Raw genomic sequence first — 72,089 nt, forward strand, 5'->3', positions numbered from 1 at the left:
GTAAAACTCATGGGAAATGCTGACCTAGATAAATTAGAGTGCAGTAGAAAAAAACTTCCTTAGAGTTGTCAAAAAATTGTTCCTACTTGGTCAATGAGTCGATGCTAAGTTTAAGACATGTTCAATGGACAATGTAATTTTATTGGAGAAATCATATTATTTCAACAAATTGATTCAGGAGGCTAACTTCTATATAGAGCATATAATTTCCAAGAACTATCATTTCTTAAGCTTTATATTTTGAAATAACTTCAGATTTATAAAAAAAATTGTAAAAAAAGTACAATGGATTTCTATATATCCTTCTGCCAGACTCCCAAAATGTTAACAATGCACATTTTTTTCTCCTTTTCTCTGTGTGTGAATATACAAACACACACATATACATATATACATTTTTTTCTCAAAGTTGCTAACATGATGCTTCCATACCTCCAAATATTTGTGCGTATTGCTAAAAGTATATTTTCTTACAAAACCACAGTACAAATATAAAAAAAATAACATTAATACTACATCCAATCTACAGACCTTATTCAAATTTTACTGTTGTCTTAATAAGGTCCTTGACAACAAATAAAAATTTTTCCTGTCCCAGGATCCAATCTGGAATCACTCATTGCATCTAACTATGTCTTGTTAGTCTCCTTTAATTTGGAACAGTTTCTCAGTCTTTGTTTTTCATGACCTCGTCACTTTGAAGAACATAAGCCGTTTTGTTCCACGTCCCTCCATTGGATTCATCTGTTTCCTCGTGATTAGACTCAGGTTATGCACTCTCAGCAGTGACCACATTCGTGTGTACCTTCTTCAGGAGCCACATGACCCCTGTTTGTTCCACTACTAGTGATGCTAACTTTTGATCACTTAAAGTGGTGTTTGCCAGGTTTCTCTACTGTAAAGTTACAATTTTTTCTCAAGGTGGAGTGTCTTACACACTTTGAGACTATGTAAATATTCAGTTTTTCATTAAACTGTCACCTACTAGTTTTAGCATCCATTGATGATTCTTGCCAAAACAGTTTCTGCTATGATAGTTGTCAGATGGTAATTTCTAAATGCAGTATTCCCTTTACTTTAGCTATTGTAAGGAAGACCTTTCTCTTCTCCCATTGATTATTTATTTCTATCTGTATGGACTCACAGGTTCTTGTTTTATTCTATGGGTTATAATTCATTACTATAATTATTTTGATGCTCAATTGTCCCAGGTTGGCGGGTGGGATACCCCTCAATCTGCCTGTGTCCTTTAGCCATTTCCCCATCATTCTTTGAGCACTTCCTTACTTTCTGGCAGAGTAAGACATTTCAAGCTCATCTTGTGCTTTCCCCGCCCCAGCCCAAGAATCAATAATTTTTCTAAGAAGCCTGTTTTTTAAGTAGAAAATTTAGAAACCAAGATCTGAGTGCTAGGTATTCTCCTTGTTACTGGGCTGTCACTGCTTCTAGGCACTTTCAGGGGACAAAACTAGTAAATATATGTATATATGTGTACATGTTATCTCTGTATCTATAAATTTATTTCTATTAACTTACATGTATGAAAAAACCATGAGTTCACACTGATGCTTCCAATTCCAATCCAATACCACAGGGAAAAACCCTCATCATTTATTATTACTATCTTGAAACTGTGTCAAAACTCACAGGCTTCAAGTCATTAAATTTGCTATGCTGCAGAATACGACCTACGAGATATTCTGGAACTGCCTAACGCCACTCGTCCACCCATTTACTTACTCACACTCTTTTGTGCTAGATACTTGGCTAGGAATATGGAAATGAACGACTCTCCCTATCCTTTAGCAGCTCAATCTATTAGCGAGGGTAGAAGAAAAATAATTACACAGTAGTACAGTAAGTTCTGTATTAGAGGTATTTGGTATTCTACGGGAACAGAGAGGAGGAGCACCCAGCCCAACCTGAGTAAACTGGATTATCTCAGAGAAGGAAGTAAAAATGGGCTGCTCTCACTACTCCTTGGAAGAGTTCTTAGATTATTGTGTGTTTGCACAAAATGAAGAGTGCACTTTGCTTTTGAGCAAAAGTACGTTTTTTGGAGAGCTCTGATTTATCTAGAAGGGTTCTCTGCATTGATTGAATTCATCACAAAACTGCTCAGCCACGACAGTATCTATGCAAATAAATTCCAGGGGAATCAATGTTAGCTTGTGGGACCACAGGTCAGGTTACACTCTACTAGACCCCTCCCAATGACCATAAAGGAAGGGAAAAGTTTTGGACTTTTCCCAACTGTGTATTATCCCATGGTGGAGTTTTCCCTGCTCTTCTTCTTTACAAACTAAATAAACTGGTTTATTTGCCATCGTATTGTCACCCTCTTGAGTAACAGAGTAGTTTACACACAGGTTTTCTTTTATCTAATTAATCTTAAACTAGAAAGAGTTTGAAGAAAAAGATTTGTGTGTATGTGTGTATTAGAGTATATATCTAGAAATTAAAGGCTAAGAAAAAAATTGGGGAGAGAAAATATTAGGATAAAAAATGAGAAAGGGATTTTATTATTTTTGTTGTCCTATACACACAGTATTCTCATCAAAATTTACCACCAGAGCTTTTTTTTTCTTTGTAAAAAACAAATGTGCGCTATCTTCTGGTCTGTGCTCCCCTCATCAGCTTCCCCAGTTCTCAGTCTGGTCTCTCTAATATTGCTTATCGCATCAATTTAGAAATCCCAGTCTAGAGAGTTGCTACGATGTGTTAGTAAAGACCCGCAGTACCAGAGGCTGATCTTCGCATGACTTGCGGTCTCTCCTTCCACTACCAAATGATCCCTTGGTAGAGCCAATACTGCAGGAAAAAGTAGAACTGAGACATGTATAGACCCTTTAGCCACTATAGAAGCAGGGTCAAACATGACTGAAAGATTTATTAGGTGGCCTAGATCATAGAAAATATAAAATCATTTTAGTTATGAAACACTCATGATAAATAATAAACTTTAGATGTTAATAAAGACACTGAAGTTTTTTCTTATGCTTTTTTAAAAATGTAATTTTAGGTGACCATAAAGCTGAGGCGAGGGTAGTTTGGGTTCTGGGAAAGAATCCCCAGCCGTCATTAGTTGCCTCCGCGCACACACCACTCGTGATCACTGCAGAGGTGGCCCCACCTGAGCGCCGGACTGTGTCAAAGGTCCATGTGGTGAGTGCAGCAGCCACAGAAAGCATGGGTCACATACATTGACTTACGCAAGGAACAATAGAAAAGCCATCCATGGGGGGGCTTGTTTAATATATGTAATGAGTAGTGAAAGCTTCTGTGAAAGCGAGAATTTTTAATTACTTTATTAAATATTATATTCAATTTAAAGGCTTTAACCATCCGTAATCACCATGATACAATGTGTGTGTGTACATATGCAAAAAGTACTCACTGAACATGCTTTAAAAGGTATAACTGTGTTGAAATCTATGCAACATGAAATACAATTTGATATAAAAAACCCACTAACCAGAAGCATGAAAACCAGTATGTTTTAATAGGAGCCTATTGTGGATTCTGGAATGACTGTGGCATGCATGTCCCTGGTCATGTTGGACTTCTCCTTCAGTTTTGACTGGAGTAATGTGTGTTCCACGACACCGATTCGAATGTCCATCTGAACGGTTTCTTGCTTCAGCTTTGTTAAGCTCTGTTTAATCTTCACCAAAGGAGCTGCAGAATGAAAACAACATGGAATAAAAATGTCCATTTGGAGTCTCAGTGTATTACAGAATTGTATGACATTTTCCTCACTTTGTCTTAAGCCAAAAATAGGGTTAAAAACATAGCCAACAACTTCCTGACATTCACACAGTTTTGCTGTGGCATTTTAAACACCTGAGATTTTTAGGATGGGAAATGATACAGCATTTGATGTACTGAGGCTGAATTTCCTTCCTTTTCTAGGGGAAGAGTTGCTAAAGGAATGTTTGAAGATGTTTTCAATATTTTTTTATGGGCTAGAGTATCTGTCTGAAGGAAAAAGGGATACAGTGGGAGAAAAAGGGCAGGAAGAATTACCTTTGAGATATAGATAATGGGTTCATTCAAACATTCTGCAAAACCCCTATCCATCCCTTTTTGAAAGATCACTCAGTATATACCATTAAAACCCTAAAAAATCTTTCTAGAGCATAGAAGGACCTTAGGCAATCACCACTCATGAAAATAACTAGCTCGTGATGGAGGATGATTACAGGAGGATTATTAATTCTTCTCTATTTGACCCCTGCCCAGTCAGCTCTACTGGGGAAGAGGGAAAAAAACAAAGGTCGTCACATCACTGCCTTTGTGCCATTTGGGTGTACAATTAGTGCTCTTTTGTACGTAAAATGGAATAATGAAGCTCTTTTGATGAAGAGAGAACAAAATATTATTTTTTTGAAACTGGCACAACAAAGTGCATATTTAAATATTTCCAATCTATCTCTGAATTGATATAGTTTGAATTAAAAAAATCCTAAATGATAGTAAAAAAACTATGGCTCTTCTCTGCTGATTTCTAAGGAAAACAGGATACTGATCATCAGACATCATTTTTGCACCGTGTACCTCTCCTCAAACAAATACATTCAAAAAAGCAGACTCCCTATTTATTAATACATTTTGTTAAATAGATTCCATGAAGAGAGATTCTTCTCTTGTTTATTTTCTTCTTAAAATGAGTGTGTACTCACCACCATCAGTCATACTGCTGCCTTTTTCTTCCATCTCTTGTTTTACCTTTTCTAGTTCTTCTGTAACCTTTCATTGAAAAAAAGTTTTCATGAGCACTGAATTTTAATAAACTTCCAAAAATTTTGAATGATGTATTCGGAAAATTAATTTAGATATAATACATACATAAAGGGGTATAAATACATCAGAGGTATTCTGGACATATCTGAATAATAAGATAAAGTACACAGATATGCAAAGCTTTTTTATCTTCTGAGAGTGCTCCTTATGTTGAACTCCACCAAATCACTTTCTCATGAACTTCTTCAGGTGGAAGGTGACAGAACAAAAAGGATCCGACTTGTTTTTGGCATTAGGCACTCACACCTTGTAGTTATCTCATAGCATCTACCATGCAAGTCTCTAAGAATCAGTTATTAATTAAAATAGTATAAACATCCTAAAAAGATTTTGGATTTCTACAGGTTCACTAGGTATCTTTCTTAATATTATAGTTTTATAAGAGAATATGCCACCTTTTCCTCTATAGACACTAAAAATAGTGTTTATACCATATGGCTATATATAAAAATACTCTAACTGCTCTATCCAAACCATGAGCTCCCAGAGGCATACTGTGCTGTCACGCTCGCTCTTATCCGTACTCTACATCACACTCAAAACGACACTACTATAGCCTCTATTATTAGCAAAATTCCAAACTAGGATTAATATAGGTAGAAAATACTATCTTCAAAAAATGGAAAAATTCTGATATGATCTAGAACTAAGCCATAATTACCATAACTCAGTAGGCTTTATTTTTATCACACGAGTGAGTAAAAACTTCCTTGGGAATAAAGTGCTCATCCAAGTAAAGCAAATTAATTTTTTTCAGGCCCCTGAAACGTTCCAAGTGGGGATAACTACCTACTCCGTAAGAATGAGATGGCTCCCCGGACTCCCTTCAAGTGTTAATCTACCCCACGTACGTGAGCACTTCACTTCCACATAATGCTTTATTTGCCGAGAAACACTACACGATTAGAGTCTAAATATTTCTAAATGTATATTTTTAGTATTTTAAAATAACTGTTTATTCTTCAAATAATCTCTATAAAAGAAGCTTAATCCTACTATATAATAGCAAAGTTTGTGATAATTACACTGGATTGTAACTAAAGATAATCTTGGATTTTAGTCCCACATTGGCTATCGACCTTGTTTAAGGGTTTTTTTTCCTCTCAGCTCTTCAGTGAAAAATGGGAATATACATTAGATCTTACCTCTCTTACAAGATGATGGAAATAAATACAACAATACATGTAAACATTCCAGAAGTTTTCAGAAGGAAAGGGTTACAAGCCACTCCCAGTTTGTGGACAGAGAAACACTCGGGATCACATACCAGTTATCAACGGCAGTCATTAAAAACAAATCTTCTGTCTTCCAGGCTAACATTAAAATTTCTCATAGATATTTAAGCTAGTGCTTTAACCTACTCTTCTATATATTAATTGTAATCATTATATTCTAAAAAACATTAAGGAAGGTTAAGAATTTGCTAATACTATCAGCAGGTTTTATGTTGGATTTAATAGAACAACTTCAAGCATTTTGTGGGAGCAAATAGGATACACATACATAATTGATTCATTGATAAGAAAATTATGGATTTTCTCCTAAAGAAAAGGATTTAAAGCCACAGGCAGCAATTATTGAGATAAACAACGCAGGCCGCAGCAGCATTAAACCATCTGAGACTCTGAACAGCCGGGGCCCAGCTGACAGGTGAGAAGACGGACGAGCACACAGCTCGTACCTCAGACAGGAGTCTGGTCCTTTCAGTCACGCCGCCATTTCCCTGCTGGTATCGCTCCCTTGCCTGAGGGAGAAAACATTTTGTTTAACGACAAATTCAAAACAGAAGCAGATTACTTAAATAGGACCTCTTTGTGTTTGCAATTTCTGCATATCATTTTATGACAACCCCCCTCCTCGCCAGCGAATACATTTGTGAAAGTGACATTTAACCGCAGCTATTTCAGGTCCCTAATAGGCACCGTGTATTTAACTAAAGCACCATAAATGATGAACTACCGCAACCTTCATATACCGACTGCGCATGGGCATGGCTCATGATAGAAACTGTCCTCAGCCGTTCCCAGACAGTTTACGGGAGCGGCTCTTGGTCGATCTAATTTGCGTACTGTGCAGAGAAAACCAGTTCTAAAAAATCAATCATAATAGAGCATCACGATCAGTAATTAATAAAGATTAATAAACAGCATGACTATGGAATATGTTTCTGGCAACTAATCTAACAATCAATTATTTAATATCAATGTTTGAGAGATAAACGGTGGCTTTAATCAGAGACTTTTACAGCATTTTAAAAGTAAAAATATCCACAAATAGATGTGTATAAAAGGGAATAATTAATTAAACAAATAACATAAAAAAGTGAATATTACTTTCTGTTTGGTCTTTGAGAACTTCTGAAATACAGAAGTATCTCAAGTTTACTTCAGTTTCTTTCTTCTTTTTCTAACCTTGTCTGCTGAAAGAAAAAAAAAGATGCCTTCAACTGACATTTGCAAGTGTTCTTACTAGTCTTCTCCATCATCAGGAAAGATGGGCACAAACCCTAAGGAAAGCCTTTAGTTCCTACTGCTGGGACAAAGAACTGTGCTTTCCAAGGCTGAAGATTATATTTTTTGGTTGAAATTCTAAAACTTTGAAAGGATTAAAAAATTTGCTCACTTAATTAATTAAACTGCTTGTCTCTGAACATGTCTTGCTTTCATATTCCTTATTGTGTGGCTGTAAGCCTTTATGGCAAGGATGTCTTCTCCCTCTGACACATGTACATGCATACTATTCTTCTTCCTCCTACTCATACGGTAAATTAATCGCAGACTGAGAAACAAAACCAGGTGTCCTGACACTCTGTTCCTGCTCTAAGCCATGTTCCCCCACAATATATGCCCTCGCTTATTTAAATCAAATGAAGAAACGCATTTAAAGACTTCCAGGAGATAATTTCTATCACATGTAAAATAGAGATGACAAGTTCTATTGCCTCCCTGGGCTTCCTAAAGTGGGGACTCAATGTATTGCTGTTTGTGACAAGCATTTCACGATTCCCAAATGAAAAGTGCCATGTCAAGTTTAGGGACTAGGGTCATTAACTGGAATAGAGCCCTGGATATCATTCTTAAATTACCTCACTCAGCTGGGCTTGGGCTGCGCGATATTCTTGAACCAAGTGCTCAAGCTGATTGTTGATGTACTTTTCTCGGCTGCCAATCTTTTCCAAGGTCCTACTAATTTCATTATGGAGTTTGTCCAAAAATCCCTAGAAATTCCATGAGATTTTAGTAGATAAAAAAATTCATAAATACATTTTTCAAAGATAGTTTAAAATGGGTTAAATCTCCCCCAATCCATTCCCCAAATTGTCAACCACTTATGAAAAAGAAGATAGTTTGCAATTTTCAATAGCAAAAGAAGTCTGTAATGAGAAATATTTTCAGTAAAGAAGCACCTGACAGGGTTGGTTAACTCATTTGCCCTTACGCACATCTAAAATGCACGGGAGGGGAATTTGCTTTACATCAAGTTCACAGAGTAGGTAAGGGAATAACATGACTTTCTCGTAGCACAATTTAAAGATGACTGGAACATTTCAGTTGGAAGTAGATCATTAAACTTATAGCTCTAGCCTGGGACCCATAATCTCTCATTCCAACTTTGCTTCTTTGTGGCGTCCTCCACAAGTCCTTATTTCTGGTAGGGCAGCACTCCTGGGAAAGCTGTAGGTTCTAGGCATTGCTGGCCTGGTGCTCTCTTATCCTTTGGGATTCAGAGAGGAAAGAATGATGAAATGTTTCTCTCTAATATATATATACAGTCATGTGTCACTTAACGATGGGGACATATTCTGAGAAATGCCTCGTTAGGTGATTTTGTCATTGTGTGAACATCATAGAGTATACTTACACAAACCTAGATGGTATAGCCTACTGCACACCTGGGCTCTGTGGGATAGCCTATTGCTCCTAGGCTACAAACCTATATAGCACGTTACTGCACTGAATACTGTAGGCAATGTTAAGTATGTTAAGTAACATTGTAGCACAATGTTAAGTATTTGTGTATCTAAACATATTTAAACACAGAAAAGGTACAGTCAAAATGACAGTATAAAAGATAAAAAATGATATACAAGTATAAGGCACTTACCATGAATGGAGCTTGCAGGAGTGGAAGTTGCTCTGGGTGAGTCAGCAAGTGAGTGGTGAGTGAATGTGAAGGCCTAGGACATCACTGTGCACTACTGTAGACTTTATAAACACTGCACACTTAGGCTACACTCAATTCATAAAAAAATATTTTTCTTTCTTCAATAATAAATTAACCTTAGCTTATTGTAACTTTATAAACTTTTTAATTTTTTAACTTTTGACTCTTTTGTAATAACACTCAGCTTAAAACACAAACATATTGTACAGCTGTACAAAAATATTTTCTTTCTTTATATCCTTATTCTATAATCCTTTTTCTATTTTTAAAATTTTTAATTTTTTTTACTTTTTAAAATTTTTTTGTTACAAACCAAGACACAAATACACACGTTGGCCTAGGCCTACACAGGGTCAGGATCATCAATATCACCATCTTCCACCTCCACAGCTTGTCCCAGTGGAAGGTCTTCAGGGGCAATAACATGCATGGAGCTGTCATCTCCTACGACAACAACGCCTTCTTCCAAATGCCTCCTGAAGGACCCGCCTGAGGCTCTTCTCGAGGAGGTGTCATTCTTTTCAGAAACATGTCTACAGTGGTTTGCTTGGTTTGTTTCTTTTTTTCATCATAGATTTCCTGTAAGCATATAATGCACTATGAACATTCCTGTCTATTAATGAAAATTCTTCAGTGTTGGGGTCCATGTTTTCAACTTTTTAAGGAGCTTGTTGAAGTCTGCAAAAGCTTCTGCTAAACATTTCATTGTGAATTTTCTTGGGGGTTCTTCTTTTTCTTTTCCTGCAGTTTCCTTTTCTCTTTTTTTTTTTTTTTTTTTTTTTTTTGTGAGGAGATCAGCCCTGAGCTAACATCCGCCAATCCTCCTCTTTTTTTTGCTGAGGAAGACGGCCCTGGGCTAACATCTGTGCCCATCTTCCTCCACTTTATATGGGATGCCGCCACAGCATGGCTTACCAAGCGGTGCGTCGGTGCGCGCCCGGGATCCGAACCAGCGAACCCCGGGCCGCCGCAGCGGAGTGCGCGCACTTAACCGCTTGCGCCACCGGGCCGGCCCCTCCTTTTCTCTTTCTTCTTCTTCAGCTATGTGTTTCTGTTCCAGTTCCAACAACTCATTAGCCAATTTCTCAGGAACAACCTCTGGGAGCTCCTCACTATCATCCTCATCCACACCCAGGTTCAAGTTGTTTGCCATCTCAATCACAGCCTCATTGATTTTTGCAACCTCCTCATCTTTGACAAATCCTTTGAAGTCACAGACGAACCTCTTCAGTATCTTCTCCCAGATGCCATTCAACACTCCTTGGTGACATCACCCTACACCCGAGCAAGGTTCTTGATGTGGTCATAGACGTTGTAATCCTTTCAGAATTGCATCAGTGTCTTCTCAGTGTCTCCCTCAGTTGCAGCAATAGCCTGGGCAAAGGTCTCCTCAGGTAGTAGGCCTTCAAAGCTGCTATAACTCCTTGATCCATTGGTTGCAACAAAGTGTTAATATCTGGAGGGAGAAACACTGCTTTGATATTGGGATGAAGACCATCAATAAAAGGAGGATGTCGGGAGCATTATCAACAATAAGCAAAATCTTAAAAAGTATGTTATTCTCCAAACAGTACTTCTCTATTTTGCTGACACAGCAATTCAGGAGGGCATCTTGGAAGAGGAGCTGCGTCATCCATGACTTCTTATTGCTCCTGTAGTACACTGGCAGCATGTGCTTACTGATATGCTTGCAGGGCCTGGGGTTCTCACTGTGCCAGATCACAAAGGGTTTCAATTTGTAGCCTGCAACATTGCCCCTAAGCAAGACTGCTATCCTGTCCTTAAAAGCCTTGAAACCTGGCATTGACTTGGCCTCCTGATGAATAAAAGTCCTTTTAGGCACTGATTTCCAGAATAGGGAGGTTTCATCCATATTGAATATTTTCTCTGGCAAGTAATTTTCCTCCATAATCAGCTTATCTAGAGTTTCCAAAAATTCTTCAGCTGCCTTCACATCAGCACTCACAGACTCATCACTCACTTTCACATTATGTAATGAATAACAACTCTTGAATTGTTTAAACCACCCAGAGCGAGCAGTAAATTCAACACAGTAGTTGGGTCCAGCCTTTTCTTTCAACATCACAAACAAACTTTTGCTTTGGCCATGATCATCATGGTGCTGAAAAGGATACGCTTCTGTGTCTGGTCTTTAATCTAGGTCATTAGAAGTCTCTCCATGTCTGATATAGGCCCTTCTTGAATTTTTGTTAGTCTTGTTGCCTTCTATGAAGCAAATTCTCTAACATTTTCCATCATTTTGTTCTCCTTCAAGATTATAGCTATGGTGGAATGGGACAGGCCTGACTGGCGAGCAATAACCATCAGTGATTTTCCACCTTCGTAGGCCTTAATCACTTTTAATTTCATTTCCAGGTCAGTAATTCAATGTGGCTTCTTACTGGCAACATTAGCAGTGAATTTTGTACACTTAGAGGCCATGATGAACAAAACAACACGAGATTAAATCAAGCACCAGAGAAAATGATGCAATCAAGAGATGTGGTAAACACGAGATGTATGAGGCTGCTGCTGGTGTAACACAGCATACTGCTTTACAGTAAACGTTTTTTTTATAAGGAGAAAGAGCACACTCTAAAATAACAATAAAAAGCATAGTATTGTAAATACATAAACTAGTAACAGTCATTTATTATCAAGTATTATGTACTTTACATAATTGTATCTGCTATAATTTTATACAACTGGCAGCACAGTAGGTTTGTTTACACCAGCATCACTACAAACACGTGAGTAATACATTGTGCTACAACGTTACAACAGCTATGATGTCACTAGGTGATAGGAATTTTTCAGCTCCATTATAATCTTATGGGATCACCATTCTAGACTGAAACATCATTATGTGGCATATGACTGTATATATCAATATATTAGACATATATCTAATATATGTAATTTAATAGATATATATTATATTGCTTTTATATAAAGTTACCTTTCTTTAGTTGGTTTAAGTGTTAGGGCTGTTGAAATGCAATACGGTACACATTCAGTCAGTAAGCTCCTCAAAGGCAAGGATTGTGTCTTTTTTTACTTTCACGTTCTCCCTTAATAGGTGTTCCACAGATGAGTAAATGTGCATTGATTTATCTGAAGTAATTCACACACCTTGGTCTCCTTTAGAGCAGACTCAATTCCACTTTTGTGCTGGTGCATTTGGTCAACATGGATTCTCCAATCCTATAGGCATAAGAGCAAAGAACAAGTAAAAAATATTACATTTCCTTCTTTCTTCTACTTTTTTGAAGTTGAATCCTTTATTTTAATTACTTTGGTTGCTGCCTTATTTCAGGCGAGAGAGCCCTATATATAGCTTGCAATCAGATTATAAAGAATTATGTGTAGAGCACTTTAGGATAAAAGGTTCTAAATAAATGTAAATTATTTTATGTGTTCACAGAGTGATGTCTGACAATTTGAATATAAATTATTCCTGCACTGCTGGTGGTTAATATTTATGACCAGCCATCAAAATGAAAAAATATTCTAATTACTAGAAAAGAAATATTTGTTTAAGCAGTAACAATTATGTTTGCCAGAAGCAACTCCAGAATTAAGTATCATATATCAAATATTAGTTTGTCCCTTGGAAATTAAAATGGGGCAGGGCCCTCTTCTTCAGTAAGATTTTGGAGTCTCTTTCTTAAGAAAGGAAGTCTATAATGATTATTAGAGTTCATATATTTTGAGGTATATTGTACCACTACCAGACTGATCTGACTTAGTGTGCATATTTGAAGTTTACTCCAACATGTTAATTTCCTACAAGATACCCTAAAAATTTTTTGGTTTATATTACTAAAGGTAACAATTTTAAGACTTGAGAAATACCCATCATAAGAGAAAAAATATTATGGTAGGTTGAAGCAAGTGACGGAACCAGGATATTCTTTAACCGCACACGTCTGCCTGCATACCCCGGTGCTCCACTTTGCTATCCACACTACTTTGTGAAGAGAACAATATTCTGAGAAGAGTCCCATTCTACTGATTTCTTAACTTTGAAACAAGGGTTAGTGACTATAGGGTAAAAAAATCCTTGGGTACTTCACACCTACCAATTATAAAACTATAATATATTAAAGCTGCAAAGAACCTGAAAGAGCATCTAGTCTCACCTTTTCATTTCACAGATAAGCAAACAGAGGCCCAGTGACAGAAAGGGGCACACCAAGGCCACACAGGTAGTGGCGCACCTGGATCAGAAGCCAGTGACTAATTCCCACACAATACATTTCGGCACTTCAGAGTCAATAAAAGGAGCAATGGGCTACTTGACACCAGTGAAGACGCCGGAGCAGAGAACAAATCAGCACTTTCCTTTGTCCTTAAGCATTTTTGTGCCTCATGAACAAAAAGTATCTCAGAATATGAGAGCTGGAAAGATCTTAAAGATCATCTACTCATCTACTGAATAGTCATCCAGCACAATGTTTTCATTTTACAGTTGAGGGAACTGTTCACCACCCAGAGCAATGACTAGACAGATCTGGCAAGGAAACAGGCCCTCCACCTCAGCCAGTCAACACTGGAGCGGGGAGGAGAAGCAGCTGGCTGGCCTCCAGCAACTGGACCAATTAGGTCCTGTTTAAGCCCAAGCAAGCATCTTTGTGAAAGAAAACGAACCTAACAAGTATCATTATATTATTAATTTTTTAAAAAAGTACTCAGCCTGTCTGATTCCAAAAAGAATTGCAGAAGCAATAAACACCAGCTCAAGTATCCCTATCAGTCTTTGTCGTTGTCACTCTCTCTATATATATACATACACACACATTTTATATATATATACAGCTTTTTTATTTATTATAATTGATATGTTTAAAGTAGTTTGTTTTCTGCTTTTTCTATCCAGCATTATTTTCTACCCCAGCAAATGTAAAAAATATATTTTTTCATGGATTAACAAGTATTTTGAGGGAAGCAAACATGCCTGACTCATCCATGTATAACTATGACAACTTACATTGATGTTAAACTCCATGGAGGAGCTGGCATTTCAGTGGAGCCTTGCAGCAAGAGTAGCATTTCATCAGGCTGGAAAGGAGTGGGAGAGGAAGGGTATTTCAGGCTGAGGGAGTAACAAGAACAAGGAAAAAGTGGAAAATATATAGGGAACAAGTAGCCCAGGCTGGCTAGAAAATAAGACACAAAGTTCTTGCGATGAAGTGGGATGGGGAGGATGAATGATAAGGAAATAAAGCTGGAGAGATAGGTTAAATTATATCAAGGGCTTAGTTAACTAAGGAGGGGAGATTTTACCTTGTGGATAACGCGGAGCTATCAAAGATTTTTGGTTTCGGTTTTAAAGACACATCTGTGTTTTGAGAAAGTAACAGAGTGAAGGACTGATCAGAAAGGCAAGCCTGAAGACAGGCAGGAGACCAGTTAAGAGGCTGTGTTGTGAATGGTCCACGTGGTAGATTAGCAGGGCTTGAATGAGAGCAGTGCTTGTAAGAACGGAAGGGAAGGGATGGATTTAAGGGACACTGCAGAGACAGAACTAGCAGGACGTAAGGACTGACTAGGGGGAAGTGTGGGTGGCTGACGCGGAGCTGGGTAAGCAGAGAAAGTGTCTTTAAGGTTTCCAGCCTTAGGAACTAAGTGGATAGTAATATAATATCACAGTGTGACAAGAACAGAATAGATTTCAGGGAGTCAGAAATACTGAGGAACTTGGTTTTGAACTTTTTAATTTGATAAGTCACTGGGACATCTGTGTATTCTTATTGCCTTTTAAAGTTGAAAGCTAGTAATCATTTATAATTATCTGCCAGGCAAATCTGAACGTTTGTTTTATTCAAATCTTCTAGATAACTACATCAGGAAATGTGTGTATTTAAAAAAAGCCTTAAAAGTGTTCTTACCCTTTAACCCAGCAATTTCACCTCTCGAAATTATTCCCAAGGAAATAATTGGGGATATACACAAAGATCAATGTGCAAGTTCCTTGTAAAAGTAAAACAGCAGAAAACTCTCTAAATATCTAACAGTAGAGAACAGTTTAAACTAATTTTGTAATATTCATTTCACCACTAAAAATAACACAGTATGATACCATTTTTATAAAGCTCAAACCAGCAAAACTCAACAATACACTGTTTGGAGATAGACATATATGTGAAAACACTTAAAAAAAAAAAAAAGAAGCTACTGACAATACACAACTTGAGGAGAGTGGGTACCCATGGGTGGGGAGGGGTGGCAGCAGAGGAGCACACAGGTACTTTCAAAGGTGTTGTCATGGTCCAGTTCTCAAGTTGGGGAGTGGGTTCAGGAATGTTTATTACTGGGCCTCATAAATATATATGTACTACATATTACATATATTAATATTGCATATCAAAATGTTAAATTCATGTTTTCAAAAAAATATTTAATTATCAGCAAAAATGCATGCTAACATACAGCAAAGCAGAAAAATATTCCCAAAAAAGTATAAGCATTAGGTGTTGAATTTAGTAAAAATTAATATTTGTGTATATTTGTATGTATATGTGTGTGTGTGTTAAGACAGGGATTTGATATTAGTGGTTTAAATTTCCAAAAATTTCCAAATTTCCTACAAGAGAATTTTATCACTTTAAATCATCAGGGGAAAAAAAAAGTAAAACACTTTCTAAATGCCCAAGAAGTTCTTGAAAGGAGTTTAATATAGTTATAGCGGAAAATACAAATGATTAGACCTGTAAAATTTTAAAAACATGAATATAAAAAGGCAAAATACATAGCTTTGAAAAAACTACAACTGAGATGATTAAAAACTTTACAAAGTTTTGCGGTAAGAATGGAGAAGTGATGGATTTTAATGATATGTAAAGACTTGATCTCCAAAATAAGTAAGAGTAAAAGCAACCGTTTAACAATGAGAGCAATTCTCATCTTAGTAGAGAATCCATCAGGTCACGATGCACTTTTATATACCTTGCCTTACGTGAGACACACAGGTTTGGAGCACTAAGTGGGTATCCGCATCTCTTCTTTTTCATCCCCACCCTTCCCTGTAAGAGGGTTATGTGAGTCGCAGGCTGCTTGTGGGAGGAGTCTGCTTCCCTGCCCAACTGATGCTGGCCTTGGCCATGTGATTCTCTTCGGCCAGGGGAACGATGGTGGACACAGCCTATGCCAGGACTGTGCAGAAGCTGTAAGAGGCATCCACCGGCTCTCTTGCCCTTTCTTTCAGCCATGATAATAGGCATGCCCCACACAGGTATCTTTTCAGTGTGGGTCTGGGAATAAGAAACATGGAACACAGTTGGAGTAGAGCCACAGCTGAGCCACACATCAGCAGACATGTATCTTCAGTGAGAATAAATGTGTGGTGTTATTATTGTAAACGACTGCAATTTGGGGGTTGTCTGTGATATAGAAAAACTGACTATATATACATATTTCATAGGAGGAAAACCAAGAATTAGATAGGTTACATGACCTTTCCAAAGTTTCATGTCTGGAAAATGGAAAGCACTCCCAACTCAGTGCATTTTCCACATATTATATGCTATTTTTCTGTGATAAAATGTACTACCAAAGAGTATCGAAGGAAAACCAAGAATTCTTTTTGTTATATATCAAGTGAGACCAGAGGGCCCCTGGAGTTTACTGGTCACCTATTCCAAAGTGCTCTAAGAGTGTTCATTAAGCATCATTTCTCCTCTCTACTGAAGTTGAGTTTTTCACCTAAATCTAGCACATTTCCTCTCTTGATGGAAATGAGAAAACTAATAACGATACAGGATATCATTTCTTTAGACTTTCTATTTTTCAAAATCCTTTCATACAAAGTTTCATGTATAACTCTCTCTGTCACTGTGAGGTAGATGGCAAAGAAACTGTTGGAGCCATAACCCCATCCCCACTTCAAATTCTGTGGCACCAAATTACATATCTCCCTTTTTCAGAAACTGGAGAACGGTGATGACATATCTGCAGATGGTGACTCACCGTATACCATAAAATAAACTGTATGAGATCTAGCTGCAGTTGTTATGGTGTCTGGAAAGACTATATAGATCTCTGGGTTTTACTTCAATAGAACAACACCTGAACGATGATTTCCTTCGCATATGCAGAGACATTTTGTTTCTTTGTCTGCATCTCCAGCTCAATGCTTAGAGCTCCTCTCTGAAACCGCAGGAGAAAGAGACTGAAACACGAGCTTGGGATGGCAAATGGAACTTAAATCTGTACATAAGTTTCACTAATTTACAACTTGTAAAATGTCAAACTCTCAGTTTTTTTTCACCCAAGTTTGAGCTTCTTTATGTGTGGAGAGGCAGAGAGCCAAAGGACTCTTGATAGAAAAAAGCCGAGGGAGACACTTGTGTACTGGGATGTTTTTTCCTGGGCTCAAGAAAGGTCCGTGCCAGCGCACTGCTGACTCCAGGAGTTCACGGGTCTATTGGTACCTTTCGCTCCAGCCCCCGAGGGCAGGAGCAGGGCCCCAAGGCTCTGATGTGACCAGCATTGCTTTCTACCACAAGAACGTTACTTCTGCCACCCACTCCTCCCTTCTCCTCTATCCTTACTGCTCCTCTCTCCATTCTGTTATGAGTAATCACGAATGAAACCTTACTTCAATGTCCTGTTTTTGCAGTTTTATTTTAGTGAGTATTAAAATATTCACAAGGGCTTTTATCCCTCCATTTAAGGAGCCTAACCCCACTTTTCTCATTAGGACTTTGTTTCAACTCTGAATTCACTTTCTCTAGGGATTTTCAAGATCACTCTGGGGAAGAAATCCTGTACCTCCGTTTCACAGACTGGGTAACCAAGTGAGGTTGTGGGATTTTTACACTGTCAATCACAAAATGAATAGAATCCAAATGTCCTTTCTCTCACTTACAGATTTTCCAGTACACCAGGCTGCCTCTTTCATTTCCTTACTTTGTCACCTAATTTCAATACGAAGCACAAGAAACTCTGACAACTCTCAATTCAAGTTTGCACATTACATATATGTCTCTCAGCTTGGTTGTTTTGCTAAAGCATAGATGCTACAGGAGGTTTGCTGCTTCTAATTCGCTGCGGACGAACAATCTGGATAACCAACCTTGTTAGAATAATCTCTAAAATAAGTATACATAAGTTCCAAAGAAGGAGTTATCAAACTTTCCTATAAATAAAATGCATGAGTTTTAGTACATAGTTTTTCGTGGTATCTATTTTGGCTACTCAGAAAGCTTTCCTATCTCCTTCCTTGGGTATAGAGCAGTCACCAACAGTCACATCCAACATGAGATCTTTTTAAGTCTAATAATAACAACTTCAATGTTAACATTCAAGGACCACTTAGCATGTGCCAGGCACTATGCTAAGCACTGTCCATACATCATCACATAAAATTCTCTTAAAAACTCTACTAAGATGAGGAAATTGAGACATAGCTACTTTTACGCAGACTGCCCAAGCTCACATAGGCCAATCAGTGGCAGAGCCCAAGCTTGCACAGACCACTCTATCACAGCATATCATTTCCCTGGTAAAAGGGAGTAAAGTGTAACTAAAGATTTTAAGGGAGTAATGGGTAAAGGAGACTAGTTTGATCTGTAATATTTAAATTTTTATGAGAATGTATTTATATATCAATTGTATAATGAAAAACTAAATTTAAAACATTTTATGTAATTAAAAACTTTCTCACAAAGAAATATTCAGACCCAGATGGCTTCATCAGTGAATTTTCCCAAACATTTAAGAAAGAAATAGCAACAATCTTATACAAACTCTACCAGAGAAGAGAAGAAAAGGGAAGAGCCAACTTGTTTTATGAAGGCCTGCACAGCACTACACTAAAACCTGACAAAGACACCTAAAAAACAAGAAAGAGTACAGATCAGTATCTTTTGTGAAAATAGATATAAAAATCCTCTACAAAATACCAGCAAATCGAATCCAGTAACATATAAAAAGGATAATATATCATGATTAAGTTGCATTTATTCCAAAATTCAAGGTTAGTTTAATACTCAAAAATCTATGAATATAATCTGCCATAAGGAGAGAAAAAAGGAGGAGACAAATCATATGATCATGTTAATAAATGAAGAAAAAAAATCATTTGAAAAAATTTAACATCCATTCATAATAACTCTTAGCAAACTAGGAACGAAAGGTAAGTTCCTTAATCTACTGAAGAATACTTATACAAGTCATAAAGCTAATATCACACTTAATGGTAAAATTGAAATAGTGAAGCTTTCCCCCTTCTAATACCTTTCCTTCTAATATCTTATATCCAACTTATATCCAACATAGACTAGAGTTCTTAACCAGTATATCAGACAAGATAAAAGAAATAAAAGGGATAAGGCTTATAAAGAAAGAAATAAGATCAATGTTACTTGCAGATGATATAATTGTACACACAGAAAATGCAAAGGAATCTACAGGTCTACTGTTAGAATGCATGAGCGAATTTAGCAAGTTTGCTAGAGATGTGTGTACATATACACATATGTACACCCACATATAGAATTGTATTTTTACATACTGGCAACAAATAAAATAAAATTTAAAAGATACTATTTCAATAGTATCAAATAACAACAAACAGACCACTGTCATAAAATAGCATGTTGAGATGCAGACCCTCACACATATGCTCGCTTTTCATGACAGAGCAGTGCACTGGTGAAAGGACAACCTTTCCGATAAACTGGGTCAGCTGCATATATACACGAAAACCAAATAAATCTTGAGTTCTACCTCACCCCATACGCAAGAATCAATGCTAGATGGACTGCAGATCTCAATGCAAAGGGAAAACAATAAAGCTGCAAGAAGAAAACACAGGAGAATCTCTTCATAACACTGGGGTAAGCAAAGATTCTTAAATAAAACATAAATATTAGCCATACTTGCTTTCCCCACAAAAAGACCATTTTGAGTATATTAGAATTAAGCCACTATTTATCATAATACACCAATAAGTGCGAAAAGGGAAGCTAAAGAGTAGATATTTGCAATCCATAAAAAGGACTCATATCTAGAATATATAAAGAACTTCTATAAATCAAAAGAAAAAGCAGATAACCCAATAGCAAAAGACAAAAGAAGATATCCAAATGCCAAATAAACATATGGAAAGGGGCTCAACTTCATTAGTCATTAGGGAAATGCAAATTAAAATGACAAAGAGACATTACACCATACCTACCACGATGACTGAAATTAAAAAGACTAAAACAAAACAGAATGTTGATAAAGATGTGGAGCAACTGGAACTTTCATGCACTGCTGGAAGGAATGTAAATTTGTATAGCCACTTTCAAACAGTATTTGGCAAGGTCTGCTAAAGCTGAACATACACATACACTATGACCTAGCAATTCCACTCCTCGTAGAAATTCCAGTAGAAATGTGTACATATATTGACCAAAAGACATGTACAAGAATTTTCAAAACAGCATTATTTATAATAGTCCCAAACTATAAACAACTCACATAAGCCCAGATGTGGGCTACTCTGGAAGGGCATGACCTTGGGTTAGGCAGCTCTCCGCCAGTGAAGGCGTGTACAGCTGGAAGTTATCTGCTGACCACACTCTCTGCGGCTGGGCAGCAAGTCCGTGCTTGTAAGGCGATCTGGACCGTTCATCTCTGTTTCAACCACAGGGAGACAGACTTACTTATGACAATTATAACTATAGCTGTGGTGGTAGAGAGGTAGGGCCAAGCGTGAGCTGCAGTCCAAAATCGATCAGTCTCAAGATTTCAGTGTGGAATACTGACGTTCCAAGACAATGTTTAATAACCCAATCCATGATCAATGATAATATTCTTTGGAAATCTGATGGCAAGAAATCAAGGTGAGTGAAAGAGGCAGAGAAGACAGCTTGATAGAAGGAGTTGCATATGTCTAACTTCACTGTAGCAAATATCTCTGGAGCAGGTCAATAATTTATTACACTTTCTGCAAGGATATGAGCAGCACATTTCTCTTCACCAAGAACACCCCTTCCTAACAACAGAACGTTATCTGTATTCTCTTTTTTGCCACTTTGCACAAGCAGTTTTGTAGTCTCTTCTTATTCTAATTGTTAATTTTCAGCTGCATCACTGCTCACATTTGTGCATGTACTTGTGTGTGAATGTGTGTGTGAGAGAAAGAGAAAAAGAGAGAGAGTGAGATTGTCCATTAAATTAAATAACTTTTTCATGAGATTGAATTACTTTCTTAATGAAAAATGCCCATCGGCTTGTGCAATAATTACAGAATGTGGCTTTCCTGAATTTTTAAATGTGACATTTTTCTTTCATTGCCAGCAGCTTAAGTCTTCTGTGGTATATACCCTTGTGGTGCAAAAGCATGATTTTTCTTTATAAGTGTTGAAAGAACTAAACATACAACTTAAGAAGAATTGAGTATGTATGTGCAGTGTATGTTGTACATGTGTATTTGTTGCAGGGGGTGTGGGAATCACAATCGCTGGAAATATGTGTTTTATCAGGAAAGTTCCTGCTTTCTAGATATTCTTCTTGTTGTAGACAAAAATAAGACAGTGTGCATAGAGGGTAAGCAAAGGCTACCATAACAATCACTGGTATTCTCACACCTGCCTGTAATTGAGCTGAAACTGGAGATCCACAATCTCTAAATAAAATACCTTGTTACTTAAAGAATCACATTGCTAACGTGTGCTCAGAGATTATCTTTGCTGACTACCATCTGTTACTACAGTGTTTTCACATGTTGACTCAGACTTATCATGTATGCTCACTCCCTCCACACCCTTTTTATATGGCCACACAAACCTTCTGAGTCAGGGTTTCCAGACTTTAGAAGAAGTTATAAGCCCAGAGAAGAGACTCGGCAAGGCAGACAGGGAGCAAATAGGGCCCTCTGAGAAAGCAGGACACTCTCAGGCCGAGTCGGAGGGTAATTATTTAAAGGGTGCTCAGTAACTGTGGTGGAGAGCTGGAAGGGATGACCTTGACAGTGCCTCTCAACTTCAAGAATCTACTAATCAGGGGCCGGCCCCGTGGCCTAGTGGTTAAGTTTGGCACACTCTGCTTTGGTGGCCTGAGTTTGGTTCCCGGGTGTGGACCTACACCACTTGTCAGCAGCCATGTTGTGGCGGTGACCTACATACGAAATAGGGGAAGACTGGCAATAGAGGTTAGCTCAGGGCAAATCTTCCTCAGCAAAAAAAAAAAACAAAAAAACAAAAAAACCTACTAATCAAAACTTTGATCTCATACTGATACTCAAAAAAACAAAAACCTGAAAAAATAAATATAGTCATCTGCATATTTGAAAAACCAAGTAACATAAATCGTTACCTTGGCATAAGGAAACAGAATCAAATACAATGGGATAAAAACTATGGGGGTAAAATTTGTCCAACTATTAAGAAATTTATAATAAACCACAGTGACAGTGAGAACTACTCTTAACATCGTTGACTGGAAAAATGAGTCAAGCCAATTAAAAAGTACATTTGATAGGGAAGTCCATGTGACAAATGGTTTCTGCTTCAATTCATAGTTTATATTAAGTAATTTAAAGGAAACATTAAATCATACTTTGCAATAATGAAATATTTAGGCAGTCTGGAAACTTTAATTACAATCAATATGTGTTAAATCACTGCTCTCAATCACAAACATCTACTTGAGGTATATCTGCCGTGAGGTATTAGGAACTTCCCTCTGCAGTCTTTACCTAACATGCAGGCTTGACTGGTTATTTCCTTAAAATCTGCTAGCACTGCTGATGCTCTTTCGTAAGAGCTGATGGTAATCTCTAAAGCAAAAACACTTGTTCTCCTATTTCAACTTGTGATAAATGAAACCTTTCCCAAATTCAGTTGAAACATTTATCACACTCAGGGTAAATAGGAAGGAAGGCATCAACAACTATCTTGAAACAGAATATCCTGAATGTTCAACAAGACGGTGACAGGAACAGCTAAAATCTTTTCCAGTTGCTTAAGGATGGCTGGGTTTTCCTCCAGCCCTTTGCAGCAGTTTTACATGTATAATTTTAAGCATAGTTATTCTTTCCCACATCCCTGATATCTGTCTATGACCCACACGCTTCACAGAAAAGAAAAAAAACCTTGCGAATACAACGTTAAGTCCACAAAATAGCATATTTTAAAAATAACACAAAAATCCAACATAATGCTCTGTTTTGTGTAGTCTCCTTTAAAGAAAGCTTGCCTGTAAAAGTCCATCAGTGAACGTTTCCCCTCATTTTCTGAGACGACGTGGCGGTTGAGCAATCACGCAGGCTGCTCTGAAATTGTATGTGTGTCTGGTTAATTTAGGCAGTTTATTTTGATAGTGTTCACCTCTTTTTGATTATAGCAGGTGTTTCAAGGATAAATTTGCTGAAAGTTGGATTTTGTTTAAACAACAGCAGCATGTACATTTATGGCCTTACTATATTAAGAAGCATTTATTGTCTGGCAGCAATAGATACAATTACAGACATTTGTGACAGTAATTGGAGCTATTACTCCCGCATGGAGCCTCATGGAGACCAACTTATTGCCACCTGTATTTACATTTGTTACCAGTAATTGTAAAAGCTGAGTTTTTTTTTTATTTGGTGCCTTATTTTCTTTTTAATTATGTGAATGTTTCTCAACAAAAGGTCTGTCTACCAGAAAATCTATAGGAATTTAAATGCAGTTTCTCCATTACTCAAATAACAGGCAGAATCCCATTTTAATGACTAATATATACATAAAATACATTCCTGTATCCTAGCCCACAGAATACAACTTTTTGCTCATGGATGCAAGAATCTTATCAATATAGCCTATCCAACAACTAGAGCACAAGTCTTAAGAAATGCTCTTTATTCCTAAACTACAACAATTTATAAATCCCTACAGGTCAGAAATATTTAGAAAGCTAAACTTTATTAACACTCTTCTTACACTGCATCCAAACACATAGAGATGACAGAAGGTCAAAGCAAGTTACTCTCTCCACTGCTTTGGAATGAGTAAAGTACCCTCTACTGCTTCCAGATACAGATTTGTCTACAATAGCAAAAAGAGAAAGCCTACCATTGTACATTTCTGCAGGATTTGGCTTCCAATTTGAAGAGACTTAAATTTAATACAGCAATTCTGTGGTCCCTTCAGGTTCATTTAAATGGAATTCCACCTGCTGAGTAATGAAGGCTTCTCTCCTCCCTCTCAGGTTTCAGCTCACACAGTGCCTAAAGGGCCCAAGGGCTTGAGACTATTGCAATGATTCCGTCCTTAGCACAATGACTCTTCCCGAAAGGTTTCCTGCTGTGAATTACCCAAGGCAACACCTGTATGGTTTATTTATGTTAAAACAAAATCCAATTGCTTGGAGTTGAAATTTAAAGTTTAAGGTTCGTTTTACAACTGCACCCTGAGAAAGTCAGGGACTGAAGAACAGGTAAGGATGTAAAAAAGCAGTTCAGTGAATCAAAGGCTTGAAATAATTAGAAACACATGCTGCAGTACTTCCAAAGCCTTTAAAAAAATCTCTTTATCTAAATCCCTTGTAATAAACCTAAAGATTTACATAATGACTAGAGACATTTTGGTGGAATGAAGGGGGTACCTAGCCAACTATCGTTTAAAACAAAGTAGGAAACATTTAATTATAATTTGGAAAAAATCTATTTAAGTCATTAATCAAAAATTTAATTACAATATCCACAGGGCATTAAAGCATGATAGAACATTTGTTCCCTGCATTAAATACCTAATATTAAATCATTATAATATACAATCGTTTAGGAATAAATACTGTAAAACTGAAGAAAAAGGCCTATGTAAGGTTTAGTTGAAAACTGATTTCTCACTTTCTGCTCTTCCTTATTTCTGGGGAATAGGAACAAATATTTTTAATGTTTACTTGGTTTGCTATTATAGTAAAAACCCCTGACCTGAAAAACATCATTCTCCTGATCAAGACTAATATGATCGATCATTTTAAGAAGCCAATTCCCTTGGTTCAATGAATGAAGTTGAGAGACAGAATCTACAAATGGACAACGGACAGGCCACATTCTCACCACCAGCTCTTACATGGCTCTGCCCCGTCCTTCCTCCAACCAGATGCTACTCCTCCTGGTCTGACCCAACTGCTGAGCATGGCCGAGTCATCTCCACTATCTAGCACTCAGCTGCGGACTGAGGGTAACCTTCCAGCACTAGGGACAGCGATCTCAAGCTACGGTTTACAATTTTTAAGGGTGTGTGGAAATGCTCATGATGTAACGATATGTTAAAAAAAAAAAAGAAGCGTCATCTTAACTGCACATGAAAGCGCACAGAACAGTGGTCAACATAGTCAGTGAGTCTTCGGGCACCATTCCAAGTGCTTTAGCCAGGTTAACTCATTTAATCCTTTTAATAATTCTTGGAGGTAGCTTTTATAACGAACTCCATTTTACAGATGAGGAAATGGAGGCCCAGAGTGGTTGGGTAACTTGCCCACAGGGTCCAACAGCTGTGTTAGAGCCAGGATTTGTACTCAAGCAACCTAGATTCAGAATCTGTGCTTTCAACCAGTACGCTGTATTGTCGCTAATCGACTAGGTAAGAGCCTGGGTCATAGGTTCAGATATCGTATCTGTCACTCACTAGGCAAAGGCAAGTTACTTAACTTCTCCATGTTCCAGTTTCCTTCTTAGTAAAAGTAAAAGGTACCAGCATCTCATTGGAAATGGTTAAATGAGTTAATATGTGTGAAGTGCTAAGAACAGCACTGGGTACACAGTAAACACTTAGTAAATGTCAGTTATTACTATTATTATATTATATATACCTTTACAAGGGATAAAACTGAATTTACCAAAGTGATATTTATATGAACCCGATTACATCCCCACGTAAGAATATACAGCTGATATTTATAAATATTCCCTTAAATGATAGATGCATTAGTGCAGAAATTTTGTAAATTCTTCCCGAATACTGATATAGGCACTGAATAAAGAGGGCTACGATAGAACACAATAACAGCATGATAACAATACTGTAATGTAACGATAATTAACATTTATTAGGCATTAGCATCGTGTCAGACACTGTTTTAGTGCTTTACAACAACTCTGTGGGGTAAGTAATATAATTAGTCCCATTTGACAGAGGAGGAAAAAGAGGAACAGAGGGGTATGGTAGCTTGCCCTGGGTCACTCAGCTAATGAGTGATGTAAATATGAATTCTGGGTACTGAGGGAAGGTGTGAGATAGGCCCCATCTTCTCTGGGTCTTTATGGCCACCACAGTCCCACCACGTTTCTGAAGCTTTGGCTCACTAAATCAGGAATTGAGAGTGGTGTGTGATTGCTAGCTTCTAATCCACAGCACACTGCCTGCCCCTTATCCCCTTGAATTATTGTTTCCATATATTTTTATAATTAAAAACAAAATTGTATTTTAAAAAGACTCAGAGATTAGGAGAATTGTTGACTAGTTACAGATTCAAGTCTAGTCTGAGCATAATCACAGATGTTTGCTCTTAGTGTTCAATTCCACCAGAGTAGTTTTGTAACACTTGTGGGCATCACTATTGGGTCTAATAAAGAATAAAAACTCAGCAGAAGAGGAAAGGGTAAGGGAAATAAAGAGAAAAAAAATGAGGGAAAGAACCAAAAGTACAAGATGTGGAGTTGCAGTGTGCCAACAACACCCACAGACGACTTTATTAGGTGGCACTGATGTCCACTCTAGTTTAGGTGTCCTCAGACTGCCCTTCTAAGGAACTGACTCCTGAGCCGGCCTCACTCAGTCATAACTGAGGCATTAACTAGAATGCAATGACCTAGGATTTGGCTGAATTTATTGACTCTCTTGGCAGAACTTCTGACTGTGTCTTTACACACACGATTCCCATTTGGGGCAGATCTGAGTTAATCTCTGGGTAAATAACTACAGTAGAAGTAACCAGCAGGAGCATTCTCTATAACCAACTCTAAAAAGGGAGCTACTAATATAGTCCATTCAAGCTAGCATATGACAAAAATCCTTTATCTTCAGTTGTGAAACATATTATTTGTATTTTTGGCAACATATTTATTTTCCCAATTGTAATTTGTTTAAGCTTATATTAAAATTTATTTGCATTCTTTGAGAACGGGCAAACAGTAACAAGTGGTGCCAGAAACAGCAGGAATAAGCTAGCCTAGCAATAAAAATCTGATTACAACATTATGGAGGAGATAACAAATAAAATATTGGTATATGATAGGATCTCATCAAAGCATGCATACTATAATATGCAAAAAGAACAAAAAAGGAGATTTACTTTTTTTGTAATTCCCTGCTAAGAAGCATACAAGGAATAAACTAAACTTGTGAGGAAAAAAAGCAAAACAAACATCTGATCCAGTGCCAAATAAAGATGGGACTTATTTACTACTAATACAAGGTCATTTTAAAGAAATTTATACTAGATTTAAATAATGGAGGCCCTTTATTATTTATCTCCCAAATCTCTATGCTACTTAATCTAACAGTGATCAGTAAAACACATTGATTTGAACATAATTTCTTTTTTTTCCCTCAAACACAAAGTTGAAATCTCTAAATGTCCAAAATCGCCTGTGTTGAGTAAAAGGTATTGTTTTGGACAAAAGAAAAGGAGCAGGTTTGGTTTTGGTAGAGTCAGGACTTGACGAAGAATGGGATCCACCACGATGATGGAGTCCACCTCTTCTGATGAAGGAGGATAATGAGTCCATGAGAAACCTCATATGTAACCAGATTACTTTTATTTCTGAGACATGAAATACATTTTTCTATTCATTAGTCCCTTATTTTCTCAAATCAACATATAATATATTTTTCTTAAGTAAGCTGAATTAAGAATTGACCGTAAAGCTGTATTTCCCATTTGCTAAATCTGAAATACTTAGAAGAAAGAACAGTTTGTGAAACACTGGACACAAAGACCACAGGATCTAGAGAAGAATTCTGAAAAAGCAATCACATGTGGCTTTAGGTCAGCATGTTTTAAAATATATATATTTTTTGTGTGTGAGGAAGATCAGCCCTGAGCTAACATCTGCCAATCCTCCTCTTTTTTTTTTGCTGAGGAAGACTGGCCCTGGGCTAACATCCATGCCCATCTTCCTCTACTTTATATATGGGACGCCGCCACTGCATGGCTTGACAAGCTGTGCGTCGGTGCACGCCTGGGATCCGAACCGGCGAACCCCGGGCTGCTGCAGTGGAGCGCGCACACTTAACTGCTTGCGCCACCGGGTTGGCCCCAGGTCAGCATGTTTTACCACAAAAATCTAAATTCAAAATGATATTCACATAATCTAAAAAATACTAAAGAACAAAAAAACTCACTAAAACTTTATCTGACATTTTAGAAAGTTGCCTGTAAAACTTGATTGTATGATTAATTTGGCACAGTATATCCTCATAAGATCAAGGCTGGTAATGTATGGCATGAGACTAAGAGTCCAATTTTCAACTAATCTTCCGCAAATTAGGAGAACATTGATTCTTTAAGAACCCAGGAGTTTTATAACAGAATTTGACCTGCACTTAGTTTTGTAAAACTCTATGTGTTAGCAGTTATATTTACATTCTTTCTTTATTCAGTTACTTCTATTACGCAGACCATGCTTGAAAAAACACTCTCATGTAATCCTATCAGGTTCTAAATGAGATGTTTGATTCCAAGAGTTTACTTAGCTTGAAAATAAACAAATTAAATTTGCTTCCTTGTGGGATCAGGATGTACTTGAGAGTCCCCAACTACACAATTATTATAACATGTCATTCTAACTAGAATCACAATAATAGTGATTTTTAATTTTCTGAAGAGAATTTGCTCTGACAAAACTAAAGAATCAGAAATTACATTTTTACAAAAAAAGTTCCTTTTTGCAAATTAGGACTTCCAGTAGAGATCTAATCAGTGAAGAAATTCTTATTAATATGTATTGACACATACAAGATAAGTAAACAAAGAATTCACGGCCAGTGTAGTCAAATCATAGCTGGCCTCCATAGTGACTGGGTAAATACATGGTAAACAGGCTGCAGGATTTACTCACTTACCTTCAAGTTTGCTCCAAAGCTGTTCACAGTCTAGTAAGACCTCTGCTGTCCTTATCCTCTTCTAGGACTGCCTAGGATACAGTTCTACAAGCCCAAATCCAGACAGTCTAAGAATGAATTAGCTTCCAAGGCACTCTGAAAATAGCAACCTTTGTAGGGCTTCTACTTGGGGGCAGACACGGAACCATATTTTCAGAGTGACAAGCTTCCCTAGAACCTTGTTCCATAATGTTGGGGCTTGTCTTCAGCCTCCAACAATGAAAATCCTTCAGTTTCTTTACCTACGTGTCTCTCTAGCACCTTTTGTAGAGATTATTATAGTACTAATGAGAATAGTATTGTCTAGTCACCCATTAGCTTGTTCTGAAATTCTTATAAATTATAGGTAAAAAGAAAGTAGAAATGTGATGAAATGGGCCAGTTCATCTGGCCTAAACCCCAATCTTATTGCATATGATTTCTTATTATTTAATTTTTAATCATATGTACTGAATAGATAATGTAAGGCAACTTCCAGGATGCCTTCTGTTTTGCCATCCAGCAGAGTTCTAAACCATCTTCTAACTCTAATTAGCTGGTTTACAGTCATAGAATTCCAATTTCATTCACTATTCACCTAAACAAAATATGATTACCAATAAAATATATCGAAATGTATTGAGAAAATACCCCTCAATCCCGGGGAAACAGGATGTGTTCCAAATCACTTTGAAGATCTACTCCCTGTTTTTTGGACCGTATTATTTGTTCATTCAACAACAATTTGTTAAATCTCTATTAAGACAAAACATTGGAAACTGGAATCTTACTGCCTTTCTTAAATCATCTGTATAACTGGGAGTACCTCTGACCCTGAAATTGCCTAGAAAAATCTGCTTGAACAAAACGTGCTCTCTCTTCTCTACCTTATTGTCAGTCCTAATCGTGACTTTCAGTTGTGGTAGTACACGTTCCACTTCTAGACTCCATTCTGCAGCATCTGTCGTGGATTCCAAAATATCTTCTTGTTTGGCAGACTCGTTCATATCCTAAGAAAGGAAAGATATCACAAGATTGAGAGTTTATAAAAAGAAATGGTAAAATTTTGAGGCATTTTAGCAGTACTGCACAATTTATATCAAGCATGGCAGTGTTAAAATTATAGTGGCAGAAGAAATTCTTTTCTGTCACCCTATCCATATTGAAAGAAAATGATGCACCAACCTGGGAGAATAGAAAAATAAGTATTCTAAGAAAGAAGCAAATACACGATTAAACTATTTTTACAAAGAACAATGCTTTTGAGATATCAGAATAAACTCAATGGGAACACTAACAAATGGACAAGCCATTTAGGCTCGTTAATTGGTAAAAGTAGAGGAGTTACCAACACTCACACGTTTGGTAAGAAAACATTGTTTCAGTTTGAATTTACTATACTGAAATACAAACCCAAAATCTGAAAGACAAAAAGGTAAGATCCCAGAAGCAAAGAGCTCATTATTTACCAATTTCATATTCATAATTAAAGTGACATTTTGGTTAGGTCAAACTATATTGTAGCTTAAAAATGTGATTTAACACAGACCTATCTGAACTCAAATAGGATGGCGGCCAAATTTTTGCATTTGGTTTTTGCTGTTGAGTAATAAAATCAATTCATGCCTGTTTCCAAATCACAAAAGGAAAACCTCTTTTTTTTCATTTTCCCAGCCCTTCACATTTCAGCATTAAGTATGTATGGATCTGAAAATGTAAAGAACGTACAAAACAATTTAAAGATAAAGCCTAATGCATTAATTTTGGTAGCAATTTTTCCTTTTAAGCTCCCTTGATAAATTACAAGAAAATACAAGAACAAAATATAAAAATTTATTAACATAGGAAAAAAGAGACCCGAGAGACATAAACAGCCAAATACAATGTATAAACTTTAGATGGATTCTAATTTGAACAATCTGCAAAAAGATGTTTTTGAGATAATCAGGGAAATTTGTGTGGAAGCGTATTAGATGATATTAAGGAATTCTTAATTTTATAGGTATGATAATGGCATGGCGGTTATGCCGAAAAAAAAACGCCTTATGAATTAGAGACAAATGCTGACATATTTACAGGTGAATTGACATGGTGTCTGAAGTCTACTTTGAAATACTGTGGGGCAAAGGAAAAAGGAGAAGCATTCGAGGCAACATGACTGACAAAATGCCAACTGTTGAAACTGAGTAATACTGCATACGGGTTTATTATCTTATTCCCTCTAATTTTGTTTATGTTTGAAATTTCCCATAATATAAAATTTAAAAATAAAAGACTAGATAAACAACCTCATGGTGAAATTACATTCTCAACGTGAATTTATGTCACTAAAAGACACTTCTTAAATGAAAGCTCATTAGACTTGTCTTTCCAATCCAGTCTAACACTGAGGACAAGCATAACCTTACACTGGGATTTGTATTTTGATGGGAGCTTGAGGTCTTTAGGGGCTTTGAACTCACTCCCGACTGAGTCTCTAGGGCATCGTGACATAAGAAAGCCTCTCTCTCTTACCTCCAAGCTCATATTAGCACGTGCTGAACAACCTCAGAGCCTTAAAGGGAACATACATTGCTTTTTGTTCAGACGTGCAGGGGGCTCTGTAGTTCTAACCACACAATTAGGGGATGGATAACTAACACATGCTTTTACCTTTTACAATATGTGGTCTGAATTTATTCAGTTATATTCTATTTAAAAAACCAAAAGTATAAAAAATACAAGCATTAATTTAAAAAAAGTAAAATGTGGAAACTCTAAGTTAAAAATGTTCAAGATTCTACTTTAAACATTAAAGTGCTCATTTTAATATAGGAACATTTTGAGTACGTAACAGAATGCTATATACATCTATATAAATTGAATCCAGGGTAGTATAAGAGCGCCATAGCTGGGGAGAGGGGTGGCAGTATTCACAAAGTAGCCATGTGTGAAGTGAGATGAGAATGTATATGATGGCAGGAAAAGAGATACTGGGTCTCCCAGCTGAAACCTAAGGCCATGAGGAAAGTTCTCTGTGATGTAACTCCACGTTGGCATCCACAACACGCGTATACTTGGGAGAGTCAGGCACTTGCACGCCCACTGGCACATCCCAACACCAGTCCCCAGCTCTAGGAGCCCCACTTCTGACTGGCTCATTTTCTATACCAAACAGGGTAGATTTATGGGGATGAGAGTGGGGGTGGGAGAATGTATGCACTGCCAGAGGTATGTGAGCCCTGACAGAGTTATGGGCCCCCACATCTCAATCCTGCAGAGCCAGGCAGAGCCAAAGGGGCATGTCCTCAGCAGCAGTTTTGTATGATTCTTAATAGAACGCAGACGTTCTGGTCACTGATTTAAAAATAAGTTTGAGGGGCTGACCCAGTGGTCTAGTGGTTAAGTTTGCATGCTCCGCTTCGGTGGCCCAGGGTTTGCAGGTTCAATTCTGGGCACAGACATACACACTGTTCATCAGACCAGGCTGTGGCAGTGTCCCACATACAAAACAGAGGAAGACTAGCACAGATGTCAGCTCAGGGACAACTTTCCTCAAGCAAAAAAAAAGAGGGAAACTGGCAACGGATACTAGCTCAGCGCCAATCTTCCTCACGAAAAAAAAAAATAGTTTGATTTATGGAACCACCATTTGGGTGAACTGAAGCTAGATGCTACTGATTAAATCCTCAAGCCAATGCTCCCCAACCCCATCCCCTCATTCCCCTCCCTCCTTACAGGAGGGTGGGGTCCAGAATCACCAAACAAGGCCAGAGAGGTACCCATCTAAATTCGTACGTTTTTCAGGCCTGAACATAGGATTATTCAATTGTTGTGCATAACATACTCAAAAATTTTACTCAAGGAAGGGCACATTTTTCTAATTTTCACAAAGGCTAATGGGTTAGCAGTGGCTCGGTTTGAATCAGACTCAGAATCTAAGAGTCAGCAGGGTACAGGGAGATCACACACTGCATTGAGATATCCCAGTGCATAAGCTACCGTTTGCTTTTATATTGGGCCCATGAGTAAATCGCATTTACCCTTCGTAGCGCATGATCTGGTTCCCCTAAGCAATGATTTGGTAACTCCTACTCCCACTGTCCTAAAATGATTTAATGTAGCAGCTCAAAAGTTTTCACTCACTCCTAGGCCATACTTAATATACCGGGGGAAATGGCCTAGTTACTAAATGAAGAAAGGGCAGAAGGAAAACATTAGGTTTAGTAGAGCAGCATTAACTTATTCAAACTATACAGTCTCTTTCTACTTTCACGTTTGTAGATCTGTTTAATAACCCTGTGCCTCACTCAAAATTTCCTAATGCCTAATAAGTGGATATATTAACTGAGAAAACCCTACATATGAAGCATAAATCATTTTAAAACTCTATACCATGCCCTGATTATAATACTTGGAGAAAATCTTTCCTTTCCAATTGCTTCTCCATTTAACAAATGGTGTTTTCTGTGGAGCTATTAGTAAAAGAGAAATAAATGGCTGTTTCTATTTAATCATAATTTTATATTATCATGACAAAGTCCCTCTCTGAAGCAACATTAACTAAGATAAAGCATAGCTCTGGGGAAATTGTGTTTTCCCTTAATGCTGCTGAGGAAACAATTAGAAGTTCAATAAGACACAGGTTATCCAGAAGTCTCATTTATAATTAATTAATTTACCTATAAGCCATTTGTTAAGCTCCTACAACATGCAAGGTAAGAATCCAGGTACCGCGCTTGGTGTGGAAAGATAAAAGGATTTAATTCCTGCCTGCAAAGAGTTTACCGCGTGTTAGCAAGAGTTTGAGGGCAAATAGTAAAGGGGGCAATAATTGGTCCTAAGAAAAGGAAACTGACGAGAACTGACCATAAGACTGCCAAAGGAAGAATTAAAGATAACTGTCTAAACCATCCCATAATGAACCTTGGGCTCAAACAGTGGGGCATACCACCAAAGGCAGTTCAAGGTCAAGCATGCAGTGTTAACAGTCTGCTCAGAATCCTGTTCCAGTAAGTAACCTCCCCTTTTCGCAGGTAATATTAATGGAATGGTTAAGCATCTGAACAAATACTACGTTCTGTGTGTGTACATACGTACACATACACACTATATATATGTATGTATATGTATACATATTTATATATATACATACATATATACACACACATAATTGGATGTGGCTGGTCTTACCGCTGAAATAAGGGAAGGCCCCGCATGTCAGCAAGGGAGATCACGTGAGGGTAAATAAAGCCCTTTGCAGCCTCTGAGCTGTTGGATAGCCTGTGTAGTGCTGCAAAGCTGTTCTGGTCCCACTAGGTTAAGTGTAAATACAAAACCTGACACACTTTCAAAATACCTTCACCTCTTAGTTAACTCTGGGGACTCCAGGTAGGACAGGACAACAAGCAGGGGGAATGATGGACTCGATACCAACAAAGGGAGACTGACCTATTAGCAAGTAACTATTAACACAGAAAACTGTTACAGGTGTTACTGTGGAAGCACTGGTCACGTTTTTGGTATACCTGATGAATTGCCATCTTAAGCAAAGAACTTATAAAAATGTCTTTGGAGTGAAACCATTCCTAATATGTACTGCACACTTATTATTGGAAAACCCAATACAGGAAAGGAGACTAAAACAGGTTACTGGACAGAGCAATGTTGACTATGACTTCCTGATACCAGCCACAGTTACCCATCCATTTCAGCTCTGCTATGTCCATGACAACAAAAGTCTGGTACCATAGGATCTTTTTGATCCCCAGGGTACAAGCTAGGTTGGGCAGTTGGCTCTGGTTAAGATATTTCCCCAATGGGAATCAAGAAGGGAGAAAGTTAGGAGCAGGGTAAGGCAGTGTTTCTACAACTTGACTACAATACTTCCCTTGATCCTTGATTGAGAAACACCTTGTCTGGTAAAGGGAACATATATGGCTGCCTGGGAAGACCCAAGACAGAAGCTCAAGGCTCAGGCATCCATGAGAAGACATTTCCATGGGAACGGAGACCCCAAGTCAGAAGCTACAGAGGGATCACAAGTTCAGATGGGAGCCTGGCCAGGAGAATCTAGATGGTGAGGGTCTGGCAGAAACTGGATTCACAGACTTCCAGGTGAAAATGGGAGATGAAAGGAAGGCAGAAAATCCCAAGACTAAACTAGTAATGAGGCAACAGGAAGTGGAGGTGCTCGAGCCTTCAATGACTAAGCCAAGACCTCTGCCTTTTAGGAGGATGAGGCACCACGGTCAGACTGGATATTGGTAAAAGCTGACACTTAGCGACCATAATTTAACCCTTTCTTGCTGTCTCTTACTGTACCATCCTGTAATACAATGATGCCCTCAGGGATAAGAGATGTTGATATGACTGCTCCCAAACTAAATGATCCCAGATAGCTATAATTTTTTCATTTTTATGTCTGCTTTTAAAGTGTTCCTGTAGCTTCTCTTGTTATCAAGATGCCAGTTATCACCTTTGGCTGTCTCCTTGATCGCCTGTAGCACCTCTTTTTCCTCCTAAACTGCTGTGGGTTTAGAAACCTAATATCCAAGCTTGTTAGAATTTAAGCAAAGTAAGAATACAGGGGAAAAAAGTGAGACCTCAGGAGAGGAGGTGAGGTTGGGATCCTTCATGGAAATTATTAAAAATGGAAGTGGTTATACTTACGCTGGTTGCTCAGCAGTATTCTTCCTCATTCGATGCTTCATTCAAGATAGGATAGGTGGCCAAGAAGCTAAGTACTAAATGTTATATATATGGTGTTACTATGAGTTAAACAGGGTTTCTCCTAAGGGTATCTAGTGTTCCTCCTTCTTTACCATCTATCAATAAAAAGCTAGATAGAGGGGCTGGCCTGGTGGCGCAAGCAGGTTCGCCAGTTCAGATCCTGGTGCGCACCGACGCACCGCTTGTCAAGCCATGCTGTGGTGGCGTCCCATATAAAGTGGAGGAAGATGGGCACAGATGTTAGCCCAGCCCAGTCTTCCTCAGCAAAAAAAAAAAAAAAAAAAAGAGGATTGGCAGATGTTAGCTCAGGGCCGATCTTCCTCACAAAAAAAAGAAGCTAGATAGAGGGATAAATAACATGTTATTTCCATCAAGAAGAGTGTTCCCTCAAAATTCAATGATTTTAACAAACCATATGTAAGTCAGAGAGTTTCATGTCCCTACTAATCATGATTAAAGAAGCATAAATCATGAGTTTGATTCACTATTTTCTTTCCAAATTAGGTTTTACATGATTTAACACTCTATTACTATGTAGAAAAATGTTTAATACCACACAAAAAGTATTTTCAGATTTGTTCTGAATAACTAAATTAAACCCTAGCTATAACTTATCAAAAGAAATAGATGGTAGCCTCTGTCTTTAAATATATGAAGTTCATAAAAGTTTTTTTTAAAGTTCAATTTTAAGACTATCAAAAGAAATATTATCCTGACTTATAATATGAACTAAGGTTTGAATAAATTATACTCCCACAAATCAAAAAAAGTAAAAAGCAAGCTCCTCAAATTCACATAAAATAAATTTAATTTTCCAATAAGAAATCTGAAATTTCTGAATGAGAATTCAACTTTCAATATTATTACTGTTTAATTTATCAAACACCTACCTTTGCTACCACTTGAGCTAGTTTAATGTATACTAAGTGCTAAGGTAAAATCATCTCTGATTTTTTATTTTCTCAAAATAAAACTAAAAGAAAGTACCCCAAGAAGTATGAATGGAGAAACTACTGTATTATACTTTATAGATATTTATAGACATTATAGTTGGTGTTGCAGAATGTGCAAAATAAGTTTCTTTATGGCCTGAATTTCTCTAAGGCCTCTTTCCTTTGACACGGCACCTCATGGACATACCAGTGCCCAAATACATTTGAAGAGCTCAATTCATATACCCACTGACAGAGACATGCAAGTCCAATTAATTATCAAGATTAAACAGTCCCAAGACTCAAGGAAAAGGGAACTAAGTTGTCTTGAGAATAACCACAGCATGCTTAAATGTTAAGAGGATGGGTCTGGAATCCCATCTCTGTTTAAATCCCACCTCTATCACTTAACAGCTGTTGGTCAAGTTAGGCAACCTCTAAATCCCAGGGCTCCCACCTGTAAAATGGAGATAATAATAGTACTCTCCTCACTGGAAGGGTTGCTGTGAGGATTAAATTAGATGATGTATTTAAAAGGTTTGCACAGTGCCTAGTACATAGTAAGCCCCCAATATATTTTAGTAGTTATTATCATTATTATATGCCAAGCATGGTACTAGATGCTTTCACATATGGTTTAAACGGCCAATACCACCATCATGAATCAAGGGAGTCTTATTCCCATTTTTGCAAATGAGACAAGTGAGGTTCAGATTAGTTAATTTTCCCAATGTCCCATCATTAGTAAGTGGCAGAGCCCAGGCAATGTCACCCTAGAGCACCAACTCTGAAACACCTTACTATCTGCCTATCAATCCTCTGTCATATAGGTTACAACTATATTCCCCAGTTTCTCACTTGTGATTTAACTTTATGGTGTTCCCCACCCCACTCCTCCATACGTAAGGTTTTAATTTTTGTGCATTCAGATTTATCACTTTTTCTTTTATGGTTTTTAGTTTTCTTGCCATGCTTTATCATGCCTATTTCAACCAATGAGTATAGCACTTGTCACTCATGTTTTTATTTGTTTTTGTGTCTCATCATTTTTCAATTTGTTGATCCACATGGGGTTTACCTGGGTGTAAGATAAAAGGGAAGAGGGGCCGGCCCCATGGCTTAGCGGTTAAGTGCACGTGCTCCACTACTGGCGGTCCGGGTTCAGATCCCGGATGCGCACCGACGCACCGCTTCTCCGCCATGCTGAGGCCTCATCCCACATACAGCAACTAGAAGGATGTGCAACTATGACATACAACTCTACTGGGGCTTTGGGGGGAAAAAAAAAAAAGGAGGAGGATTGGCAATAGATGTTAGCTCAGAGCCGGTCTTCCTGGGCAAAAAGAGGAGGATTAGCATGGATGTTAGCTCAGGGCTGATCTTCCTCACAAAAAAAAAAAAAAAAGATAAAAGGGAAGAGTCCATCTTTTTTCTCGAAATGGAGAGCCTGTTATCCTATCACCATTTAAGTGATTAGTTAGTTCTCCCCACTCATTTGTGTTGCTTCATACACTAATATCGCTACATATCTGGATTATTTTATGAACTCTGCACTATTTCATTAACCTATTTATGTGTCAGTATCATAATTTCTTTTCAGACTTACAAAAAATTATATAAATAGCAAAAAGAATTCCCATATACCCTTCACCCAGAATCACTAAATGTTAGCATCTTACGTAAGCTCAGGGAAATTCTGCATAAAGGGAGAGAATCTTTATATCTGGGTGCTGAAATTTAAAAATTTTTCTTTGTACTTTTGGTGCTTTCATTTTTTTAAAAAAAAACAAGGAATATATTTCACTTTTAGAAAGAATAAAGTTTTATTGTTAAAAGCAGGTAAAATATAAGTTTGAGTAACTTTCAAAAACTAGCCGGTACAGGCGGTAAATGCTTTAGTAGTTTGAATAAGAAAGAGAAGTGTATTCTAATAGCAATGATGAGGTTTAAGTTTAACCTTACAAGGATATATGGGATGTAAACAGGCAGAAAAGAGACAAGCCAAGTGTTTCTAGTCAGGAAAGCATCACAGGCCAAAATACTGAAATAGGAATGAACATGGCTTCTGAAGATCACAACGAGAAGAGACACGAGGGGCCTAGAAAGATGTACATTGGGGAGCAAAAAAAAAAGTTGAATACATCGTGAAAGATCTTAGAAGTTAGGTTGAGGAATGTGAATTTTGTCCTTTAAGCCAGAGGGGAGGCAAAGAGCTACAAGCAAGGTAAAATGACTTTATTTAGCTAACAAATCTTTATTTAGTGGCTACTATATGCCTGGTACTGTTCTATTCAAGGGACAGTGAATGATAAAAATCCTCATGAAAGAACATTCTAGTTATGTTTTACGAAGATTTATGGGTCATAGATTTGTGGGACCATAAGATTAAATGGGGCTGGAGTGATAAGAAAAGATGTCACTAAGTAGGCAGAATTTGAGATGAATCTTGAACATCTGAGTCAGGGAGAGATGATGAGAAGGAATTTTAGATGAGAGACAAAGGAAAAGAGGATGGGATGAGATGGGGGCAGATATGCTCATGAGGTGTTTGAAAACCTACGAGAGGCCCCGTTAACCTGGAATAAAGTTATTCTAGCAGAAGAAAATAAGGTTGGCTATGTGGATAGTTGTCAAATTGCTAAAAGCCTTGAAAGCCAGACCAAAAATTTACTGTTTTATAATCTATATAAATCGACCTATAGGCAGCAAAAAGCCATCAAAAGTTATTGAACTCAGAATGACCTGATAAAAGTCATGTTTTGGTAAGTAAGATAGAGGAGAAGGGTGAAAAATATTTTGGGAAGGGTCAGGGTAGAATTGAAGGATAAGGACCAAAGACTATTTAGGTCATTACTGTTACATACTCCAGACAGGAGAGGGAGAGGACCTGGCCCTGAAAGACAGCTAAGGGGATGGATATGGAGATATTTCAAAGGCAGCATCCACAGGTCTCAGTGACTAACTAGATGTCCTGGATGAAAACGAATCATCCATCAGATATTCAAAGCGCTACCGCTGCCAGGGGTGGACGGGTTGAGAGGGTGGATTTAAAAAACACAGGTTTATAGAGGACTGAAGAAAGCACACATTCTGGGTACCCACCTGCTATACTGAATTACACAACAAATATCTGCTATTAGTGTTGATTTGGGAAATAAACCTATGCATTTATAAAATGACAGCTCTCAAACAATTCCTGGAAAAAATCATTATACTGCTTTTTATCAAACTCCCCTTAGTCATTTCTGTAGGGGAGATCTTATGTGGCAGCAGATTTAGTCTAATGGGCCTTTGATAATAATCCATGTGACAGATTATGAAAATAAAGCCATGATATCACTAGGGCTTCCTAATTTACATCAAAATGCAAGCTTCTTGATAATTTTATACCCTCTGTAAACTTCTTACTCAAAAATACTCATGCCAATCTAGAAACTTATTTGTATTGAGAGATCGGGGCTTTGCCTATTCTCCTACAGCACATAAGAATGTTGGTAACTAATTCCAGCCTCTAGGAAAGGTGAAAAACTACAAAAAATCAGAAATGTATCAAGTGCACACTCTATGACAGCACCATGCTAGGTGTTGTCCACAAGTTAGGTTATATTAATCTCAAAACAATCCTGGGAAGAATTGTGTCCTCGTTTAACAGATAAGAAAGCAGAGTCACAGAGAGGTTAATTCACTGTGGCCATGTGGCTAATGACCCGCAGTCAGGATTTTATCAAAGGCTGCTTTTCTGCCACAGCATCGACCTTGAAGGTATAGACTCAGATCTGGAAGGGACCTTGAAAAGTCCTTGCTTCCTACTTCTTGTTAGGCTCACAATAAAACCAGGATGGAAATAAGGATCCTCCCTATTTCAAGTGTGGATTCAAAAGCCACACTCAAGATCAAGCAAAATTCTCTTTTACACCCAGCAAGAACTGCCGACTGAGCCTCCTCTGAGCAGTGAGGAGCACAGCTTTTTTTCTCTAACCTACATTTCCTATTCACCTCCAGATGTAAAACTGATGGGCTGGTGCAGGTCACTTACCAGAGAAATAAAAGTATTTACTCAGTCATAATATGTTCCATCACACTCAAACATGCGGTATTTTAATGGTTCCTCCTGGGAAATACCAACCATAAAATTCTCACAGCCCAGCACAGATAGGAGGACTAACACTCAAATGTTTTAGGAAAAGAGGAGAAAAACATTTTCCTCAGTCAGGAATCAGAACCAGTGGTAACCTATAGGGCAAGTTATGTTATAGAACAGAATTTTTTTTCCTGTACTACTCAGAAAGGACATTTTGTCAAGAAGTGAAGTGTAAGTCATATGTAACATAAAAAAAATTTAAAGTATTTAAGATATTAACCAAAGTAGATCCACTTTCCTCCCCTTTTTGATTATAATATTGCAGACTTGCCATGATGATACTCTAAACTAAAACTGAAATGACATTTTTATTCTAAGTCCAGATTTTTACTTCTTTCAGCTTTTGCTTTTTAAGCTAAAAAGTCTCTCGTTCTTGGTACAATGAATTTTTGGCTAAGTAATTAAAAACCAATTGTGTTTAAACCTTTTGAGATAGTTTTTTGCTGTATAACTCAGGATTTGGTTTCTAAAACCTCAAATTTAGCATCTCAAGGAAGAATGGTATCTATGGCATGTTTGAAAAAAATGTTTTGAAATGAAGTGATGGGCATTTAAAAATAGAATTCAGAGAGCGCACAGCTTCCCTCCAATCTTTCTTTACTGGAGGAGGAGAATGACACATGTGTGTTATGCTGCCAGAACACTGCTGCTATAATTCTATTGAGCTCAGAATGGAGGCGAGCTACAAAGACCACTCGTAATTACAGCATAGCTACCATGAACGTGCAGGCGGTTTCCAATTGACATACTCCAATTAGAAACAGAAAGGACTCAACACCTCCCTAACACCTTGCCACCAGAGCCTTCCTTTCCCGCTCCCACCCCGCACATCTCTGAATATTCTACTGTACCCCTAACCATCAGGGACCCTCTCCAACTGTCAGAGCTTTAATACAGCACCGGTATCCTCCCCCATGACCACTCTCAGGGAGGCTTTGGCTAAATTTCAGATTTCAAGAACTTTCAAGAATCAGAGGGACAGAGAGAATGTGGAACTTTGTGGGCTAGCCTTAAAGCCTAATATCCATCCATAATTTTTTTCCCTTCTGAGAAAAGCTATATCAAAATTCAAATAACCCACAAATGAACCTGTGGAAGATAAAGCAATCCCTCACTAATTGCAGGAGTTATTTTCTTGAAAAGTATTATATTTGGCAAAACCATAATTGGGGTAAACAGAATTAGAGGGGAAGATCACACAACAAGAATGGCTTTAAATATATTTTTTAAACTTCAAAGTAAATAAATGTTCTGAAAAGCAGCTGCTTCCAAAACAAACCAATATTATCATTGTAAGCATCCATCATCGATAGGAGGAACCATTTTCTTAGACACCATTTTCAATGTTCATGAAACACTTAGGCAGACACTTTCAAGTTTAGTCAACGAGCAGACAGTATCTCTTTACAAATTCTCTGAATTAGCAGTCACGGGCTTCAGATGTATTGTTGCAGTCAGGAAGATGGGCCAGCAGGTGCCCTTCCAAGGAAGGACATCGTGCTCAGCTGCAGAGCATGTGGCCAGCAGACAGCCTCCTGCTGTCAGCTCCCTCAGGCTCTGTCTCACCCAGAGAGCCACATCACCCTCCCTGGGGTACGTCCTTCCCAGGCACTGAGCCCAGCAGGCCACACTTGCTCCAGAGCTCCTCAAGAGGTCGGCCAAGGCTTTGACAGGCCTCCACCACAGGCAGACCTCTCCCTTGGCCCAATCCTTCTCCCCTTCCTTTCCCAGGTGTCTACTTCTAATAAACATCTTGCACCCCAAAGTCTCTCAGTGTCCACTCCCAGAGAACACAAATCTGCAACATATGTCTTTTTCATTTGCATTCTCTCTTGCTCCATTTACCACAAATCTCAGAAAAATGCCTGTGTATACCCATCTTCTTCAATTATCATGATACTAAGAGTACACTTCTCAGCGTCTAGACTTCACTCTATTTAATGAAAGAAAGGAATATAAGTAGATCTCTCCCTGCATTATCCCACATGGTACACAGAAGAGGAATCAATTATTGTTGAGAAGTTCTTTTCTCTATGAAGATTAAACCATACCTTGCCTATAAAATTATAAAACAGCACTCTTTCATGCATGCATTCATTCGATATTATTCAATATTGAGCACCCCTACACACAAGGCACAAGTGAAAAAAGCTCTTGCTCTAGAGGAGTTTGCATTCTAGTGGTTGAGACAGACATTAAACAAATCATAAATTAATACAACGCCAGGGTCTGCGAAGAAAAATAAAGCAGGGTAAAAGGATAGAGGATGACTGGAGAAGTATCTATTGTTTTGAAACCACAGGTAGAGAGGGATTGCTATAACCCATACACTGTTGGGCTAGCACAGCCACATGTATATTTAGTACATCCATTTCCTAGATGGTTTATATCATTCTTGTTCTAGTGAAGAATTCATCACATTCCACTTCACTAAAATAGTATTTCTTCTGCATTATGAGTCCACCTGCTGCATGAAACATAAAATCTTAAATCTCTGTCACTAACCTATACAGCAATTCTGTCTTGGGGAGAGAGCAGTCTGAGACATTATAAACTACAGTCAGATACAGCTGTCTCAGGCAGGTGGTTTTCGTGGGCAATATCATAAATTTGCTGGATTTTTTAAAATATGAAAGGGTTTTCCGCCTCTTTAGTACTTCATGGCTGACCATCCACAAACACCTGGTGTTCAGACTTCTTCCCCTTGTGAAAATGCAACCATACACAGTCTTAGCTCAAAAGGGTATACGTTATATAATCCTTGTCCAAAAGATCTATATAAAGGCATAGGTTGGGGGAAAACTCTTCCTTATATAGCTTAATTGAGGTGAAAAATGGAAATCAGGACCAACAGGGACTTAGAGTAGTGGTAGAAGCAAATGAAATTTCTTTGCTCCTTCCCAATACTCAAACTCCTTTGTCCAGAGGGAATCCCAGGTGGCCTTTACAGGCCTCTGTTCATCACACCATCAGTATGAGAATGAATAACACAAATGACAGTTTCTTTCTGAGAATAACTGTGTATGCATCTCTACTTTTGTTTTTTTTCTCATACTTTAGGAGAACTTTGTCATCATCATCTTTAACACATACAAGAACACCAAGCACCAGGGTCCTTGCTTAAGGAAGGAATCAAACCATACCTGTCCTGTTGAACTCTTATAGTGAGGTAAGGGAAAAGAGCAACAGACTTGAGAGTTTGGAGAAACTGAGTACAAATTCAGCTACTCTTAATTTATTAGCTTTTTAAAAGATTAAACTGGCCCAAGATTATCAATTTCAGTTTTTGTAGCTGTAAAATGGAGATAACACCTACCCAAATACTTCACAAGGTCAGTAAAGGACGTGTTTTAAAGTACTCTGAAAACTACAAAGCGATCTGCAAATGTATTGTGACAATCAGAGTTTATTTGTTTGGATTTAAATGCTAACATATTATTCTGATATAATTTCAATTGAGCAATAAAAAATACATTCATTCATTTAAGAAGTATTTATTCAGTATCTTCTGTGTTACACTCTGGGGAATATAACAAATGATAGTTATCCGTGTTATTAAGGAGCTTATACAAACCAGGTTTGAGGGGGAACGTGGGGAGAAGATGTGGCTTTGGTTTTTGCCAACACTTACTGAGCACCTTCTATGTGTCAGACATTGTTATCAATGCTTTACGCATAGTAACTCTTTTAATCTTTAAAAATCCTATGAAAACGGTAATATTTTTATCCTCATTTTACAGATGAGGAAGATAAGACACAAGAAGTTTGGAAACCTGCCCAAAGTCAGACACCTAGTAAGTATTAAAAGTATTAAAGTCAACTCACACACTCAGGCAAGTTAGCTACAACGGTATATCATGTTATATTATACTGCAAGTTGGGTAGAAATCATTAATAACAATAACTAACGCTGACTAACAATACTAAGGCAGTAAATGATAAATGAAGAGATCATCCTGGCGTGGGGTGGCCAAGGAAGTCTTCATGATACGAACCCAAAACTAGATCCACACTTGTGTGTAGAATTTAGACAAAAATATTAAATAAATGACAAGTAAGAATATTATATTCAGTATGTCCTTTTTTAGTATGCAAGAGGCATCACTTTATTGAAATATAATATACACATAGGAAAATACAAAAATCCCATATGTACTTTTGAAATACCTCATTGAGTAGGTTCTCTTTTACAGACTGGATTTATTTCCTAATTAAAACAGAGCAAAAACTGACAAACCAATGTCTGACTACCTATTCATATACCAGTCTTAATATAATCCATTTTATTTCAAAGAATTAACATTTAAGTATTTTCCTGTAATTAAGACCATTCAATACTTGCCCATTATAATGGAAAATAATTTGAAATCAAATAATATATGTCTTTTCATAATAAAAATTGACATAAGGCAAATAAATTACTTGGAGTTTACTGTGTTGATGTTCCATGGTATAGACAGGAGGCTGCCCTACTTGCCCCTCTGTATTTTTATATTTGCTATAATTATAACATTTTATATATGGAAAAAAAATTTTGAGAGCTACTTTTCAAATGACACATAAAACAAAGGCCAACAATGGTTTCTACTTGTTTCGATCTCCAGCAGAACACGTGTAATGACTGCTTGTTGGTCCTGTGTGTATCCCAAGTAACTTACCAAGCGATAGGTCTGGGCCTTTAAAACATTGAGATCAATAAAGTTTTCTTCATTGTCTGTCTCCTCCTCCTTAGGAAAATAAAAGAGTTTTAAAAGTTAATAATTATAAAAAGTTATAATTTAAAAGGTGTATTTCCAGCTTTCACATACATAATATATTAAGCTCGATATAAAGACTAATGCAGGAAAGGGTATTTAAAAGCCTAGTAGCGTGCATAAAGTAGGGCATGGTGTTATTAGCAGCTCATTTGTGTTTTCGAGGTTTTGATGGTGCCATTTAAAATAGAGCCTTTTTCACAGGTACTGAAGAAAGAAAAAAAGAAGACAAAAGGGCACCATTGCTGTAGAACTAGGGATAAATAAACATAAGAACAGAACACGAAACGGTCCCAAGCAGCATATAAATAGACAGTGGAAGGAGTTAATGGAAATTTTGAGTAACATGACAAATAGACAAAAATGAGAGGTTGACAGACACAGAATATTCTTACCTGCTCCAGGGACCAATCACATTAATGCATATTTTTGACATTTCATGTCTTATACGTGCAAGGTTAATAAGTTAATAACTCACCAGTACACCTTGGCCCGTGGCCCCTAAGTCTATTTAAAGATATTAAAATATTAAGTCTATTTAAAGATATGAAATATATATATTTAAGATATTAACCTTGTATCTTAGATATTAACTATCTAAAAGGATAGTTCAGGTAGATGCCAAGCTAGTCTTGATCCCTGGGCCAACTGGTGTGGGGGGTGGGGTCAGAAGTGACCTTTTGAAAGGCAATCTCTTCCCCTATATACAGTAAATATGGATTCTGAGCAGGTTCTATGAGCACCGAGGAAAAAACACGAGCTCCCCTTTCTCTTCAAATCTTTGTGGTGACAAGTGACAAAGTAGGTGAAACAAATTTAGCAATATCCCAAGCTTAAGGACATGGTAATAAAGCCAAAGGAGCTTGGTCCTCAAGTCTTGTAAAGAAAAAAACAAGTTAGTGTCATTTGGTGGACACTTTCACGTGTAGAGCCGTACAAAAGCTGCAGTGGTAGATTTCAAAAATAATCCTTTTTTCAAGAATTTAAAAGTATCTAAGACAGTGGTTCTCAAAATGTGGTTCTGAGACCAGCAGCATCAGCATCACCCAAGAGCTTGCCAGAATGCAAATACTCAGGTTCCTTCCCAGATGTACTCAGGAACTCTGGGGTGAGGCCACTAAGGTAAGATTAACTATGCTAAGCTTTGGGGAACAGGAAAGATTTTAGTAAAATATGAAACAATACACATGGAGATTCCACACGTTCAAGTGACATTTTTTGGGGGGGAGGCAGTGGCATATAGAGGTGTAGACAAAACTGATCTGTTTACATCTTAAATCTTAAGCACACATGCAGATGCACACCTTTGAAAAGCAGCTCAGTCTATTCTGTGTTTGCACTGATGACAGTCTACTTAACAACCAGAGTAAAGGACTGAAATGCCAATGACTCAGTGCCCCTGGGAGAAGAGACAGGTTTACAATGCCCTTACCATAACCTAATCAGTACTGTTTACATAGGCCATCAATAAATACTTGTTGAATTGTACTGGATTGAACACTAACAGGTAAAAAGCTTTAACAGTAGGTACTAGAAAAAGTATTTTAAGTTATTAAATATTATTAAGAGAGCATTCAAAAGGAATTCAAATATAAACAGACTTAGACAAAATAGTTTTAAATTAAGAGGATGCTAATCGCAGTAATTTAGGAGGCATTCAATAATTTCCTACCATTTCTTTGCCTAATATGCACCCTCTTAATATACTGTTTGTTGTGACCAATACTTCTTTTTCTTTCCTTTTTTTTTTTTTTACAATTATCAGTGTGTCCTATCTTGATTTGGCCAGTCTAAAACTGAAGGTTTCCAGTTTCTAGATGACTACAGCAGAACTTTTCTCTATCAGAAATGATGTTCACCATCCTTGAGTTACTGTACAAACTCTGGCAACAAAGTGAAGTAATATCCCACCATTCAAAGGCTTTTTGGCATTGATTCAGTTCTCTCTAGCAAGAGGAAGGGGACAGGGAAGAGAGGACTCTTTACAATAATATGATGACACTAAGGAAGAGAGGAGAGAAAAAAATTCAAGAGACACAACGTAAGGGAACTAACAGCCTTAGAGGCAACCCTTCGAGGAAGGCCTTCAGTTTGGTCTTATGACAGCAGAAGGTCTTTACCTCACAGTCGGGAAGAAATGTGCAGAGGCTGCTTTCTAGTTTGTTTCTCAAATTTACATACCTAATAATGCTGCCTTGAACTTTAAAGGATTCTCAGGAAAAAATTAGCTATAATTTCTAAAAGTTACATGGCAATGTGCTGACATGATTTTGTGGTCAAATATTTAATAAACAGGTACAATGCACCAGGTACTGCACAATAAACTGGAAATACAAAATAAAGGGCAACACTGGTTTCTGCCCTCATAGAGTTTTCTTTCTGACTAGTAGGTTTTTGCACTTTTTTTCCTGACTGGCAGTTTCAAGTCATATGTCTTTGAAGCTAAATGCTGATGCACTAGGACCAGGTGTCTGTTGATAATCTATTAACTAATAAACAGTTACTAAGAAGACAAGATGAGCAAAATAACTGAGGAAAATAAATGAGGTGAACAATTGGGAAGATGTGAGGATTTAAAATTTTCTGAGCCTGAATGGAAAGACCTATCCCACAAAGAATAAAGTCTAAACTCTTTAAAATGCCCAAAATGATCCGGACCTGGTCTATCTTCCCAGTTGACCTTAAGCCACCCTCCCTGTCCCTCAGGAGATCTGGCCACAGTGGTTCTTCTCTCAGTTCCTTGATCACGCTGAGCCCCTTCCCCCTCAGAGCTTTCTTACATGCAGTACCACCAGGGTCTTGCCCAGCGTCTGTCACATAACAGGTGCTCAATAAACACTTGCAGGATGAATGAATATATTTCTATCTTAACTTTTAAAATTTATCACATTAAAAATATCTTTTAAATTGATTAGTTTTACAATGGTCTTCTTCCTTCTGTAAATAGCAGAGTCTATTTTTATATATACACTTTAAAATATTTATACTGCTGAGAAAATACATGCTAAAAACTTTGAAGATACAAAGAAGCATAGAAAAGAAAAATCATCCATAATCCTTCTATCCATATATAACTAATGTTAACATATTGAAATTTTTCTTTTTTCCATATTTTACATAGTTGAGTTTATGCTATAGTATAAGTTATCATCCTCCTGTCACTAACATTTCCTTGTAAACAATTTTTTTTTTTGAGGAAGATTAGCCCTGAGCTAACATCCGATGCCAATCCTCCTCTTTTTGCTGAGGAAGATTGGCCCTGGGCTAACATCCGTGCCCTCTACTTCATATGGGACGCTGCCACAGCATGGCTTGATAAGTGGTGAGTAGGTCCACAACCGGGATCCAAACCTGGAAACCCCCGGCCGACAAAGCAGAACACTCGAACTTACCCGCTACAACACCTGGCCAGCCCTGTAAACAATTTTTAATGGCTACATAATATTCTACTATTTGGATATAGTCCAATTTATTTAATGGTTATTTGCAGGATTTGTTATAAAACAACGCAGTGGTTAATATCTTTGTAGCATATAATAGCTTAATAAATTACTTTAAGCTGAAATACAGAATATACTTATTGTCTATTGATTTTAAAAATCACCTGAAGAATTGGTTTATGACAGTAAAATACACTATGACATTTTTTTTCCCTCAACATTTCAATTTCAGATCATATGTATACCTAAAACACCAAGGTCAATCCATCTCCGGTTCTGAGAAAGAGCTCTATGTCTCTACCATTTTACTAGTCTAAGCAGTTATAGAGAATTGATCATTTAGCTTCACACTATGGATAGGATGTTATGAATGGGAAAAGGGCCAGATGCTGCCAAACAATTTAAATAATGTTGGTATTTATAAGTATTTTTTAAAGTTCCTGCAAGAAAGTACTCATCTAATTTTAGAAGCATAAAGAAGTTTCTGAGAAATGAATGGTGTTCTTATGAAATAGAATGTATTAATCCTAAACTTTACTGTTCTGTTCTAAATTCTTTTTTATGGCCTATTTAAGATCATGGATGGTTGTTAATAAAATGTTTACTCATATAACTAGTGGCCTACTACTTCCTGTCTACAGTTTAACAACCTCTCCTAAAATTCAGACCTCAACTATTAGAGAACATGAGCATTAACTTAACCAAAAGTCTAAACAACTGATACTGGTACTCTATTTAAAAGCTTTTCTTCTCTAGATACAATAAAATACATCCCAGAGAATGGAAGTCTGGGGGAACTAAGAGAAGGGAAAGGCATCCAAAGATGAAAATGAACAGAAAGTTCAGCAACATACATACCACAAATTCTTCGTCCACTTTATTTAACGTTAATTCTGCATCATCTTCTGGAACAGTTTCTTCTTCTAATTCTTCCACTGGGTATGTTGGTCTAAAATAATAAGGCTTAATATGAGATGAGCATTAAAAACAAAACAAAACACTGTAGCTGGACAAAAAGGTATAATGTGAATATTAAGGATCCTCTCTACATCGGATCTTGTCCTTTTTCACCCCCTCCTTCCAAAATCACTGTTAAATGTTTCACATACTCTTCCTGAAATTTTCTGTGTAAAGAAGCAAAAACATTTATCTCCAAACTTAAAAAATAAGTACACAAATGGGATGATACCATGCATATTGTTGTCCAACGCACTTTCTTCACTTACTAATATACCACATTTAAGTACATATACATCTTCCTCTCTTTCTTTATATACCTGCACTGTATTCCATTGAACAGCAGTACCATAATTAAACTGGCAACCTATTGCTGAACATTGAGATTGTTTCTAGTTTTTTTTACTAGACAATATTGCAAAGATCATCCCTGTACATTTATCATTATGTATATCATTTAGAATAAATCTGTACAAGTAGAATGGCTGGGTCGACAACTTTGTACATTTTATTGTTCTGCTAGATATTGCCAAAGCCAACTTCCAAAACGTTACCCTAATTTACACTCCCAACAAGAGTGACTCCATTTCCATACATTCACCAAAATGGTATAAAAACTTGAATATTTGCCAATCATCTAAGTGAAAAAAATCTCTTTCTTGTTTTAATCGCATTTCTTTCTCATGAGAGTGGTTGAACACCTTTTCATGTTTTAATTGGTTGTGTTTTTCAGTGAAATGCCTATTTATGCCTTTTGCCCTTTGATTTTTTGTATATTAAGAAAATTAACCACTTTGCCTAACCTGTGTTCAAAATATTTTGCTTAGTTTATTACCTATAATCTTGGCTATTCAAGACTGTTACAATTCTTATTACATAGACTTGGCAACATTTTCTTGCACAGACCCTAGTGTTAACACACATATACCAGGCTTTCCCTCACACCACATGTCCCACACCCCTCTGGTCTTTTAGTACTCCTGTAGTTTCATTTTGCATATTTATATCTTTGGTCAACCTGAAGTTTATTTTGATATAGGTAATAAGAAGGGCTCTAGCTTTATTCTTATTTCCAAAATCTAATTAGTGGTCCTAACACTTAGTATTGAACAATCATTTCTCCATCAAGATTAATAACATGTATTTCCCATATTAAAAATACTGAAAAGTATTTGAGTTTATTCTGCAAACTTATTTTAAAAATCCATACCTCAGACAGGTTAACAAAATACAAAAATCAACCTTTAATATTAAAGAAGGAAAGTACTGTGAACCAAATCAATCTTCTTAAAGAATAAATTTCCTAATTTTCATTAATTAGAATTAGATAATACCTCAAAAACTGCTCTAGGATTTGTTTTGGTATATTTAAAAGTATATAAAATAATCATCTATAAATAGGTAACATCTATGTAATTTATATATTACATAGCTGATATATTCTCTAATGCCTATTGCTTTTCAATGTTTTTTCCCCTTTTCTTCCCCATGTCAGTCCTTATAAATTATCCAAGTCACAACACATGGCCAAGAATAACATATGCCCAGAAACAAAGGGAGTAAAAAACCAAATAGTGGTTGAAATACTAATAGCTTCTATTAGCTATTAATAACTGAATTTAGAATACATTGGGCAACAGATTTAATAATTTTAAAAAGTGTCAAATGGAGCAGCACATCTCATAACTTATCTTAGAATCTAGTAAAGAAGTATTAGTAATGTTTGGGTTGAAGCAATGAAACTGCCTTTTTTTAGGTCAAAAATAGATGAATATCAGTAATTTCATACGGTTCAATTTAAGTCAAGTAAATTTTTAAAAGTACTTATTAACAGGGAGTAGATTATTTACCTGAGAGAATATAATTAAATATACATTAAAATACTAACAGGGAACAATATGTGCACCTTTCTAAAGAAGTTAGTTCTAAATCAAAAATCACTGCTTATATTTTATCTGAATAATACCTTCTACAATCTCTGACCTATCAATAATCCCAATCTTCAAAGGACCAAATTTATATATTTTCTAATTATAACCTACATAAATGGACGGTTTCTGAGTATTTTATTCCTTCATCTATGTGGTCAACATTGATTGAGCATCTGTGATATACCAAGCACTATGCTAACTGCCATAGAGTACATATGAAGATGTCATCACCTCTAGCAAAAAAGCCAGATCTGTAAACAAATGATTTTAATACCATGGGATAAAAACAATAATAGAAATATAAATGAAGCACTGTCAGGTCAGAGACAGGAGCAATGAACAATGTCTAAGAGAGTGTCAGGTGGCTTCTTCAGTATTGTTGCCCAGTCCCTATAAGCAAAAGAGAAAATCCTATTTAAAGTACTATATTAATTTCCATTTTTTCCTTAAATCTGCAGCTATCAGTAACCCCCATGTGTATATGCTTGTGTGTGTAAACAAACACATGCAAATAGATTTTTTTTAAATGTCCTAAATTGACAAAGATATATAGTTACAGTTAAACCTTTAAGAATTACATATTTGAACCAGGAAGGGGTACAATGATATCTAACACATTACTTCAGAAATGATTTTGAAGAACCAGATATTCCAATTTTGCTTAAGCTGACCTTCTTTTAATCACCTGTGGCATTTTCAGTTTAGACTAGTCAAGAGGAGATACTTATCAGTTCAATTAAACAGCTCTGAACTCTTAGAGGAAAAAGCCATGCACATACAAGTACTATTACGAGGTTAGGTAATTTTTACCTTTTCCAGGTGAAACCAATATATTTTAACGCTTCTTCAGCTAAACAGTCAAGAACATAGCACACATGCTCTCCATAACCTGACTTTAATTTTGAAGGAGGAAAATCTGCAGTTCTCCCCTGAAATACAAGAGATGAACAGGATATTATGTTATTTATATTCCAAATGTCAAAACATTTTAAGCAAAGTACTGCTGAATAAATGTATCACTTCTCTATTTTTCAAATATGATTTAAAATAACTGTAATTACATTGCTTCTTAGAAATCCATCTCTTTAGTCTTTTTTTAATCCATTGATACATTAACAAAAGGAAAATAAAGACGTTTTATTGTCAAAAGTATCAAATTAAAAGGCAATAACCTCATTCAGCAGAACAAATCATTGATCTTGTTAGAGTGAAAAATCAGTAACAAATGACTAGCTTGGTATCATACAGTTAAACAACCATGTGAAGGACAGAGTGACTCACTTGTCAAAAATTAATACCGTGTGCCAAAAATTCTTCCTGCCTGTTCCAGGAAAAGTCAAAAATGAAAAGTACAACTTCTACCATGCTCTATTAAATCACAGTTCCCTTTCAAATACAATATGTTTCAGCCTCCTAGTTTTTTATCACTTTTTAGAAGGAGAGCTAAGCACCCATGAATTTATCTCTGAGACATATCAAGATTAAGAAAATTATTATTACTGTGGGTTATAAAGAGTGTATCCCGAACATTATGTTCGGCATTAATGTTATAAATAATATCAACCATTCTGCAACAGTTTTACTTGAAAATAAATCCAGGTAGAATTTTATATATGTGTGTGTGTATATATATATTTAATTATATATAATAAATTATATATTTTTTCAAAGTGGATTTATCTAAAAGGCTAGAATTTATGTTGTTGAATTACCAATATTAAAATTCATAACTTGAGAACATGCAGAAAGAAGACAGCTCTTTACACTTACAAATGATCGAAGCTCAGATAATACATTAGATATTGTTGCATTAGGGTCATCATACTCTTGAGGCTGCTCAAAGGGACGTCCTGCTTTGTTAATCAGCCAAGCAGCAAGAGTGCAAAACATGTAGAACTGTTCACCAGGGTTGGTAGGCAATGCAAAATAGTGTCTATTTCAAAACAAGGGGGAAGGGAAGAATATGAAGGAATATGAAATACTGCAAATAAGCCTATAGTAATTAAAAAACCTAAGTCCAAAACCGCCAAAGGACTTTTTTTTCCCCAAATGGCCTTAAAATCAAGACACTGATAATTCACTCTTTTAAATTTCTAGTAATCCACAGTACTCAAAGTTCTTAATCAACAGGATTAGGGCAATTACTACTATACACAAAATATTAGGTCAAAGACCTTACACCCGGAAAATGCAGGGCATGTAAAAAAACAGAGCATGTAGAACTTTTGCCAAAATCATTTACATGTCAGGAATAATTAATGAGATTACCTCCTGAAAATGGTAATTTGGAATTAAGAGAGTCTCAGAGTTTAAAAAAAGACCTGAAATGATTATTCATCACACATTTTTACACTTTTACAATGTCATTAGAGTATTTACTTACTGTTTCTAACCTATAATATACAGTTGTTCTCAACTAGCTGCATATTTGAATCATCCGAGGAGCTCGTAAAACTATTGCTACTGGGGCAAACATTGCTTCTTCCCTCATGGATTAAATCAGAACTTCTGGGAGTGAAGCCCCACTATGGGTACATTTCAAAAGCTTCCTAGATGGTTCTAAGGTACAGCCAGGATTAAGAACCACTGAGTATCACCATCCCCAGTCTAACAAACATTTGTTGACTTTTGTTAAATCCCCTAGCCTACTAAAAACAGGCCTATGAGGATCACTATGATTTATACCTAAACATGTTAGGAATAAAACTTGATAGCAACAACACTCAAGTAAGTTTGGTCAAAGATCTTATTTTGCCTTTTTATGTGTAGCTATAACTATTGTTTATAATATATTTATAGTTGTTACAAGTATTTTTCGTAAGAATCAGCAGTCTACTCCTTCATGTTTCTCAAACTTTTTCCTGCAGGATAAGTGTAAATATTTGAAAGATAACAGAAAGCTGGGAAGAAAAAAAGGCCAGGAAGTCCTTCCAGACATATGCTCACAACCCTTTCAAAGGACCCCCCGCTAACAACTCATCTTTTCCTTACTGGCTGATAACAACTCCAGGACAGAGGCATGGATACTGAAAGATACTGTAGAGCTAGGACTGTAGTTCTTAAACCTTAGCATGCATCAGATTCACCTGGAAGGCTTGTTAAAACACAGACTTCCAGCCTTAGAATTTCTGATACAGTAGACCTGGGAAAGGGTCTGTGGGATTGCATTTCTAACAAGTTCCCAGGTGATGCTGATGCTGTTGGTGCGGTGACCAAACTTGGAGAACCGTTGGCGAACATCTTGCAGAACTCCTGAGGAAATAGTACAGAGGTGTATCAATAGACCCTTAAGGACATTTTCTTTTAGTTTGAAAAATATACTTGGGAAAAAAATGCATTTTTATTAACAGAAAATGTTGGTTGTTCACATTATCCAGATTAATTCATTTAAGTAAAAACTCCCAATCCTATAATTTCTATCAGGGATCAAACAACACTACTTTTTCTTCCAACTTTTCTCCTATTATGGACTGACTTAGCCATGTGGACAGTTTACATGAAGCCTATATATCTTACAATTCAAGTTACTGGAAGAGAGCAAGAAATGAGATCAAAGGTGTCATGGGAAATTATTTGAGCCATTAAGAGAGAGTACTATAGATTTCCTAATCTAAATAGTCTCTTACACAATAAAATAAATGTTAAGTATTAATGTGAAGGAAAAGCTATAAAACTTATCTGGCTATTGCTACACTACATTGATTGGAGGAGAAAATGCTAGCAGTCTCTTACTCTCAGCAATTAATGGCACTGCCTTCAGGATATGAGGGACTTTTCCCCACCAGAACAAGGGCAGAACTTCAGGTTCTAGGATAAAGAAACAATTTCAATATTTGTCCCTTCATTTGTCTTTTCCAATGAGTTTCTGAGAGTATTGTTACTGCAAAGGCAGAAGTCTTGCAAAGCATAGCAAAGCGTCAACAAGTTTACTAACTGTATGTAAAGCGCTCAGGGAGGTCCTAGGTACCCAGGGTTGCCACTCCACGACAAGTCCTCTCAGGAGAAAACGAAAACTAGAGATAATCTAAAAGATAGTGGCATTACCTCCGGGGATGAGATTATGGGTGATTTTAGTATTTTTCTACACATTTTCTTGTGTTTTTCCGAGTTTTCTACAATAGGTACTTTTATAATCAGGACAAACACAGTGTGTGTTCGCAGAGGTGCGTGTGTGCTTTAAAGACTAGGTAAGCTGTCTTCCAGCCCTTTCCTCCGTTCCAGAACTTGTTCACTCCCTACAACATACCAAGTCTAAACTCCGTGAGCTCCACGGCCCTCCGTCGCCCAGTTTGGGGTGCAGTGCCCTTTCCTGGCTAGGAAGGCGGAGGCAAGCGCTTGCTAACCCGCTGGCGTTCCCCAGAGGCCGGAGCAGGGCATGTCCCCAGCGCCCGGCCGCCACCCAGGCGCGGGGGGACGAGGGCACCCACCTGGACGGGGGCTTCAGGTTGCTCTTCCGGAGGAGCTCCTCCTCATAGCGGAGCAGCTTCAGCTTCTCCACCAGGTCCTCCATCACCACGAACATGTGGTAGGCCGCGCCGGGGCCCCGCTCCACGACCACCTCCCCCGCCCCTTCGCCGCGGGACCGGGACACCCCATCCTCCAAACCCGACGGCGGGACCACCGCCGCGGCGGCCGCCATCGCACAACAGACAGAAAGAGCCCGGCCTGGGCCGCGGCCCTCAGACCTCCGCGGCCTCCGCCGCCCGCGCCCCAGCAGCCCGGACCGCCGCCACCGGTTACCAGGCGACCGCCGGGCAACCCGTCACCAAGGAAACTAGACTCCGCCTCCTCCCCGCCCCCGTCTCTTCTAAATTCCTTCCAACCAGGGCGGGCTTCCTGCATGACGTCACGTCGGGCCCCGCCCCTTCCCCTGCCTGCGAGGAGGAGGAGGTGGCCGGGAGGCGGCGGCGCGCCGCGTCGGCCTCGGCTGCTGGGCGGGGGAGGGGCGGCGGGCGTTTCCGCTGGGCTGGGCCCCGGGCCCCTCCCCGGCGTGAGGCGGCCGGGGCGTGGGGTTACCCCGGGCGGCTGAGCGGGCAGCTGAGGCAGCTGGTCGCAGTTAGAAAGATGAGGGGGAGAGGGAGACGCGCGGTGTCGATGGCTGTGCTAGCCCACTCATACCTCTCTCTCTTCTCAAAACTGCAAGTTTTCACAGTTGCAAAGATAGTCGAAATCGTAGGTTTCCCTTTCCCTCAGGAACTTTCCAATGAGAGGCTTTTTTTCCTTGAACGTAGGCTGTCAGTAGGGAATGCTGTGTTTGATTTAACAGTATCTTGTTCGGCTTGAAGTATTGTAATGCCCGCTGTTACTCCAGCGCTGGGAGAGGGCTTGTCGGTTGGGGGCGGGGGAAGAAAGGCAGAGGATGAGCAAAAACGAGGCATCGGGAAGGCTTTGTTCCACTTCAGAAACAGGATCCTGATGCTGAACACATCCCGATGCTTAATCTGTTTTAAGCCCAATACATGCAGTATAAAGTTTTGGGGTGTCTTGTTAAAATCAACAAAATAGAGGAGATAATCTTGAAAGGAATTTCCTTATAGCTCTAAGTGTGATAAGGACAGTGTTACTACTGTCCCCTGTAGCTGCTGACCTAGAAAATGCAAGAAAGGGGACAGAAGTGACCACAGCTTTACAGTTCTCAAAAAAGGCTTGTGTATAAAGCACTGTTCCCAACAGCTACATATAAAACGAGGTAAGTGGTTGTAGGGACACTAGCCTATGTGCCCTTTAAACCCTGTGTCCTTGAGGCTCCTTGGCTGGGCTAGGCGCCAGCACTCATGACGCTAACAGTCCTGGGCTTGGCCACCCCACCTGTTTTTTCCTGGAAGTGTTAGCACAGAGACCCTCAGTCTGAAGGAACACGGAGGCCCTCCAGGGCGGGGTGCTCTGGGGCTTGGAATGCAGATCATACAGGGACAGTCCCCCTTGGCAAGCACGCAGCCTTTGTTCCTCTGTCTCCTTAAGCAAGCTTCTCTCAGGGTGGGGGAGCGGGTGCACATTTCCCCCCCAGGCGGCCGGCACTGGACCTTTCCTGTAAGTAACTCCCCACTAAACCCATATGTCTCGTTCGCTGTCTCCGGGTCTTTTCTTCGCTTTCTCTGCAACGTATCCCTCACGCAGCTGGGCGTGTGGTGGAACAGTGGTGATGCTGGAGGTTTCCTGGGAGAAGAAAATGCATGGCAAGAGGTTGAACATGTGTTTGTGTTTATAATGTGAATGTTGAGGGATCCCTGATCTCTTCTATTTGCTACTAGAGAATATAGAAGAGTTACATTTTTTGACATAACCGAAGTTTGAAATTTATCTGTAATCTTTTTGTTTTCGTTAGAAAAATGGGCGGAAGATCACTTTTCATTTTAATATCAGTCTGGACCTAACTGGTTCCTGATACTAATAAAAGTATCAAAGTGAAGGATCAGAAAGGCAAATGCTTTTTTCTGTTTACCAAAGAAAGGAAATACGTAAAATAACTGATTTATGTCGAAAGTAACCTAAAGGGGAAGGCCACTGAAAATTGCTTTTTAAATCAATAACATTGTTTGCCTACATTGTTTGTCATTAACCAGCTGCTTTTAATAAGGATGCGTGGGAAAACTGGATTTGACTCTACCCCACTGCCAAATTGGTTGTCGTCTTTGCCTCTTTAGAGCAGTGTTTATCTCCCATATATCCCCACCACCACCATCACGTGTGTGGGTGAGGGATGTGTGGTACATCTGTATAACTCTCAGAGTACAAGATAGATGTATAGCTTTTTAGGATTACAAAAAAAGAACTCAGATACATGCTTTGGGGTGCTTGGTTAATCAACAAGCAACCTGTGGCTTTTTAAATGACTCCCCAAAAGGTGTCAAACTTTATTGTTAAGTTGGTTACACCCAGGGAGATAAAGGCTTCTCAAGGCATGCTGCCTGCATAAGATGTTCTAACATTTTCGGAAAGTTATATAGCACTCAGGATGAAATAGTCAAATGTTTTTTGGCTGACTGGAAACCCTCCAACAATGTGTATATTTTGACTAGGGAAAAAAAAACGCCTCTCCCAGAACCTAGCCATTTCCTTCCCAGGTACAATGCTGATGCAGCCTGGCTTGAAAGCAATATGAAGAATTATTTTTCCTCTTAAGTGTTGTGAAGAAGAAAAAAAGACTAAACTATAAAGCATCCCCTATTAACTGTGGCACAGAAAGAATGAAAGAAACAAAGGAAAAGCCAGCTGTTCAACAATGCATGTTTTCCCACAGAAAAAAAGATGGGAAAGTGCACTGAAATGTCATTTCATTTTCATAAGGCCCAGGGATTATTTTTGCTGAATCTTTGTTTACTGCAATAGTTGATAACACTTGAAGAGGACTTTTCCCCTATAGAAGTAGTGTCCTTCACAGGTGTAAGAATGCACAGTCAAATCCTCTTCCAGCTGTCATGGCCACTTGGAAGCTTTGGGGTACATTTGTGTCAGTTTTTTTGCAGGACTAGCTCATTCGTTGACTAAGGAGTGAGGTAGAGCTTGAAGAGAATGGAATGTTGAGGCATGTTCATACTTTCTTTAAAGACTCTTAAGAGAGATTTATCCCTGGCTCTACTGTGTGGACCACCGTTAATAGCTGGGCTTCTGACTCGGACTTGTATCTCTTGTAAGCTATCTGTGAAATGATTGGAGGTAATTTGTGAGGCCCTTAAGGTCTTTCTGTAAATGGGCTAATCTCTGAAAACTGAACAGCATCCCAGTCAAAGCTGATTTAAGTTAAATGGATTTCCCTGAAAGGTGTTCAGCAAGGCTAGGGGTGAAAAGGAGGCAGGTTCAAAGATGGAAGAAGGCTTTCCAGAAGCATCTCCAAATATAAAAAACAAGTCCTCCAAGAAGACTGGACAGGCTTAAAGAACAAAGCTTCTTTGCATTATAAATGGCTTAGTACCACCCATTTGGGATGTTAAAAACTTAGAAAATCACTGATTGAATGAAACTTCCTTAACCTAATAAAAATTGTCGGCCAAAAATCTAGACAGAAAAGTCATACTTAAATGTGAAGCATTAGAGGCAATGCCTTTTAAAGCCAAGGACAAAGTGAAGACATCTACTCTCCAAAACTATATAGATGCCTGAAATTTATATAATGTTATAAACCAGTTTTACCTCAATAAAAATAAATAAAATAAAAGCAGAGATATCTCACAAAGGTAGAATAGAGAGAAATTGAGTGAGAGAGAGGGAGGGCTAAAAGATGACTGAAGTTTATCATTAATAAGGGAGATGAGATGGGAGATGGTTTGAGGGCAGGTAAGTTCAGTGTTAGACTCACTGGTTTGGAAGTGGTGGGAGGCATCTGACTTGAGACTGTGGCAAATGTAGGACTGGAACTCAAGGAGGGCAGGCAGCAGAGAGAAATTTGGGAGATATCTGCAAAGAGATATTTGAAGAATTGGAGGAAATCTCTGATTTAGTCCATGGATATGGAGTTTTGCCAGTTTCTGAAAATATTAAATATGTGACAATAAGAACAAAACTATACTAGAGATCAGAGTTAGCACACTAAGACAAAGAAAAGAGTATTGCAGAAGAAGAAACTATTGCATTTGATATGATTAAGTAAGAAATTCAAGAGAATCTACAGAAAAGCTATTAAGACAGCTCAACAAGTTTGCCATATATGAAAGCCAAACTGAAGAAAAGTTACTGGAAAAATGAAAACCTCAAAACAAACCATATATAGCACCAGGAATAAGTATAGCATTATCTTTATGGAGAGATCATTAAACTCTACTGAAAGTCATAGAAAAATCCAAATAGGGATACAATGTTCATGAATGAGAAAAATCAGTTATCTTTGCTCAATCTATAAATTCAGTGCAATTCCAACTAAAATTCCAACACGGCTGATCCTGAAATTCATACCTAAGAGTAAATTTTAAGGAAGCATGAGCTACATTGAGAACAGCATTGTATCAGTGAGTGGAAGTTTTACCCATTCTGCAATGCATGTGGAGAAGTGTTTAAGAACACTTGTAACAAAGATGTTTCTAAGAAAAAAAGTATGAGGAAAGAATCATGATATCAGATCAGTAAGGTTCTTAATAAAGGTATAACTTAGAATAATGGCATCACAGGAATAAATAGAAAATAGGCTGGAAAAAGGTGAGAGTTTATATTCAGACAAAGTTGGTATTACCAATTAGTGGAGAAAGATGAACTATTCAATAAGTGCTATTGAAGCTATGATTTATCCATACAGAAACAAAATTACATCTCTAAATTCCAGCACATAAAATCCAGATAGATTGAAGACAAAGATGTGAAATACTTGTAGAATGTTTAGAAGAAAACAAAATAGAGTATCTTTAACCTCAATGTAGGAAAGGATTTCTTGAAGGAAATAACAAATTTTAAAGAAAAGAGAAAAGCATCAAAATTTAAGAACTTAAATACAGAAGAGGACTCTATAAACAGTGAAAAAAGAAGATATTTGTGACTCATATAATGTCAATAGATTAGTCTCCAGGATACATAAACGTAATAGATCATCACTGCAAGGTCTCTATGCCATGTTGGTGGATTTTAGATGTGTTCTTCTAGGTCAAGATTTCTTGGCCTTGGCACTATTGACATTTTAGGCTGGATAATTCTTTGTTGTTGGAAACTGTTCTGTGCATTGTAGGATGTTTACCATCATCCCTGGCCTCTACTCACTAGATGCCAATAATACCCACCCATAGTTGCAACAATGAAAAATGTCTCCATACATTGCCAGCTGGCCCCTGGAGGGCAAAATCACCCGTATTTGAGAACCACTGCTCTGGATGCATGGGTTGAAATTGCAAATGCCTTTATAAGGACAAGGAATGTAAAGATAAATGAGTGGTGTGTGTGTGTGTACGCGTGCGTGCGCGCATATGTGTGTGTGTATGTGATATGATCAACTAGAAAACTCACGTACCTTCTCAAGGAGGGGACATTTTTGTCACGCAGGAATGTGGCCCAATTTTGCCATGTATTATGGTTTTGCAAGGATCTGAACCTGGGTTTGTATGTCAATGTGAGATCCTAATGCTATTGAGGGTGACCTTTCTTCACAGGAAGTTATTTTAGGAGCTACTTTAGTTGTTAAAGATATTTGATTTATTAATGCATTGAAATTCAAAATTGAGAAGCCTTATTCTTAACTTTTAGTTTGATATTCAAATTTTATTCGATTTATAAATATAGCAAATTTGTTACAGTCAAGTTTAAGGGGAGGATTTATAACTTAAATTCCTACAGAGGTTTTAAACTGTGTGTAAATTATTATATTTGTTGTAATATTGTCTGACAAACCGTTCCAGATATTGATAAATCTCTTGAACCTAAAAAAAAAAGAAAAGAAAAAAAAAAGGCCGTAGGGGAATAAGTTCTATTACGTATTCCAGTCCTGTTTCTAAACATAGATTTTAATGTAAACCAAAAAGTCTAAATCAGTTACTCAATTACACGTTGTAAACTGGATTCACAAGTCAGTTTCTCTAATAGGCCAAATTTTCAACCATTAGATATTTAAGTATCAACTATGCAAAAATTATTCTTTAATGATAATTACTGCTATGGGTTTGACTTTCATTATTACTATAATTAGTGTTGCAGTTTTGGAGATTAAAATATACTCACCCACCTGGAAACCAATCATCATCACAACTTGAGCCTGTGAAGTTTCCCATCCAATGTACCAAGAGATTGCTGGGTGAGATGAGGATGAGATTCTTGCCCAAAACGCCAATGGGACACACTAAGTTCTAACTTGCTATGGCAAACTCCCTAACTTAGAAAGGGAAGTGGTTTTGTAACACATTCCCCTTGGTTTACTTCATTTTCTAGTTCTTCTCTACTAATGGAAGTCTTCCAACCCCACTGAGATTATAGTTAACTACTTCAGCTAACTTTGGCTCTCAACATAGATAAATGCCATTCAATTATATTGTACATATTTCATGGCTTTGCTTTTCTCCATGGTCTCATTTTCTTGGGGAAGAAACAAAGTATGTGTGTGAACTGACTTCAGTTTTCTGTCTCTGTATAGGCCATGAGGATGGTTATTGAAGGGTTTCAAGTAGGTGTGTGTGTGTTTGGGGAAGGGGGAGTGGAAGATGATCAAATCTGCATCTTAGAATGTTCTGGTCATATTGTAGAGAAGGGGCAAAGGAAGGTGAAAAAGTGATTAAGAAGGCAGTTTGAATAGTCAGGTAAAAGATGGTCCTGAGGTGGGATGGGTGGCAATTAGAATAGTAAAAAAGCGATAGATATTAGGATATTAGATATGAGGGTGCATTTTATCTCTCTATCTGTTTAATCTGTATGCAGAACATATCATACAAAAAACTAGGCTAGACTCAGGTGAAGGAGTGAAAATTGGTAGAAGAAATATCAACAATCTGAGATATGCAGATGACACCATCTTACTGGCAGAAAGCAGCAATGACTTGAAACGACTTCTGACAAAAGTGAAAGAAGAAAATGCCAAAGCAGGACTGCATTTAAACATCAAGAAGACAAAAATCATGACTACAGAAGAACTACACAACTTTAATGTAGACAATGAAGACGTTGAAATTGTTAAATATTTTGTTTACCTTGGTTCATTCATCAATTTAAATGGAGATTACAGCCAAGAAATCAAGAGAAGACTGAGACTCAGAAGGGCAGCAATGAAAGAATTAGGAAAGATCATCAAGTGTAAGGTAGTGTCATTAGAGACTAAGGCCAAGATTATCCACACCCTTGTGTTCCCGATTACTATGCACGGGTGCGAAAGCTGGACAGTGAAGAAGGCTGACAGGAAAAAATGGATTCATTTGGAATACGGTGTTGGAGGAGACCTCTCCGGATACCCTGGACTGCCAGAAAGACAGACAAGTGGGTCCTAGAGCAGATTAAGCCCAAACTATCACTGGAGGCAAAAGTGATATAACTGAGGCTGTCCTATTTGGGGCACATCATGAGAAGGCTGGATTCTTTGGAAAAGACAATAATGCTGGGGAAAGCAGAAGGCAGCAGGAAAAGAAGAAGTTGAAATGTGAGATGGATTGACTCCATAAAGGATGCCATAGGCATGAGTCTACAAGAGCTAAGTAGGGCTGTTAGGACAGGACATTGTGGACGTCACTCATTCGTAGGGTCACCAGGAGTAGGAACTGACTTGATGGCATGTAGCACTCACAGATATTAGGAAGTAGATTCAACAGAACTTAGTAATGGGCACCATGAGGTGTTCTCTGGGGCATGAATGGCACCACAAAGATAGCTCCCTTTGGAGGAAGAAGGCTGGCCTTTATACCCCTGTCTCACTGGGTTGTTGGCTGTGGGCTGTCCCAGACATCTCTGGCCAAGAGTAATTGTCTGAAGAAGAATGCAGCTGTGAACAATGAGCAGCAGTACTCATAGCAACTGGGGAATGGGTACCTCAGCCTGGTAAAAAGGGATCTGGGCGGGCACCAACAGCTTTTACTACCATAGTTGACGTTAACATGCGGCACTTCTGAATTTCTTTATGTGGGATGTCTACCGAAGTAGTGAAGATGGTCTTAAGCTAAGATTTTCAAAAAAAGTAAGGCTGCTAAAGGTATAAACCATTGATCAGCTATAGTAAAAACTGTCGGATGGGAAAATAGCAGGTAAGTAACTCTACAAATATTGAAACATTCAATCTAGTTTCTTGATAAGAGTTCTTTCTATTCTATCATGTATGTTAGTAGCACTTTGATTTGATACATATCGGGGACTAACAAGAAGGGTTGATCTGATTTGTCAGAGTTTTGAAGATTAAGTAGAAATAAGTTTATTCTTTAAGGGCTAGGTTAAGAAGATTCCATTTATTTTACAGTCTGGGATGGCATTTTTCCTCCAAGGAAAAATTAAGTTCAAGACAGAGTGTAAACAATAAATGTCATAAGGAAAAGCATTCTTAATGGGGCTCCCTAGAGCCTAATAAAAGCAAAATCTGCTAGATGCTACCTCTTGTGGAATTATCACATCTTCATGGTACGACTCTGCATCTTGATGCACAGTACACCAAGCTTTCTGACGGCCTGTTTCACAAATGGTTATTGGCACCTTGTCTTGAGGTTTTGGAACCTACTGCCCAAACCGTTACGTGGTAATAAAACATTAAATCCAAATGCCTGATTTTATTCCTAGCTATTTAGTGAGATGATTTCCTACTCCACACCTACACACTTTGTGTCATGAGTAGAACAAGTAATCCATTCTGCCTTTGCACTCAGTGAGATTTTGACAATGAGAGAAATATTTTCTTTCTTTTTGAAGATGTGAATGTGAAAGCCCAAACTAGTAGATCCAGAGATCAGTGTTTTGCTTTTGACAGCTGCAGAGGGTGTTTTCTAAGACTTTTTTGCACAGCAAACATCTGAGTTCGTATAATATGTTAGGCACTGTGCTTGGGCATGGTGGTATGGAGACTTAGGAGCCTAGTCTCTGTGCCCAAATATCTCATACTCTAATGCGAGAGACGCGTGTAACTTGGCAGGTGCCACATAGGATGATAGAGAAGTAGAGTGTGTTCTGGAAGAAGGCTCTTCAGACTTCTTTTATCCTAGCCCTCTACAAGACAGAGTTGGTTGTGCCTCCTCTGTACTCCCATATTCTATGATCCATTCTCTCTCTGGAGTCCCATTTTTCTCCTAGGCTCTGAAGTGTCTGGAAGGATTAGTCAGGATAAGTTAGTAGGAGAACCAGTATGTGTTGATCTCTTGTCTGGAGAGCCAAACTTCAGAACAAAGGTGATGGCTCCTCTCCTTTGTGTCCAGTGTGGGGGCCAATGCCCTTTAGCCTTTTGCTTAGGTGTGTAGGGGCATGGGCTGACTCTCTTTGCCTAGGAACTTTAGCAAGGTCTGCCATATATAGTCAGATATTTCCAGAATCTGGAGAACATGCACCTGTGACCCATCTGCTAAGAATTCAAACTGGAATGTGTTTAAGTGCATTCCAAAGAACTCACTCCAAAATAGCCCTATATCAAGAGCATCAACTAAAAATTCTTTTTATGACTTTCTCACAACTTACATTTTCAATAAGTCTTTTGCTTGATCTACATGCCCAGTATAGAATTTTTAAAAAATTGTAACTGCAGAGTTCAGAAGAATACTCATAAACTCTATGTAAAACTTTTCTTCCTTTTCCCTAGTGCCCCAAGGCGGAGTATGGTTTGTCATAGTATCTCTCTGAGGAAGAGTAGACAATTGATGGTATATAGACTGTATGGTTGTCTAACCCCCAGAAAGAAGAGGAGATCTTCCCTGCTGTTCCCCCATAAAGCAGGAATTGATGGTTTCCTCTTCACCCCATAGTGCTGTGAAAAAATGGCTAACCATCTACCAACCCATTCTTTCCCTATTAATGTGAAATGTTTATAGTTTTTTGTTCCATTTTCAGACTCCAAACTTTGAACAGACTTCTCTTTGCTCATTCTCATGCCTGTAAAACTGTTTTTGTTTTCGTGGCTTTAAAATAAGATTTACCCTCTGGTAGAACAGCCCACTTCTCTAATTCTCCCAATCTTCTTGATTATCATATATTTATTCTTCCAGATGAACTCTAAATTTATTTAATGTTAAAATATGTGCTGTTAGAATACCTTTTATAATATTGAGTTTATCATCCAGGGTTATAGCATATACTCCATTTGAATCTCTTATTGGGTTAAAAAGGTTCCTGAAAAACCATTCTATTTTCTATTTTGAGACTGACAGTTGATTTTAAAACAGAAATTTTTGCTATTTTCCTTATGCTAGTAAGATAGCACTATCGAGTATGAAAACTCCATATTTTACTTTCTAAAGACAAGGACAGACTGTTACACTGCAAAAGATTTGAATCTCCTTGGCTTCTCGAAGGAGGAATAATACTTCTGAAATGAGAGGCTGGAGCTTTTATAAGTAAAATTAGAAATGCCTCAGAGGATCTTGCTCTTTCAAAGGAAATACCAAGTCCTTTTATAAAATAAAAAGAAAAAGGTCTTTATTCTTGCTTAGAATACAATTATGGCTTCCTTATAGTTTTCCCTGCAGATCTGGTCCTCTTTCACGCTTTTGTCTACATTGTTCCCAGAGTAATCTTGCTAAAATGCAAATATGGACATGTTACTGTCCTACCTGACATCCATACATGGATCTCCCATTCACAACAACATCCAAATTTCTTAGCTTGCTATACAAGCCTCCAGGGACAGATCCAGGCTTCGTGGGGCCTGAGGCTTATGCAATTGGGCAGGGGGTGCGGGGGTTGGGGGGAATCTCCTTTTTTTTTTTTGTGAGGAAGATCAGCCCTGAGCTAACATCCAATGCCAATCCTCCTCTTTTTTTTTTTTTAACTGAGGAAGATTGGCCCTGTGCTAACGTCCATGCCCATCTGCCTCTACTTTATATGGGATGCCACCACAGCATGGCTTGACAAGCGATGTGTCAGTGCGCGCCTGGGATCTGAACCTGTGAACCCCGGGCCATCGAAGCAGAGTGCGCATACTTAACCACTATGCCACCGGGCCGGCCCCAGGAATATCCTTTCTAATAAAAACAAATACAAAATTTTGCATTCAAAATCAGCTATGGCTAGAAGGAGGCATGTAAGTGGGGCTCCCTGGAGCATAAATTTCACTAATTTCCTGGTGTATCTACCTCTACTAAGGGAATTGTTTTATCTCAAATGAGTTGAGGTTATTGGGTCAATAAATAATGACTGAGATATCCAAGAAGTATCCAAGTATCCAAGAGGCTGAAGTTGTTTATCACCCTATAGAGGAGGAAAAAAACTTTCCTCTACCCTTCTAGATTCTCTGGCTGGGGCCCTGTAAATTAGACTGACAAAAGACAGATAACAAGAGAATAACAGAGTTGATTAACATGTGCAGTGAGCATACATGGGGGAGAAACTCAGTGATGACTAACTCAAAAGGATGGTTAGAACTTGGGCTTATCTAGCATCTTAAAAAAGAAGAATAAATTCATACAGAAGTGACAAGACAAAGGAAAAGGGTTTTAGGCTTCCAAGGTAAATATTTGGGGGAAACTAATGGAAGATGAGGGTTGTTTTAGTAAGGCACGTTACATAGATTCCTCTCAGTGCTGTCTCTGGGATAATAAGAGTCACCAGTTGTTAAGAACCTAAGTTTGATTTTATGCAAGTGTGGGGGAAGGCAGAGAGCTTTTATTGGCATCTGTTGTTTCTCAGTTGTCTTCAGCTCAAAGCAACCCTTATGCCAAAGCGGCATATTTTGTTGTGGCATATTCTCATCTCCTGTAGCCTAGAGATCTCTGACTGAACTCAAGATCAGCTGGCTGGCTGCATATGGCCAGGATGGCTTTTCCTAATTTGGGACAGACATGTTGAGCCCTTTTTATGGTCACCACAATAAGGAGAACATTAAGCCCATAGTTTTCAGACTAGGTTGGTTTCAAGTAGGTTTAAGTTTGACCCTAGAATTACTAAATTCGATACAGTTAGTTAAATTATTTCCCTGTGATTTGAGACTGCAACTCTCTACCCTGGTAGTAACTAACTTCCTTCACTAATCCTTAACTACTTGGTTGAAATATCTATTTAACAGTCTTCCTGTATGGTTGAGCCACAATTTTTAATTTTAATGATGGCTGATTGGATTCTGTATCTCTTATACCTTTGTCTGGCTTTGCAGTCAATGTCACCAAAGTCATGCTAATGACACCTATGACTAACTCTTCCTCACACCAGACAATGGGTCTGGTTTCTCCTCAGTTGAGACTGGAGAGAGTGGAATGATGAAAACAACTACACATACTCTCTCATTTTTCTTACCCTATATAAGGGTAAGAAATCACTCTAAATTCAGTTCCTCCCTTTTGTTTGCTTTTGAGCCTCTTGTTCAAAATGGCAATGACCTCTTATTCTTTAGTGGACTTTTCTCTAAAGCACTTGTGTTAGCCTGAGTCTTCCAAGGAGCAGAGGCCAAAATGGGGTTAGATGCTAGAATTTTATTAGGCTATATGCCTGTGGTCGAATATGGGAAGGGAGGTGGCAAAGTCTGGGTCAGCAGTCAGATCCTGGTGAAAAACTGACCCAAGTGAAGAATAAAGGGAAGGAAGGTTGGGTGGAAGTGCTCATTCTACATTGCCATGCCTTCTAAGGGCCCCACTGAAAGCTGACAGCCTTTTGTATCACCCTGTATGTAGGTGGAATGAATACTCCCAGGTTTGGAATATGTTGCCTCCAGAAGCCAAAGAGGCCTTCCAAATGCTTTACTTCCTTCTTTGTGTAGCGAATGTAATATACAGTAACTTGTCTTTTACTTTGGAGCATGTCCCAGCATACCTCTGATCACTGGGTTCTCAAAACTTTACTGAGGGGACTGGCACCTGAATCTGATCTCTCACCTCCTGGAGTGAATACATCTGACCAAGGCCTCCAGCATACTAACCACCTCTTGCTCCTGCTCAGTCAGCATTATGTCGTGGGTGTAAAGGATAGGTGTGATGTTCTGTGGGATGTCCTGAAGGTCTAGATCTCTTTGAACCATGACAGAGGGCAGGAGAGTTAACATAGCCCTGAGGGAAAAATTTAAACGAATGTTGTTGTCCATCCATGTGAATGTAAACTGTTTCTGATCCTCTTTGCCGATTGGGATTGAATAGAATACATTCACTAGATTAATGGCTGCATATTGTGTACCTGCTGCCGTATTAGTTTGCTCTATCAACCATACCATGCCTGGTATAGCAGCTATAATCTAGGATACGTCTTGGTTGATTTTGTGATAGTCTGCAGTCCTTCTCCAGGATCCATCTGACTTTTGAAGGGACCAGAGTACCAAATTAAATGGAGATATGATAGGAGCCACCATTCCTGCATCCTTCGGATATTTAGTGCTGGTACTCATCTTTGCCACACCTTTCCATGGGTTATGGTAATATTTTTGATTTACTATGTTGGGGGGGCAGTTTCAGAGGTTTCCATTTGACTGTCCCCACTATGATAGCTCTTACTGCAGAGGCCAAGAACATAATATGAGGATTATTCCAACTGCCAAGCATATCAATTCAAATCATGCTTACAGGCACTGTATTGTCCTGGTACATACTTGCCATGGTGTGGAGGAGTCCCTCCGAGGGTGCCAGCTCCTTCGTTAGTCAATGGGTTACAGATGTGAAAATTTGTTCTGGCCCAGGAACTGAACAATTGATTGTGACTCTCAGTATCCTGTGACTCCGTTCTTGTCTTTATTTGGTTGTGATGTTAAGCAACACCCTTGTTAGCTGCCCATCTGTTTTGCCCCTAGAGACACCATGCTCTATTAACCACATCTACAACTCCCTGTGGGTCAAGCAGCCTTGGCTATCCTCTGGCCTTGCTAGTCATTATGGTAATTACAGCCTCCTAGTTCCTGACAGATAAGTGCTGCCATCTGGCCTCTATTACTTCAAGGCTCTATCATCTCCATGGATGCTAACCAGTCCAGCAATGCAACTGATTCTAGTATCAGCATCCCTGGCCTGTAGAAGAAAGCCATCACAGAATTTCTTAGTGGCACTGGTGCCCCTCTCACCAGTGCATTCCAGATGGCCTTGGTGAATGGTGTGCTCTCTGGGCCCTCCTGTAGAACGTCATCTTCTGGTGGGTCTTCAGGCCTTATATGTCCATACCATATGCCCACTTTCCTCAGCTACTTAATTCCTTCATCTGCCTTCTGCTGGGCAACTTGGACATTTCTACTTTATTGAGAGTTGGCCAGGCTTCTAGGAGCTACCCCAGCTGTGAGTTCACCTATCCTCTGGAGTTCTTGCTAGGATGTTAAATTGTGGGTCTTGACAAAGTGTCCCCAAGTCAATGAATTCTGGCTTATTCAGTTGTACATTCTGTCCCCATTGATCAAGCACTCTCAAAATCTACTTCCAGGAGTAATTTCATGACTCCAGCTAACATGTGTCAGCTCATTCATATAATTCTCTAGGTGTATAATCTCTTTCTACCCTTTTAAGGCCAGCACATCTCCACCTGGGTTAAGTTGGGATTTAACCCTACTTATTGGCCTGGCAGCCAAGAGAGTTAATAGGGGAAACCTGTGTGGATATCACCTGTTGCCTTGTCAGGATGAAAATTCTGCTGTGCTGCAGAAATGCTAGTTCTTACTGGGGAAAGGTGTGCTACTTCTGCAATCCCAGAGGGTCTTGCAGGTTGCAGAGTCAACATCCTCAGGACATCCAGTCTGATGTCTCTATCCTGTTGCAGGGTTCCGGGTTTTCCCCACCAGAGCCCTGACCTTCACATAACTGACCTGCCTTGGCTGAGAATTAAAATGTCTCTGGAGTTCTGGGACTTGAAAAATCAAGTCTTCAGCCTACTACTACTGTCTACCCTCCCAGTGGAGGATGGGCCTCCAAGATTTTCTGGCTCTCATATTTAGCTGCTAACTGCTTGTTAGAGACTGCCTTCAGTCTCTCGTCCCTCTGCAGGGTGTCAATACAACTTAGCAGTAACCGGCCAACTCTCTTACCTTTGTAAGCATTGTTCCCTCCAGTATTTTTCAAATTCCAGTATCATTCTTACCTGTCACAGCATTCACCTCCACTGGAACATTTTCCAGAGAGCACACCTTTCACTAAGGCCATCAGGAATGTACTGGTGAGAGGTCACTAAAATCTAGCAATTTAGTCACTACCTTTTGCTAGACACTGTGTGTTATCCACCAAGCAGGACAGTGTCCTCTGTCTGGGACAGAGGTGAGCCCATCCCAAACCCCGTCTTACTGCCTGTTTTTTTTTGGACCACTCCTGGTTCCACTGGTGTTTGTCTGGGTCCTCTGAGAATCAGACACCAAGACTGGGTTAAACATAAAAGGATTTTATTGGAGAAAATGCCTGTATGAGAAAAAATGATGAAGGAGATGGAAAAGGCTGGAAGAGCTGTCAGACCATGGGCAAGTCTGACGTCGAATGAGGAAGAGCTAGAAGAAAGGTTGAGTGGAAGCATGCAGTTACAGTCTAAGGAAGGCTCAGCAAGGCCATTGAGGAAGTCCTCAAACCAAGATCAACCGTCAGAGGATGAAGTGTCTCCTATGGCACTCAGTCGTCACCTGGGAGCAGCCTTTGGGAAGCCCTCACTCTGCACAAACAAGGCAGGCATTTTTCAGTTGGCACCAGTTGGAGCCTCTGGTCAATTCTGCTCATTCTCGTGGCCACCACAGCTGCA

General features: G+C 38.2%; 1 protein-coding gene across 1 annotated transcript; it reads right to left on the reverse strand.

Moving 5' to 3' along the window:
- Window positions 1-3,483: 3,483 nt before the first annotated feature.
- Window positions 3,484-56,615, reverse strand: IFT57 (intraflagellar transport 57). Its single transcript, XM_058555746.1, has 11 exons — window positions 56,324-56,615; window positions 53,667-53,829; window positions 52,707-52,825; window positions 49,867-49,957; window positions 45,473-45,541; window positions 29,918-30,040; window positions 12,100-12,171; window positions 7,889-8,020; window positions 6,485-6,547; window positions 4,683-4,749; window positions 3,484-3,678 (listed from the first exon to the last, which is right to left on the reverse strand). Exons 1-11 carry the CDS (start codon window positions 56,533-56,535, stop codon window positions 3,500-3,502), a joined length of 1,290 nt encoding a protein of 429 aa, XP_058411729.1. The 5' UTR covers window positions 56,536-56,615; the 3' UTR covers window positions 3,484-3,499.
- Window positions 56,616-72,089: the final 15,474 nt, after the last annotated feature.

Source organism: Diceros bicornis, chromosome 15 (assembly GCF_020826845.1).
Source record: "Diceros bicornis minor isolate mBicDic1 chromosome 15, mDicBic1.mat.cur, whole genome shotgun sequence".
Taxonomy (NCBI): Eukaryota; Metazoa; Chordata; class Mammalia; order Perissodactyla; family Rhinocerotidae; genus Diceros; species Diceros bicornis.

Coding starts and splice junctions, on each gene's coding strand:
- IFT57 (XM_058555746.1), bottom strand. CDS start 56,535: ATGGCGGCCGCCGCGGCGGTGGTCCCGCCGTCGGGTTTGGAGGATGGG. Junction 53,830..56,323: donor AACCTGAAGCCCCCGTCCAG/GTGGGTGCCCTC, acceptor GTTTTGAAATAG/ACACTATTTTGCATTGCCTA. Junction 8,021..12,099: donor CTGCTCTAAAGGAGACCAAG/GTGTGTGAATTA, acceptor TGGAATTTCTAG/GGATTTTTGGACAAACTCCA.